The 70,734-nt window shown below is 50.4% G+C and overlaps 2 protein-coding genes across 12 annotated transcripts in view; one reads left to right on the forward strand and one right to left on the reverse strand.

The window, feature by feature from the left end:
- Nucleotides 1–13,032: 13,032 nt before the first annotated feature.
- Nucleotides 13,033–47,670, reverse strand: RIMS3 (regulating synaptic membrane exocytosis 3). Of its 7 annotated transcripts, XM_059374299.1 has the most exons (10): nucleotides 47,368–47,670; nucleotides 44,988–45,106; nucleotides 43,356–43,404; nucleotides 31,011–31,186; nucleotides 26,089–26,336; nucleotides 20,600–20,741; nucleotides 18,184–18,296; nucleotides 15,754–15,855; nucleotides 15,278–15,417; nucleotides 13,033–13,525 (listed from the first exon to the last, which is right to left on the reverse strand). In XM_059374299.1, the coding sequence occupies exons 5-10, from the start codon at nucleotides 26,303–26,305 to the stop codon at nucleotides 13,313–13,315; spliced, it is 927 nt and encodes a 308-aa protein (XP_059230282.1). In that variant the 5' UTR covers nucleotides 26,306–26,336; nucleotides 31,011–31,186; nucleotides 43,356–43,404; nucleotides 44,988–45,106; nucleotides 47,368–47,670; the 3' UTR covers nucleotides 13,033–13,312. The 7 variants fall into 7 exon arrangements, with proteins under 7 accessions (XP_059230282.1, XP_059230286.1, XP_059230284.1 ...); XM_059374303.1 differs by lacking the exon at nucleotides 44,988–45,106; XM_059374301.1 differs by lacking the exon at nucleotides 43,356–43,404.
- An 18,909-nt stretch (nucleotides 47,671–66,579) lies between these two features.
- The window catches only part of NFYC (nuclear transcription factor Y subunit gamma), a 68,916-nt gene continuing 64,761 nt past the window's right edge, over nucleotides 66,580–70,734 (forward strand). The window contains exon 1 of one of the 5 annotated variants that reach the window (XM_059374308.1): nucleotides 66,580–67,682. The gene's annotated coding sequence lies outside the window, so the exon portion shown is untranslated. The remainder of the gene's footprint in view (nucleotides 67,683–70,734) is intronic. The other 4 variants (XM_059374305.1, XM_059374312.1, XM_059374310.1 and 1 more) reach the window with 4 other exon arrangements.

Here is a 70,734-nt window from a genome sequence, read left to right on the forward strand (position 1 = left end):
CACTCACCAGCCAGGGCAGACCCCATTTGGAAAGCTCTGGAGCTCACAGGCAGGGTGATCTCAGCTGAGCAGGAACTACCCCTCCCCAGGCCTCCTCCCTTAAAGTCAGAACGGGCACTGTTGGATACAGCTGTACTTCTCCCCACCTTGAGAGAGTTCATTGGTGGGGATGGGTTCCTGCTTGACTGGTAATTTGATCACCTTGATTCAATCATGAGTGAAGGACCCTACAGAATCCCTGTGAGGGCCGCAGCTCCCTGTGCTCTTTGATCCACTGAGCTAATTTTCTTTAAGTGTCCAGTGCAGGGGGTTTTCAAGACGAAAGCCCTTAGTAAGTCCAGGAGATTCGAGTCCTCTGCGGCCTATTAGGCACGTCACTCCTGGCCCCTGACCAGCTGCTTATACCACACGCTGAGGCTGCTCGCTGTCCTCCGTGTCAATGCCAAAAGTCCTTATTTTACCTCTCAGATTATTCTCTTCTTCTTAAAAGACTCTCTTGCCTTGGGGTTCCATGACACCCCTCACTCCCAGGTCTCCTCCTGCCCTCCCCCGGGGGGATGTTTGTGGCTGCTGTCATTACACCCCTGTCCCCTTACACGTCCGTCCCCTTTCCCAATGTAGTCATTTAAGGAAAAGAGCACCAGGTGCCCGGTTTCTGGGTCTAGATTGTTCCAAGGATGTATGGCCCTGGGCAACTGTCTACCCTTATCTGGACGTATAGTTTCTTCTTCCTTAAAACAGAGCTAAAAATGGCCTGTGAATTTCTAATGGGACAGAGTGAGACAGGTGTGGGAACATATAAAGCAACCACCAGAAGGAAGTTCTAAACTCTAGTTCTAAACTCTCCTCTACTGCTGCTCCAGGGCCTTCCTCCCCCGGCCTCCTCCACCCCCATACTCAGGCCTGGGGGTGAGCTCAGCTGTTGCCCAATGAGTCAAAACCAAAAGCCGGAGGGCTCACCGACTGCGCCACCTGGGCAACCCTGGGATTGTTTTTAAGAGCTCTGGATTGGTTTCTGTCCAAACCGTGTCCCTGACGGACTGTTGGGTGGTTTTGAACAACCCTCTGGGCCTTTGTTTATTCATTTATAAGATGGAGAAAGCTGTACTCAAGGCTCTCAGAAGTATCCTCTGAGTCAAAATGTTGTAGAACCTTGGACTCTCTTTTAATGGAATCTGAGTCATAATGGAATCAAGCACAGAGAGCATGCAGAACAGGGAACCCATCACACAGACCCTCATTGCTCAACTGAGAGCCGTGCAGAAGCGGCTGCCTGGCCTCGCTCCCGCTCAACATGTCTTCACCACATTTCTCCAGCCCCAGCTGGGCTCTCGGCCCCCTCCCTGCCTCCCGTCCTGCCTCTTGTCCCCACAACTTCCCCATCTCTCTGCCCTGGGCCTGCTTCGGTTACCAGTTACTCAGACCTACCTGGTGTTCTTCCCACCTCATGCCCAGACCGCCTGCCTCCTCTTACTGGTTTCAACTCTTCCCACCTCCCTGCCTGCGGCCCCTGCACCCCTGCCCGCCACCCGCTTCTCCCACCACCTGCCTTCCTCCTCTTCCTTTCCCTCTCCCTCGTATCCGCCACCCCTTCCGACTTGCCCTGCTCTTCTCCCACACCTCTCCCTTCACTACCCCAGCCCCTCCTCCTCATCCTGCTGCTTCTCCCACCTGCACCTGCTCCCCCTGCCGCTCCTGCTAGGACATCTACCCCAACCAACCCTCACCAGGCCTGAAGATTCACACACGCCATTGTGGAGGCCTCGTGTCCCTCCCAGTGGGGGCCCTGGCCCAGCCTAGAACTCCTGGGAAAGCGGTACCCAGCATCCTGGTGACCCAGTAGACATGGGGGACTCTGGGTGGTGACCAGCAAGCCTACAACCAGGACGGCCACCTCCCTCGGGTAAGGGTCTCTTTCCCAAGATGGGGGAGCTCAGCTACCCCCGTGTCCTGGTTATCTTGCTGCCTAAGAATAGCAAGTGCCTCCGTTTCCACTCCCTACATCATAGATAAATGGAGATCTTATTATTGTACATAATAACATTCCACAGGGAGTAAAGCTTGGGGCAGATTCCTGAATCCTGATGATCCTTGTCCATCTCAACATGTAAGTCAGGGACACTGACACACACACACGGACACACGCTGTGTGCACTGGTAGGCCCAGGTCACCACAACCCTGCGCAGAGATCAGGAGGGAGTACGAGGTGGCTTTGACCTGATCTAGTATCAATGGAACGTTCTGAGACGTTCTGCTTTCCAGCCCTTATAAAACCTTCGGAAAAACTTGGTCCTGACTGCTCAGTTCATTTCTGTATCACGTTGATCAGCTGAGGTCTACGGGGTCATAGAATGCATCTCCCCTGGAATGAGGAGCCTTTTTTTTTTTTTTTTTTGGTAGCATCAGGATCAGTTAATCATGCTTTTATCACTGGCCTGAGTGAGGCCTCTCTTTTGTTCTATTTATCCACTTTCATTTTTCACTTCTCTCCTGAGGAAAACACTACTCAAAATATTTTGACATGTATGTGTATGCGTTCTCACAAAATCTGTGGTGGTATTTTGTGAGCCGTATTTTTAATTTTCCTATGTGCTTATGAGCTAGACTCCATTCTGTGGACTTTCACCCAGCTCTCTCTTTTCAAGATGTGCCTCCATGTGTGTGTCACCTCTAACTGCCACACGGTGTCCTTCTGAGCGTTTTTTTCCATTTCCCCGGGGACAGCTGCACACCTAGGAGCTCTGACTCTCCACCACAAGGGACACTTCCAAACCAAACATCTGACTCCCTGCCCACATGTGACACTATGGGAGAGTTCTTGGGGACAGGTGCCCAGCACTGGGGGCACTGAGTTAAAGTGTCTAATCTTCCTTCATTCACATGCAAGTGTTCTTGTTGGGAAGAGAAATTGTTCATTAAATATGTCCTTTAGGTGAGTTCAGCAGCTCCCTCTGGGCCATTCTATGCCCAAGACCTAGGAAGTAAAATAGTTTTATCAAATCTGCAAGATAGGGGTGCCTGAGTGGCTCAGATGGTTAAGCATCTGCTTTTGGCTCAGGTCATGATCTCCAGGTCCTGGGATGGAGCTCTGCGTCAGTATCCCTGCTCAGCCGGAAGTCTGCCTCTCCCTCTCCTCCTGCTTGTGCTCTCTCCGCCTCTCTCTTTCTCTCTCTCTTGCAAATGAATTTTTAAAAAAACCTACAAGATAATTTTGGCCTTTTATAACCAGCCTATATTTTACAAATTTTCCTGGATCTCAGTGGTGGTTCTTTATCAGTTTCTGGAGTTTTGAGGTGAGTACACACACCTATTACCCAAGGCTGTAGACTCTCTTCTTGACCACCAGCACCAGCCAACACTAGCGAAGGGGTCAGCATCTCCTGTCAGGCTTTATTTATAAAGGGGCTGCACGTTGGACATCTTCTGCAACCTCTTTACAATCTGTTCTTCTAATTATTAGTATTACCAATTTCAGTAGTTACTGTTCTAGACCATAAAGCCTCACACTTTCAGCAGCTACCGGGATCTTTAGTAAGTTCCTTTTTCCTTGGGCAGGTTGCTTTTCCTGTGTCCCTTATCCCTGTCTTATTGGTTGGCCAGTCTTGAAGGGCACCCCCCCCCTTTGTAATTATCCTCTTATGTTACCTGAATCTATGGCCAAACCGTGAAGATGCAGGACTGGTGATGGCCGAGCTGGAGAAGAATACGGGCGCCTACCCTCAGAGAGACCATGGCTGGAGTTTCCTGGGTAACTTCCTTCCAGGTGCACCTTCTCATCTGTATCCCAGCAACACCCAGAATAATCCTCTCTGACCACAAAGGCCTTCCCAGCCTGAGAATGCACCTCTTGCCAAAGGAGGGAAGCTGTGGTCTCAGATGGCTCTTACCCTGGAATTTGCAAAGTAGCATTGCTATATATATATGCCCACGTAGCCACGACCACATCTAGATGTGGTCTCTGTGATCTTTGGCAGTCAATACCACCCACCCCAAATCCTCAGGAAACACGGATTGCCCTTTTTGTCCTTATCGGCTATTCTTGTGTGGGCTAGAATTTCATATAACTGCATTTACCCTTCCGTGTCTGGTTTCTTCCTTTCAAGGATGTTGTTTCCGCCACCCGTCCATGTTGTTTTGTATCAGTAGATCGTTCTATTTAGTGCTAAGTGGGATCCCATTATATTTATATACCAAATTGTTTTTCCATTGCCTTCGTTGCTAGGTATGACCGTTTTCAGTCTACTGCCTCACAACTCCAAACTCCAAACATCATTACCTGCTCTGGGAGAGCGGGCTAGCCCCTTGAAGCAATTCTCCGTGGCCGCGAGAGCGATACCGAACTGTGTCAGTAGATGGCGCTGGAGGGACACTGCAGGAGGAAGCTGCCTTCCCTGGCTCCCGTCGCTTCTGTTCGCTTCTGCTCTGAGACTGCTGCAGAGAGGAATGCATGGGGACATCCACTGCACTGCCCCAGCTCGGCATCCAGAGCACACAATGCCTGTAAGCCCACAGCCTCCAGTCTAGCCCAGTGCTCACCTTGCTACACCCTCCCATCATGGAGGGGAGCTTATTATTGTACATAATAACAAACCTCCTGTGTCACACGCCCTGCTGGTGAGCAGGACACTGAGTCCCCTGTATTGCTGGTGGTCCTCCAGACACGGGTCCATGCATCCCAGGCCTTCACCACTCTGTCTGCCAGTAGGTTCCCAACTCGGACTCCCCCAGGGCACAGTCGCTGCTAGTCTCTGCCGCCAGTGCCCCAGAGGGATGTTTGCTACTGATCTGGAGACCGAGGGCCACGCCTGACACATTTTTCAAGGTTTGACTACCAGCTTGGGAGAGGGCCCCTTCCAATTTGTTTCCTCCTTGGATACTCTTCTTCTGCCTTAGAATATACTCTGTAGAGCTCTCTAGGGTTACTCCAACTGCTGAGATAATTTTTAAAATTTAATTTTCCTTGTTCACTTGACCGTATGGTTTCCATATTTGGATGGGCCCCTGAGAGATATGTTAGACATTTGTATTGTTTCAAAGTTTTGGGTATTATGAATAAAGCTGCCATGAACATTTTTGTCTTTCGATGGCCATATGTTGTCATTTTTCCTGATAAACACTTAGAAGTGGAATTGCTGGGTCACATGGTGAGCATATAAGAAATTTAGAAGAAATTGCCAAACCATTTTCCAGACTGGTTGTACCATTTTGCATTTCCAGCCAAGATGCTGCTCCCAACCCTGCCAGCACTTGACACTGTCAGTCTTTAATCTGAGCTGTTCTACTGGGTGTTCAGCTCCCTGATGAATTATGGTGACGAGTGAATGTCTTTTCATATGCCAGTTGGCAATCTGTGTATCTTCTTTTGTGATGCATCTGTTCCAACCTTTTGCTCATTTTTCCTCTGGTTCTCTTACCAAGTTGTCATCTTATTAGGAGTCTTAATGGTATCTTTTTTTTTTTAAGATTTTATTTATTTATTTGACAGAGAGAGATCACTAGTAGGCAGAGAGGCAGATGGGAGGTGGGGGGGAAGTAGGCTCCATCCCAGGACCCTGAGATCATGACCTGAGCCGAAGGCAGAGGCCCAACCCACTAAGCCACCCAATGGCACCTTAATGGTATCTTTCCAAGAGGTTTCAGTTTGGATGAAGTCCAATTTATCTTTTTATTTCAAGGTTACTGTTTTTCATGTTCTAAGAAACTACTGCTTACCATAAAGTTGTGAAGACGTTTTTCTCTACATTTTCTTCTAGGAGTTTTATAATTTTAACTTTTATATTTAGGTCTATGACCCACTTTGAGTTAGTTTTGTGTATAATGTGTATAACGAGAAGTAAGGGTCAAGGTTTGTATTTTTCCATTCAAATTATCCAGTTGTTGAAGCACCATTTGTTGAAAATATATTTTTTTAAAGATTTTATTTATTTATTTGACAGATAGAGATCACAAGTAGGCAGAGAGAGAGGAGGAAGCAGGCTCCCCACCGAGCAGAGAGCCCGATGTGGGGCTCAATCCCGGGACCCTGAGGTCATGACCTGAGCCGAAGGCAGAGGCTTTAACCCACTGAGCTACCCAGGTGCCCCGAAAAGATTTTTTAATCACTCGGGCACCTTTGTCAAAAGTCAGTTGGCGGTGTGTAAGTCTGTTTTTGTACACTGTTCTGTTCCACTGGTCTATGGGTCTGTCCTTATGCCAATACTGTTGTTACTTCATAGTAAGCCTTACAGTCAGGTAACATAACTCTTCCAACTTGGCTCTTATTTTTTAGAATTGCTTTAGCTATGCAAGTTCTTTTGCATTTCCAATAAATTTTAGCATCAGCATGTCAATTTCTCCAGAAAGCCTGTTGGGATTTTTACCGAATGTACAATGAGTCTAGCGATAAATGTGGGGAGAATTGACATCTTCACAATATTGGGTCTTTCAATGCATGAACATGGTATGATTTACCCTCCATATATTTAGTCTTTAACTTCTCTCACTCTGCATCTGTCTGGCCATTCTTCTCCAATCATATCTCGCTTTGACAAGAGCCGAGAAAACTTTTCCTCTTTTAAAGACCCAAGTGATTCAACTGGCCCCACCCAGATAATCCAGAGAGCAGAGTGGAAAAGTAAAAGACAGAAACCTGGGAAACATTAGAGCTCACAGAGCGAGTCTGGTTTCATAAGCCTCTCTCAAGAGAGGGTACCCCTGACACTGAAAGGCCAAGAGCTAGAGCCCAAGTACTGGGGGACCCTTGGGGAAGAGGATGCCAGCCTTCCCCTGGCAAGCATGTGACATTGGGACACTTCCTTTATCTATCTTCTGTCCCTGCAGACCCAGACCTAGGACAAGGGCACTGCCCAGAAGTGATTAAATGTTAACATACCTCTCTGGCCGTCCCTGAGACAGGGAGAGGAAGGGGTGCCCCAGGGGTCTAGGACTGCTGGAGTTCACAGCACTGGAGGTCAACTGCATGTTTACTGCTTGTGTCAGGTGTGGCTGATGTAAGTAAACAAGACTGCCCAAGAGCTCCCGGACCTGAGCTCTCCGGAAGAAACCCATGAGGGGTCAAAAGCGATGGCCTTAGCTCCATCTTACCTTCCCTTCTGTTTGACACTGGGCATTCCTTGTGGAGTCCGTGGGAATAGAAGGCTTCGAGGGCCTGGAAGCAGGAACTGTGGGACAGCTGGGAAGCCACCTGGCCCCATCAGATTCCACAGCCCATGCACATCAGTGTGGCAACAGAGTCCCTGCGTAGGACCCGGAGGCTCTGGTCAGACCTTTCTGAGGCCTTTTCCTGAGATGTCCTGCCCTTTCCTGCCTTTGTGCCTTGGTGTCCTCCTCCTCCTCCTGGTTTTAGTCACCTGGAACCCTGTTTTCTCTCTCCTTAGAATTAAGAACCATCTTCAGAAAGCAACACAAGAAACCATTTTCAAACTGACTTTAATTTTTTTTTTTTTTTTTTTTTTTTTTTTTTTTTGCTGCCCAAATATTGTACATGCAGAAGCCATGTGAAGAATTTTCTCCTCGAGGGAATTGGCAAGAATGTTGTCGGAAACAGCCGGCAGTCCTCCCCAGCCGTCCACCTGCCACCTAGGAGCCACAGCAAGTTTGGAAAGATGCTGCACATAGAAAATGTAGAGAGCGCAGATATAAAAGGCTAATTGCTTCTTATCTAAACAGTGTGCTTGTCAGTCCCTATCAGCTATCTCTTTCTTTGCAGGATGCATTTGGAAATTCTAAAAAAGGGGTTCCTGCCTCCTGTGAGTTTACATCCTAAAGGAGTGGATAGAATAATCAGGCCAACTTTTCCTAAGGAGGCAGCCACTCTGCCTGAGGTGAGGTCTGCTGAGAGATTCTGGAGAGAGGAGTGGTTTCGAGAAGCAAAATACTTTGATGGGGAAGGAGTGCCCTCTCTCCTCCCATCAGAGAGCATTGCCTTCAACATCCTCAGATGTCATTCGAGAAGCAGAGAGGAGGATGGACCCAGTCTCATCTGCCGGTGGGGGTACTGACCTACGCAGGCTGCGGCTGAGGTGGTCACATCACACCAGCCCCTTGAAAAGTGTCCATTGTAGACAACCCTTAAGTGTTTCCAGTCGTTACACAAGAAGAAAGGAGGGAGAGCAAACCACGAGGAGGTGGAAGCAGAGTCTGTTAGGATTCCGAGTTCCTGTCAGAGGCAGCATCTGGGCTTGGACGGATGAGGACCTACATCCGGTCGGGGTACCAGGGGCCGGACGAAACCAGCCCTTGGACCCAGGCGTACCAGGCTGGAAACCCTCCTCGGCTCCAGATCAGACTTTAAGGCCTGGAGGGAACCATGGAACCACTAGCAAATGCTGACTTTGCAGATGAAGAAGCTGAGGCCCAGACAAGTGAGGAGTCTTGTACAAGGTCATGATTTGGGACAAAACTATATAGAACCACCTTTGTTTGATGCCCTGTAATCAGCTGTCCAGGCCATCAATTCAGGGGGTGGGGTGAGGCGGGGGACAGATGCTCTGTGACCCCTGGATTCTCAGGGCCCATTTCTTTAGCCAAACCCTCTGGAACCCAGTCCCAGAGACCCTTCCTGACATCGGTGTGAACTCTGGCCTCTGGGCCTTACTGACTAAGTTTCCAACTAGAGCCCTGGAAGGTTCCTCCAGAGCAGTAACGCACTTTTCTCAACAAGCCCTCGCCCCAAGCTAGTCTAGGCCCCTGACAGATTTCAGTTTCTCTTACTGGTGTGGTTTTCCTCACAGGCACAGCCAGGCTGGGCCCACAAAAGCCCGAGCTCGGGATTGGGGTGGGGGTGGGGGGGAGAAGGAGTTGCTTTGCTACATGGAAAGATTAAGCCCTTTGTCAGAGAACAAGGTCCCGCCATCAGGCATGCCAACACCCGAGGCCGCATCTGTGCGACCTCACCAGCAGAGCTGGCGCCCGGGGAGACCAAGTTGCTCTCTTTGGCATCACCGACATTGCTCTGAGATGCTCAGGCACTCTCAAAATCAGCCGTTCCCAGCCAGACCAGCCCGCTGCCCCTCCGCCAGGCGCCACCAGGCCTCCCCTGACTGGGCAGGGCTCCCCTGCCTTCCTGTCAGGAGTGTTTGGTTTTGCCCCATCCTCTTCTGACCTGAGTGAAAAGCAGACTGGAGGAAGGAGGCAGGGGAGACACGCCCGTCCCCTCCCTCTGCGTGCGATGAAAGAGAATCCAGGACGGGAAGCAGCGTGTTCACGAGCCTCTTTCCGTGTCAGGATCGGGGAGAAGAAAACTGCCCGGGAGGAGAGGGACACGAAGGGAGGAGCCGGCAAGGGAGGCAGGCCTCTTCTTTTCCATCTCCTCGCCGCCAACGCCCGCTGGCCCCGCAGAAATGCCGCGCGGGCCCACCCGGGCCTGGACGGCGCGCCCCCTCCCTCCGGCCAGGCAGGGGCGCCTCGTCGACTTCATCAAGCAAAGGCAGCCGTTTCTTGCACAGAGTTTGCACAGTGCAGGAAGCAATCAGAGAAACAGAAGAGCGGCCTTCGTGAAGCTCTGCTGCTTTCTGGGCCAAGGAGGAAAGGGAATCGGAGGCATCGGGGAGCCTCCGGGGCAGCAGGATGTGGCTCGAGAACCCTGGTGGTACGTCAGGGTTCCTGGTCCCACAGTCGAAGATTGTGCTACATTTCGTTTCCAGAGACGTACCCTTGGGGGTCTCTATTGTCTCTAAGGGGGGAGGGGGCCGCTCTCCTCCAGGCTGGCAGTAAAGAGCTCGGGCATGCTTGCCCTGGTGGGGGTCATGCCCCTGGGAGAACCAGTGATCTCACAAGCAAAGAGCTCCCTGGGTGCCCCTCTTTCTGGAGCCCCTGGGCTCTGCCTCATCTCGTCCCCCTGGAATGCTGGCATGCTGGGGGGAAAGCCTCCCAGGGAGGCTCGGCTCCTTTTGGGGGGAGAACTGGGAGGTGGAAGAGATGGGATTAGGGAGGAGTTTTGGAGCTGGTTTTTCCCTGAAGGATCAAATCCCTCTTGTCCAACCTAGACTTGGCCCCATTTACCGGAGGCTGATTCATAGCAAAGGCCCTCAGACATCCCCGTAGGGAAGGAGTCTGTGAGGGAAGTGGGACGCGCTGAGCAGCAGAAACGTGAAGACAGATGCTCTGAATCATCCCTCACGGTTCCTGCCCACAAGCCCGACGCTGCTGCAGGGCCGCCCCCATCTCCGCCGCATCCTCCACGAACCTGCCCCGGCAGAGGACAGGGTATGGCAAAGGGCCCCGTCCTGTCCTCCGCTCTGGGTCTCACCTGGGGGAAGCGGGCCTGCAGAGCCAGGACGCTGTACCTGGCCAAGCAGGGTTCCCAGGTGAGGGAGCACTCTTGGGGGGGTGGGGGGGACCGTGTTCCCTCTTTCCCCCACCCTCCCCTCTTCAAAGGTGCTCCCCGCCCCAGGGAAGGCCAGGCGGCACACTGTGCCCCCGCCTCTCCCGGAACAGGCTAGCTCCCAACCGGCTTCAGACAAGCCCCTGTATCAAGGAGGATGAGGAACAGACACTGAAACCCAGCCATTCACAGTCACATGCGCACATCAGCCTCACATGACCTCACCATATGGGGGGGGGGGGGAATCCAGGTGGGGATTCGTAACTGATTGGTGCAGAGGGTGAAAGAGGATAATTCCCTAAGGTCAACCTGGGGGGGGAATTACTTCCCATAGGAGAGGTGGGGTAGGAGGGGCCCAGCTCCTGGGCAGGTCTGGCGGCTAGGGACCGCAGCCAGGTCAGCGCAAGTTACCAACAGGTCAGGCCTCAGCTCCGGCTGGACCTTCTGCGCGCTAACCTGCCCCCCAAGGCGAGGGGACTGTGGCCAACAGCGACCCAGAGGCGGCTCTTCACCTTCTCTGTCTTCCTGGACCCCTCAAGGGAGGGGGGTGATCCCCCCCCCTGCTGGCCTCCGTCCCCGCTGGGGGGGGGGGGGGGGGTGGCTGCACGGTCTTGGTAGAGCCACTTGGGACTGCATCAGCAGGTGTCTACGCGATCCTAGGACTCTTTACTAACCCCACCATTCCAGAAGTGCAGACGAAGTTCACGCCATCCTGAGGGTGACTGTTCGGGAGAGGTGAACACCTCACAGACCAGACAGAAAATACCCTTTTGTGAGCGCGTTTCCTCCCTCTCCCCACCCTAGGGTCAAAGAGTACAGAGCCCTTTGCCTTATTTTTAGAAACATGAGCTAGGCGCGCATTACCCAATCCCGACAACCGGAGAGAATTTCTGCCTGAAGAGAAAAGCCGACCCAGCTGCCTCCTCCCTCTCCCTACGCCCACAACAGTCTTCATCTGTGATAAGACAAGAATGGAGGCTCTGGTAGAAGCCAGGAGCCCATTTGGTTCATTTCTTACTGCCCTTACCCATTTTCCATTGGTGGGCAGGACCAATGGGGTTTTCCTGGGAGGGAGGTTACCAGGCTCTGGCTTCGACCTGATGTGGGTCCCTACCAGGAAAGGAGGCCCTTTGGGTGGAGATGCCTTTATCTCCGGAGAACCTCCTCCCTCTCCGCTCAGAATCTGCCTCTAGGCCCATCTGTCCGGCTTTGGTTATGAATGGAGTCCAAGCACTCAGGTCCTGAGACCGCCTCACTGCTCAGCTGGGTAGCCCCCTCCCCCACCTTGGGCATGTGGGTCAGAGTCACGCAGCGCTTGGGGCTGACGTCTGGGGAAGAGGCAGAGGGGCGGTCTTCTCCATACCCTGATGCCCTCCTGCCACCTCTTTCCTCCCCACCAGACACAGACCAAAGGGCGGCCGTGTGTACCCCCTGGGCAACCTCTCACCTTTTGCCCCAGACCTGAGGAGGGAGAGGACAGATCTGGGCATTCCCAGCAGACATCTCATGGGTCCAGGCCCTGGTAGCCTCGCCCACACAGGGCCCAGCTGTCCTATGTAGTCAGGGTTTGAGGGACTTTGGGAGGCTCCAACCAGACAAGGGCAGAAAGAAAGCAGAGGCGGGTGAGGTGCAAAGAGCAGGCCGGGCCACTCTCCAGAGGGCAGCTGCGGGGCGCATGGAGGCTGGGAGGCCGAGAGGGGAAAGTATTGCTTGTACAGAGCTGGTGACTGTGGCAGGCTAGCTGAGTCCAGAGCCAGGCTATCCGTGAGGCTGCGAAGCTGGAGCCCAGGTGAGTCTGAGCTCCCAGACAGGGACCCTGGTCTGGAAATGAGCAAACAAAGAGAGACCCAAATGGTCAGCCTCATGCAGCTAATCCCCAAAGGTCAGACAGGAGTCTCAACAGTGGCACAGACAAGGGGAGCCCCAGCCCTCCTCATTCCAGAAACAGCCCCAACCCCAGCGCTTCCTCCACAAGCCAGGCCCCACCAGGATGCACCCCAGGAGGACAAGGCCACCCCCAGGGCCTGGAGAACACACAGGAACCTCCAGGAACCATCTGCTTTGGCAGAGTACCTTCCCCCTGAGGCCAGCCTCCAGGGCGTCAAGACCCTCCAAGTCCACACCTCCTGGGATCCACTGGGAGAGCTCCTTCGGCATGTTGGAAGCAAGGAGGCTCAGAGGAAGGCAGGAGGTGGAGAACGATGCTAAAGGGAGGTGCCTGCACTTCCCTCTAAGGGGCCCGGTCAGCCGCCCTGGGAACTAAGTCTTCCTAGCCGTGTGCTGCTGAAGCGAGGAGGTGATCTCCAAGCCCCCAGCTTCCCAGGCACGGTCTGCTCGCCCGGCCCCCAGCCAAGGCCCTAGGTAAGCATGCTCCAGGCTGCAGGTGCATTCGGTGGGAAGAGCTGCCAGAGCGCTGGGTAGGGAGGAGGATCCCCGAGGGGCCTCAGTGTGGCCAGCTGCAGTGGGTACATTCCTCAAAAAAGAGCTGCGGTGCTGAGAGAAGCACAAGTGGGACACAGGACAAGGCAGAGAACAAAGTAGGGACCACTAAGAGGCAGCCCTGACAGGGACAAGTGGACTCTGCCCTGGGCACAGGACCAGGCAGGGGGGATCGGCGGCCACATCCCCCGCTTCTGCCCCTGGACTCAGGGATCCACATCCACACAACACTCCTTTGGGTTTCTTTTCAACGAGACACAGAGAGATGTGGATTTTAGCTCATGTAGTCACCAGGACTGACCGTACCCAGACAGGTGAACGGATAAAACATGGTCGCACACAGACACACACACACAGACACACACACACACACAAACACACGCACACACACACATACTACGGTCTCCACTGCCAGCTGGGACGGGCCCAGTAGCCAAAAGGCATGCAGCAGGGCAAGGGTCCAGAAAGACACAAAGACTATGTACAGGGGAGGGGAGTGCCGTGAGGCACCCCTTCCCACACTATATCCCCGGCCTCTTCGGAGGTCCTTAGGAGCACGAGGGGCTGGTGGCACTCTCCAGGGAGGACTGGGACAGGCGCCTGGTGAGGGATCCAAGTGTAGAGTCTGCCACTGAGGACGTGGGGAAGAGTTTGTACCAGCCGGTGACCGCGGCGGTCAGGTCCAGCTCGTCCAGCATGATCTGGGCCATGCCCATGAAGCATTTGTGGTCCATGCGGCCGTAGTCTCCCCAGACGATCACCTGCCGGGGAGGGAGGGGCAGGAGACGGGGCGCTGAGCCAACTCCCTGACTCCACGGCTCAGTAGTGGGCCCAGGAACCTACAAGTCTCATCAGAGCACAGATGAGGCAGAGAGAGCCGGAACTAAGACTGATTTGGGGTCAACAGCTTACGGAGCACTTAAGGCGTGCCAGGCTCCAACATACGGACTTCTCTCCATTATCTCAACTGTTACAGCCATCTAGGTAAAGGTGCTGTGTATTATCATTTCAACAAAGAGGAAATGACCTCTCAAAGAGGTTAATTAACTAACGCCAAGATACACAGTAATTGGTGGCAGAGCTGGGAATGGAACGTGGGTCTGACTTCCAGAGCCTCCCAGCATCTCAGATGACAGCCTTCACCATTTAGGAACAGACTGAGGGTCCGGGACCTGAGTCAAAGCTCCTAGTCTGCTGCTGGCTCACAGCGGAGCTGGGGGAGACCCCTGGCCCTCACTGAACCTCAGCGTTCCCATCCAGAAAACGGAAGAGGGGAAGAGATTAGCTCGGTGATTTTCAAACTTGTATTTTTGTCAGTGGATCCTTTTCTCGAAATGGAATCAGAATATATATATATATAGGAAAACAGACACCCAGGATCCTCCCTGCTCCCACAGAACCCTAGAGTTCTGCAGTCCTGGCCATTTAGGACCCCAAGGGCCCTTGCCACACAAGGACCCCAGCCCAGAGGAACAGCCCTGGATGAGTAGTCACACAGCCCACACAGCCCCGGCTCAGGGGTCTCCTCCATGTGTCCTCAGGTGAGGCCACCAGCCACTACCACGGCTAAAACCCAGAGAGCCACTGTCTTAGGGCCAGGCACTCGGTGAGGCCCTCCACGTGCGTCTCTCATTTACACTTCACAGTATACCGTCCACAGACCGCAATGGAGCCAAACCTTGAACCCGGGACTGAACCCAGACGCCAGCCCCCACTTAGCCTCTGGCTAAGCCCCTCAGCTGCTTCATCTGTGAATGGGCGTGATGATCCCTCCCTCCCCAAACAATCACGAAGGCCACTGCCCTCTCTCAGAGTTGGGGTGGCATCACCTTGGCCAGGGTCTTCTTGGCTTTGCACGTCGCTTGGTGAAACCTCAAGCGAGTCACTTCCCCTGAGACTGCAAGATGGGGGGAATCATACCTACATCGCAGCATCATGTAGAGGACGCAAGGAGGTCAGGATTAAAAAGCCCTTTGCCCAGAGCCTGGCACGGAGCTGATACGCAATAAGCATCAGGCAGAAAGAGAAGGCAGTGGTCAAATGCTGCTTCTACCTACCCACTGTGTACCCTGGGGGTAGAGCGGGGGAGCAGCAGACTTGAACTGAACCCTGAACCCCTGAACTGCGAATCAACCAGGGGCAAAGACCCCTGACTGGGCTGTGAAAACAAACAGGTCATGCGCATTGATGCACCTGGTACCATGCCCAGGACATGACCCAGGACACATCCTACACAAAAGAGATATTAAATTATAATTTGCAGGGGCGCCTGGGTGGCTCAGTGGATTAATCCTCTGCCTTCGGCTCGGGTCATGATCTCAGGGTCCTGGGATCAAGCCCCACATCGGGCTCTCTGCTCAGCGGGGAGCTTGCTTCCTCCTCTCTCTCTCTGCCTGCCTCTCTGCCTACTTGTGATCTCTATCTGTCAAATAAACAAATAATATCTTTAAAAAATATATATAACTTGCAGTCCTGGGAAGTCGCCCTGTCCCAGGGGCGCCCATAGAACTCACCTGCAGCACCTTGCCCTGGGGCCCCTCATCGAAGAGCAGAGCCTGCTGGTACAGGGGATCACAGGTCTTCTTGGCCACCTTAGTCTTCTTTTTGGCCAAGCAGGCCCCGTTTTCAAGCAGGTAAACCTTGATATAGGTGGCTGAGGGATTGGAAAAAGCATGCTGGGGAGGGGTCCAGGAGAGACTGCTATGGTCTGCTCCATCCCCTAACATCCAGCTGCTCCTGGAGGTGAGCAAGCTGTGTGGGATGAGCTGAGTGGACAGCAGTAGAAAAGACGAACTCAAAACACTGACTCATCCAACCTCCCTGCTGCCCGCCCCTCACCCCCACAACGCTGTCTGCTGGCCTTCCAGGTAAGCCGTGACTCCAGGGTCAAGAATACTGATCTAGACCAAGGGGCAGCCAAGGACGTGCTAGACCCAGAGCTCAGTTGCATACCCCTGCCCAGCAGGACCCCCATATCCGAAAGCCTCACCTGGGAGGGATTTGGAGCCTGGTTTGGGGGTCAGGCCTCGAGCCTCAATCACTTCCACCTCCAGCTGGCCACTCCGGTCTATGATGGCAATGTGCACGTCCCCTGCAAGGGAGAAGAGGGACAGTCCAGGCGGAGGCAGAGCCAGGGGCAGGCCGGCCAGCTGCTGTGCTGAGAGAAGTCTGCAGAGGGCGCTATGCTGCTGGAAAGGGCACAATGTGTGCACATTGCTGGCGCCAGAATTGCTCTCCAGAGGCCACTTGAAAGCAGCTGAGAAATCCTTTGATAGGTACCCTGGGGCAAGGGCGGGGGGGCATGACCCTCAGGGGGCATGCTTGGATAGCAGCGGATAGCTGCCAAACTCCCAGGTTTAAGTCTGATTAACTGGGGGGCTCCTCTCTTACTCAGCAGAATAGTGGCCCTCGGCCACTCCCCAAATATTTACAGACTATCAGTTCGAAGAGATGCTGAGATAGGAGCCTGTGCGGGACAGGAGGCACTGCCTGGGAACGCGGGCCTGTTCACACCCTGGCCAAAGGATGCAGGGAAGCCCAGATTTCCTGGGAACAGAGAACTGGGAAGTCCTCACTGTGCTCCCACCAGCGATTACCTCGCTGAGGCAAGTTCTGTATGAAGTCATGTCAAGTTATTTCTAGAACTCTCAGCTTTGTTCAACATCGGTTAGTGGAATTTGAAATTATGCATTAGTCATTTGGAGCATCCTTCAAAGGAATGCAGAATCATAAGCCTGATGCAGAGAAATTAGAATTGGCCAGACTTTGGGTTCAGCCACCCATTTTAGATACTCTGAGCTATCATGCAATTGTTTATATTTGCATACTTGGGAGGATGGGGATTTATTACTTTCAGGAAACATCCTGGATGTCATCACCCTCCCTTCTAGCTATTTCCGATCTCCCCGTGCTTGAGGGAAGGGGGAGGTCTCACTATTAACATTCCTAACGAGAGGAGACAAGCAAAGGCAAGCCTGTCCTTCCCACTTCTAGACACCAGGAGGCATCACACGCAAGTGTTCCAGGCTGGGAAGGCACAAAAGCCTCCTGAAGGTGGGTGACTCCTCTAACTGCCTCCCAGACCCTGGCTGGGCCTAGGGCTGTGAAAAGTAGACACCCCAGGCCCTTGGGAGCCTGTGAGCAAGGGCTGGGAATTAGCCAAATCCTACCCTAGAGCCAGAGGAGAGCTAGTGCTCACCCTCTCTGAGGGTCCCTGTGGACAAAGGCTCCTGTGAAAACACATCTGAGGACAAGGGAGCAGTGCAGTGGGATGAGAACTGGCCTGGGACAGAAACCCAGCTCCACTGCATGGCTCACAGCAAGCCACTACCGGAGCCCGGCTTCCTAGGGTGCTGTGAGGTCAAAGGTCAAACACTGTTCCAATGAGGACTGAATCCACACGCTTAGGCAGACTGCTCAGGTCTGACTGATGGGGAATGGGGAGAGGCAAGGGGGCATCTCTGGGGAAACGAGTTCCCAGGAGGAGCCCCCTAAAGCCAAAAGGGCCAGTATCTAAGACAGAGGGGGAGAGGGAGGCAAGAAAGAAAGAGGGAGGGAGGGGGGAGGGGGCCAGAAGTGCAGCTGAGAGGACCAAGTAGAGACTCTGGAAACAGGTCGCAGTGGCAGGGGAGGGGGCTGAGAAAATTATTTAAAGGGCTTTTAGGTGCCAGGCAGTTAGAAGCAACAAGTCCAGGGGCGCCTGGGTGGCTCAGTGGGTAAAGCTGCTGCCTTCGGCTCAGGTCATGATCTCAGGGTCCTGGGATCGAGCCCCGCATCGGGCTCTCTGTTCAGCAGGGAGCCTGCTTCCTCCTCTCTCTCTCTGCCTGCCTCTCTGCCTACTTGTGATCTCCCTCTGTCAAATAAATAAATAAATAATCTTAAAAAAAAAAAAAAAAAGAAGCAACAAGTCCAAAAAGACACAGTTCTCAGGAGTAAATGAAACACTTCATTCAAAGCATCGAATAGGAACTCGATGAATTGTTGTTAGGTTACGGAAAGGCTCAAAGAAGGGGAGTGACTTGCCCAAGGTCACATGGAGCGTCAGGGGTAGCACAGACTCGGGGAACATCAATGCTGTGATACCTCTAGTTCACCACCTTACATCAAGCAGGGGGGCCGTGGGGCTGGCCATGGGAGACTCTGTGTGTGTGTGCACGTGCATGTGTGCACACGCAGCGAAGGCAGGAACGTGCTATAAACCGCTGCAGGGCAGCCAGCAGAGCTGAGCTGGAACCCCTGTCTTCCGGGTAGAAGGAGGGACCATGGAGGGCCTGGCTGACTCCTTTTCACTGGTGCAAAATCCAGAGTGAGGGCTCCTCTCCGCAGCTAGCACTATGTCACACGGGGGCCCCCACAGAGACCACCCCTTCCGTGCCATGGCCGCCATCACCCCACTCACTTGGCCCTCAGGAGGACTCACCCATCGGTGGCGTCGCCAACGTCTGTCGCCCCACAATCTGGGCTGGTCCCAGCCCATCCAGGAAATCACTGAACTGGCTTTCAGCCCCAAGCCGGGTAGTAGGGAAAATGAACCTGGAGGAAGATGCAGAGAGGAACATGAGGTGGCCTGGATGGTGAGATGCAGTGGCCACGCCCCTCTGTGCCTCAGTTTCCCCTCTCCATAGCACGAGTTCCCTGCTTTAGCTAGGGACAAACAGAACTCTTCATCTCTGCCCATTAAAGAAAAATGCTCTGATGTCGCTTGTGAAATAATAAACATAACATAATAATGTTATCTAATCCTCAAGCACCAGGGTTTTCTAAGGTGACCCTTAGAAGGTAGGGCTTGCTGGACGCCTCTGTCCTCCCCAGGGGATATAAATGCCAAGAACCGGAAACACTGGCCAGAAATTTCAACGCCTGGGGCAAGTTCCAAGAACTGAGGTTTAGTTGACCATATGTTTGAAATCCAAATCAATAACGTGAGGTGGTGCCCAAAACAGCAACCGAGACCAAAATAACACAATTATAGGGTTGAGAGAAAAGGCAAGCGGTGGTGGGTGGTCCCTGGTTGTGGGGGCCTGGAAACAGTAGCAAGCAACACTGACGGTGATTCAAAGCTGGCCGGGCGCCCAGGGCCCACTAAACGCTCGGCATGGGTCATGTTCGTTCCCGCCATTCTGTGCGGCGGGAGCTATGCCTGTTTGACAGATGAGAACACAGAGGCTCTGAGAAGTAGGAGACTTGATTTGACTGCAAAACAGAGATGAAGCCCACCTCGCAGAGCTACAGCGGGGACTGGGGCAGCTGGTGCGGGAAAGGTTCCAGACAAGCAGGAAACAGTAAAATGGCCGTTATGATGTTGTTGCTGGGAACATCAAGGGAAGGGGCCCCTCCTCGTGTATTCAAGCCTACGTGTTCTGGGGGTGGCCAGTAGAGAAAGGACTGATGGGGAAGGACAGGCCCAGGTGTGCTCAGCGGCTACAATGGACCAAAGTTCTGAGACCTCCTGGGATGGCTGGGGTGTCTGGTCTGAGAGATCAGACTGTCCCAGAATGACTCCCCAGTTGGAAAGTTTGGTCTTGAGTCCTCCTTGGCCAGCAACAGACAGGGAGAAAGGTTTCATACGCTTGTCGAAAAGGGCCTGAGTTTCTCCAGCTAGGCCAGCCTCCACTCCGCAGGAAGGGGCTCTGAGGCCCACCCACTGTTACTGGCCATCAGCAATGGCCCCAGAGTACACTCTGAGGAAAACAGGATCTGAGGAGGTTAAATAAGGTCATGGACTCTCAAGGTCACAGAATTTTAGGAGCTTGGTCTAGAGAATGTAAAGGTTGTGAACAAAGGTTGAAGAGTCAAGTGGCCTTAATTCAAATCCTGACTCCGCCACCACTGAACAGCTGTGACCTTGGGTAGGATACCTCACCCTCCTCCCAGGCCTCAGTCTCTCCACACGGAACATGGAGATCAGTATCTCATTGTTAAATGAGATACCGGTTTTTGTCTGATGGTGGCCAGTAGATCCCAGAGTAAGAAACAGCCATCTGAAGTGCCCAGTGACACCGTGCATACGGTGGGGCACATTAAATGCCACTTGCATTCATGGGAGTGGGCACAATCATGAGACGCGAGATCACAGAATCCTAAATAATAGAGCCTCAGGGCCCTACAATCCATGGGCCTTGATGAGGCCGAACCAGAAAATCTTATTCGTATAACCAGCTTCTTCACAGATTTGGGAGGGACTGAGGGAATAGCTAACCCAGTGACTTCTGAATTTTTGACTCCAACCCCCATGCAATGGAAAAAATCCATTTAACATCATAAGCCTCTGTGCATCCCTATATTAAAAAACCAAAACAAAAGTTCGCAAGGTAATTCATCCTCACACCACAGGATATGTTTGAGATTTCTATTCCTTTCCCTAATGCCAGTTTTGACCCACTAAACTGATTTTACTTCCGCCTGAGTCACCAACCACGGTCTGAAAAACACTGATCCACTCCAACCTCCTTCTCTAAGCTCCATGCAAGACCACTCGTGAGAACTCCATTCATACCTGAGCTGTAACAGTGGCTTCAGATCAAAAAGGATTTGGGGTTCATACTTTCCTCTGGAGCAGGGCAGTGTAGGTGCTGGGGGGTGGGCAGCATGAAACACACAGACGGGATGAACCGCCCCAGGGGCACTGGGGTATTTGGATGGGGAAACGCAGCCCGGAGCAAGAGGAAGACCGGGGCGCAGGCAGCGGATGTCCGGGGAAGGCGGGGATGCAGAGGAACCCACACATCCGGACCCGAAAACCAGCCAGAAGATTTCCCCACCCCACCCTGCCTCCGGTTCTGAGACTAGAGGACCATGTGGGAAGGAAGGGGCCACAGTGCATGGGCTGCACGCACGTGCCCTCGGAGCTGTTGCTGTTGGTGCTCCCATCCGTTGACTCCCGGCTGCCCTGGCGTGTGACCCGACTCCGCATCTCCACAGCGATGCCCGTCTCCGTGCTCCGTCGGATGGTGCTGCGCAGCTTCTTGGTAGCCCCTTCTGGGACCCCCAAAAACATAGAAAGTGAACAAAGTCAGATCATGGGTGAGGGTTCTGTGGGAATGCTGCCAAGGTCACTTCTTGGGCTCTGGCTGGAGGCAGGGACCCTGCTGAGCTAGTCTGCACAGTGACAGGCACAAAGACCAGAATGATGACTGGATGCAGAGTCAGGATGATGGGGTTGTGGGGCAGGGAGTCACCAGGGGGAGCCCAGCCCTGCAGCACTCACCCTCATCCCTGCCAGGCTCCCTGAAGGCCACCTTCCCAACTCATGCCCCACATGGGTAAATGTTCCTTTCTCTTCTGGAAAGGTTGCTTTCTCTGGCATTCCCAGATTTGCTTTCCCTCTTCCGGGTATCCTCATGAACCCTATCACACCCGGACCTCACCCTCCACCTCTGTGATACCTTCATAGACCCAATTAAAAAAAAAAAAAAAACCCCACGGGAAGTCTGGACACACTCAAACCAACCCTCATTCTCAAGGTGGGTCTGAACGTGGAGGGGTATGTGTGTGGAGAGGTGCAGAGGCCATTAGGGAAACGAGACTGAGAGGAACCACTAGGTTGACCTGAACTGACCTTGGCTTTGAGAAAGAGGTCTGCAGAAGAACCCTAGAAACCATGTGGTGAGAGCTCCCTCCATGTCTCTGTACCTCTTGTCTGGAGGGCCCTCTACCCTCACGCCAGCCCCCACCTTGAGCCTTGCAGGGAACATGGGGCACTTTGCCTCTCCCAGCAGCACACCATCCTGCCTGGGTTTCCATGGCAACCTCCTCAGCATTGCAGCAAGGTCCCCCTAGACACCCTCTTCTCCTGGGGTGGGTGGGGGAGCATTAGACCGGTTGAATTGAAGGTTTGTAGGGCCTGCCCCTGCTGAAGCTTTACTGCCTGAAGAGCTTGATAGAGAGGAAAGTGACATCACATAAGGATTGGGCCGAAGGAGCCACTGGTTAGACACCTGGGCAAATTAAGAGTGGAATTGCCAACAGGGCTGGGAAGGTTGGGAGTGGGTGGGGCCCGGCAACACAGCCTCCAAAAGCTGTGGGGAGTGGGGAGCTGATTATGCTGGCCAGCCCCTCTCTGGACCACACCCAGTGGTGGGCTGGGGAGGGGTTGTTCAAAATGCCAGCCCGAGGAAAGGAGGACTTTAGTTTTCCTCCTTCATCCTACTTATATTTCAGGAAGTCCCACTGCGGGGTGGGGGGAGGCTAAGAGGGTCAGGATCCCCCGTGGATGGGATGGGGGGACTGGGAGTGAGGCTGGGCCAGTGGTGAGGAGGAATGTCTTCTTGGAAACCAGCCCAGCTGCTGCGATATTGGAATAGCTACTGTCCACAAGTCAATGAGACCACTGCTGTGTCCATCAGTCTGTCTTTCTCTTTGTCTGTCTGTCTGTCTGTCTGTCTCTCTCTCTCACACACACACACACACACACACACACACACACACACACGGTCACTTGAGCCGACATGTATTTCTTTCACACGGGCATAAGCAGATACCCATGAGTGCTAACAATCACATGTATGAGTACAGTGACCTCCCACACCAGGTCACATACACTCATATGTTGGGCACACAATCACTAACAGTCCTACAAGGTCTTAGTCATACTCTGCCACACACACGTGACCCTCACACCATAACACCTGATTGAACCCCTCCAGTCGGTCACACACAGAGATACAAACTCACAAATGATGTGAAACCCAACACACAGAGGACTGGGCAATGCTGGTGGGTGTAGGGGGGGTCGCTCTGTCCATGGCTCCTAACTGCCATATCCCCTCTAACCAATGAGGAGACAGATGGGTCTGTGGGAGCTGCACTTTACCCTCCTCCATATCCCCCCAAAAACACACACCCTGAGCTGAAGCCAGAGCCCCTCCACCCCATGGTCCCAACCTTCCTCTTCTAGACCCACTTGGGAGAAAATTTACCTCAACCCACTGCGAGCCCCTGGGTAGGGGTGTCACAGAATCCTGAAGTATTAGAGACACCTTGCTAGCCCCCGACTGCCATTTCACAGATGGGGAGCCTGGGGGCCACATGGTCACAGGGCTGGGGCCAGACCCCAGGCCCACATTCCCCTGGTCTACTGACAGCCTCCTTTTCACACCTCTCCATCAAGTCCATATAGGTTTGAGACGTGATTCAGCAGAGGTTAAGTTCCACATCTCCTGGGTGGGGAGAAAGTTCTTGCAGCCTCAGAGAAAATGCATCTACTGGTTTCATGCTTGTCTGGTCTGAACTCTGTTGATCTGGGAGTAACTTTATGTGGGCTCTCTCTCTCTCTCTAGAAAACTGGGCCAAGTTGCTCACAATAACTCTGTGATGCCTGGAGACTGAAAGACTCCAGGAACCATCCCATCTGTCCCACCACATATAAGGGAGAGGCAGAGCCTTCAGCAGCTCTCTCCATGGCATCTCTGGACCAGCCCTCTCCCCCACAGAGCCCAAAGCCCAGGTGGGAATGGCTGCTGTCCCTGGTACTGAAAAGAAGAGCTCCTTTTGACCAAAGGCTAGAATGGTCCAACCTAAGGCCCGGCTAGAACCCACTGATGTTCTGGGACACCAGAGCTCTGACCCTACTCTCATCATTGCTCCCATAGCTCAGAGAATGTTAGATCTAGAAAGAAACCGGGAGATGGTCTTTATGGTTCCATTTTAACAGAAGAGGAAATTGAGACCCAGTGGGAATGTGAGTTTCCCAAGGTCCTAAGGGTACTTACAGAGCCAGGACTAAACTCTAAAGTTCCAGGGTGATTTTTCTGAGTTAAATGTAAGGAATAAACTGGAAGGGGCAGGCGTGAGGCAGGAGAACTAGCTGAGGTAATAGTCCAGGCTAAGTATCACAGGGCTTGAACTAGGACTGAGGCTTTGAAACAAAGAGGAGGAGATGGGTGGGGCCATAGCCCAGACAATATAGACAGACCAGGAGGAGGGAAGCCCATAGAGGGGCAGACCTAGAGCTCAGAAGATTGTGTCCGGACTTCACACAGCCCGGCCCTGCAGGGATCTTAGCAAGGAACTGAGCCATCCCATCTGGGGATAGCAGGAACACCCCGCTAGGATCTTTTTCCAGAACAGAATTTCCCAGCCCAGTGCCCATGGTGAGTCAGCCCATCCATACCCATGGGGCCAGACTCTCCTACTCAGGATGGGGGTCCAAGCTGAGACACTGGAAACCTCAAGGCTGGGGAGAGGAGCATGCTACAAGCAAGGGAAGCTAGAGAAGTCACTTTTTACTTGGTCCTACTGTGTGATCATGGCCAATAATAACACTGACAATCTACCAAGTATCTACTATGTGCCAGGCATGAGGCTGAGTACCTTTGCTTATCCTATCTCATCCAATTTCCTGGACAACTCTGCAAGGCAAGTGTCATTGTCCTTATTCCACAGTCAAGGAAGCAGACTCAGAGAAGTGAAATAACACGCCTGAGTCACCCAGCTAGCAAATGACAGGGTGTGGCTCAAAAAGCTAACTTGAAGTTGTTCTCTAGGAAAGTGCCTCTCCTCTCCAGGCTCACATGCTTCATCGATAAAATGAGCATATCGGACTAGATGATCCGAAGGGGCCCTCCCTACTCTCACAACCGGAGATTGGGTGATCCAAAGAGACTCGGTTAAAAGTGCATCTGGGCCATTCATCTGGCTCTAGCACCAGGCCTTCAGCTGTACCCTTGCATACTACAGACACAAGTGATCCTGAAGCCCTGTCATCATTCATCTCCCTTTGAGACTTGAGGTCTTCTTGGTGTCTACTCCAATCCCTGCCTGCTGACTGTGGACTCAGGGTAGGTGGACAGCCCCAGGCCGACCATTGGAATATCTCCCAGTTACTCAGGCCCCAGCCCTGGTTTTGGAAGACTGTCTGTCCAGATCACTTAGGCATGAAGAAGCCTTTGGTTCTGAAGCTGAATCAAGTGGATTCAGCTGGAGATCAGTAGGGCTAGGTCTCCTGAAGCTGCATTCCTGGGGCCCAATACCTCCTCAAATTAATCTTAATCCCTTAAACTTAATCCCACTGCTTGGTCTGTTACCAACCCAACTCCTGAATCTCTATCTCCTTGACTCCCTGGTGCCGGGCCTAAATTGCATACTTATAGAGGCTATGCCCATCCTGGGGTCCTGATAACCTCCAGCCCCCTCCCCATCCAGCATTTCCCTGTGCCAGAAACCGCATGGCAGCTCGATTGCTGGAAAAGACCATCCCACGTGCTCCTGCGAAGGGCTTTGTAAAAATCTATTTTAAGGCCTGGAAAAGTCTCCCACCCTCAGCCCTAACCAAAGTCTTGACGAGCATTCTCTCTGGATCCTCCGGGGCCCCCGCCCCCTCACCGCCCCCATCCAGCTGCCCTATTTGAAGGTTTCCTGGGGAAGTTGTTACTCTGAACAAAACAAGCAGGAAGAGATTTTAAAACAAAACCAGCTGGTGTCTGGGCTGATGCTTTAAAGTGAGGAGGTCTTGGGGTGGGGGAGCTGGCTCCTCTGTGACGTGGGGTTCGGCATGACTGTGTGTGTGACAAAGTGGGTCGCCCACTGGTCTGAGCAGAACTGGCATTCCAAAACTAAGTGTTTAAGAAAATACATTTTCCCAGATACAGCTGGTAAGGGGTGTGTGACTCTGGACTCACGAGATATGTGCGTGTAGGAGGGCAACGTGCTTCTGTGGCCACGGGCCATTGTGTGTGCGCGCATGTGTCACTATGCTTCTGGCATCCGGGTCTCTGCATTAGTACTGGGAGGGCTCTGCCTGTGGGATTCACACAACTGGCTTTATCGTGACCACAAACAGTATGAATGGCTGTGATACGCTCTCCCGGCAGCAGGGGTGGCTCACCCCATGTGACCACGCACAGCATGCATGTCTCTCTGGGGACTTGGAATGCAGAGGCATAACTAACTACATTCGCGTGCCTGTTGGCACTTGGGAGACTCCGAGAACACAGGGGAGACCGAATCCTGCAGACGTGCGTCTGTGAAGGTGCGTCCCTTGGCACAGGGCCAGGAATACAAGGGCCGGTTCATAAAGAATGGATGAGGAGTATGCCAGTCTAGGCATGGGGGGCGGCAGGTATAGAGTTCAGGAGCACAAACCCAGAACCCCAGCTGCTGGGCTCTGAATTCACTAGCTATGTAGTTTGGGGCATCTTCCTGCCCCTTCTCTGTGCTTCATGGAGTGGGCGGGGATTCCCCGAGGCAGTACAGGGACCGGACCCAGAACAGCACGTTGTATATGGTACGTGCTATAGAAGTACTTGTGGGTGTGAGGACCCTCCCTGGGTGCCCCATCATTGCAAGGTGCCCCCAACCCAGCCCCTCGTGTCCTGCACCCGCTCACCAGACTGGGGCAGCTGCAGCGTGCTCTTGCTCCACTGGGTCAGGCCCACGATGGCCACCATCTTGGCCCCGAGGCTGCTGCGCCGCTTCTTGGCTGTGGTGGTCCCAGGCCCACCCCCAGCTTGCTGGGAGCTGCAGATCTCACCACTGATGCTGGAGCTCCGAACCACGTTCCTGGAGGCCGCGGCCGAGGCCGGACCTGGCTCCCCGTTAAACATGGTCCGAGGGGTGGTGAGGCCTCAGGCAACCCTGTGAGGGAGGGCAGGAGAAAAAGGGGTCCCACATCAGGCCCCAAGCCACTCTGCTGGAGCCCACTGCTTCCTAGCTGTGTGACTTTGGGTCAGTCACTTGGCCTCTCTGAGCTCGTAAGGATTAAATGAATAAATAAAGGCGGAGTACACCCAGGGTCCAGCTCATTAAATGTTACCATTCTCAGGAACACATGGCGGTCCTGGCAAGTGACCTGCTTTGGCAGTAAAGGCAGAGGCTGCAGAGTTATTCGGCCCACTCTTGAATTCCTAAGGCCTCTACACACTAGCTGTATGATCTTGTGACCAAGCACCTTGGGGTTTCAGTGAACACCTCAGCAAAACAGGAAATACAAGCACTTACCTCACAGGGTTGTTGTAAGGATTAAATTAGAGTGTGTGAAGGCGCCTAGAACAGTGTCAGGCGTGGAGTAAATATTTAGGAGGTGTGATTACTTTCACAGCCAATAATAAGAACAGGGAGAGCAACAGTGGCCCCAGGCTGGGGAGACAATGGGAGGGGACCTCCTGCTAAAGGGGACAGCACAGAGAAGTATAAAGGAGCAGGCACGAGTCATCCTTAAGCACACGGCAGAGTGGCAGCCACTGGAGGTGTTTTAACCCGAATCCCAGGGTCTTTCTTATGCATTTTAAAAATAAACTGAACTCGTACTGTACATACAATTTTACATCCTGGTATTTTTCATTTAACCTCTGATCATGAGCATCTCCCAATGTCATTAGCATGTTGTAATATACGGCACACGTGTTTTAATACCACCAGAATAGTCCATTGTGTGGTGGTAGCATAATTGACTTAACTATTTCAATGCAGTGACCTCTTAGGTCAGGCCTGACTTCTTCCCTTCTCCCCGGCCTTTTAAACAACACCGCAACAAATCTCTTTCTACACTGCTTTGATCTGCTTCTTTCCTGAGGATTGATTCCCAGAAACAGAGTGACTAGGCTGGGTGTAGAGACTGCTGGGAGCCTCCCCAGTGCCCACTCTCCCTCCCTGCTTCCTGGCAGACTTGCTTTTGTCAGGTACCACCCATCCCATTTTGGAGGCAGATCCTGACTAGTTCAAGTCACTCAGTGAACGGCGCTCACTTGGGTAACTAGTACTGGTCCTGAGGGCAGGCCTGTGACTCAGCTGGCCCGATCTGACTTAAGGGGAAGATTTGGATTCCATGCTTATGGGAAAGGTGGGGTCTCCCTCCCCGCTTCTTCCCTCAAGACCCTTCGCCCTAGAGAGGACCCAGTCCCAAGAGGAAGCCAGTGTCGCTGAGGACCCAGAGCAAAGGAAAGGACCTCGGGCCACCCTGGAGCCAGCCTTTCTCTGGTCTAGCCAGTTAAGGGAGATACTACGCTTATGCCAGTTTGAATCAGTGTTCTCTGTCCACCCAAAAGCAACCCCCACCTGACACCGAGGATATAAACATTTCCAAAGCTGCCTTCAACAAATATTTAAGCCCCTAAAACTCCGAGGTCTAGGCTGAGTGCCAAGGATAGGACAGTGAGCCAGGCCGACGTGGTCCTGCCCTCCCTGAGCCACCAGTCCAGGAGAAGAGACAGACAGTAAGTCACTGATTAGGTAATTAAATATTAAATCTGAGGGAAGACAGAGGGCACTGGGAGCCACTCTGGGGGAGCGAGGGAGTGGGGCAGCAGGCGTCTATGGCTCAGTTTTGTACAGAGATGGGATCTCCAGCTGTCTGGCCTCTACAGCTTGGCCAAAACTCCAATGCAGCAGGGAGCGTGCTCCGCTCAGAGTACCCGAAAAGAGGCTGCTCCGGCAGGCTCTGCCTCCAGCTCTTCCCAGCTCTGTCCCGGGCTACAGAGCTCTTCCCAGGGCAGCTCCCCACCCCGGGCTGAAGGTCATTCTGCTTGACCCTCTGCCCTCAGACCTGTCACCCTGAGGGAATCTGACTTTTCAAAAGGACAGAGCTGAAGGGGGTGTGTGAGAATGAGGGAGAAGGGAAGGGGCCACCCTAGAGGATTCTGTCCTCAGATAGCTGTAAATGGTGGCCGCTTGCCTCCTGGTCAGCGCGGCGCCTGCCAACCAGGCAAATTGGGGCTGACAGTGGGGATGAGTCAAAGCTGTGTTCTCCCTCCTTTGTGGTTGTCTGGGCCGTTTTTGCTCACCCTGTGATACGGGCAGAGTCCCGGATTATATTTCTCCAGCCATCCCCCATTAACCTTGCAGCTAATGGAAAGTCCCCCTGGACTTGGGCCTATGATGATCTCTTCTCTTTAGTTTCCAATTCTAGTGCCAGTTTGTGTGTTTCTTTGGGTATCTGCATGGTCTCTTGGTGGATAGTGGGAGAAGCCTAATTTACTCTTTAAAGAATTTCTGTTAGGTGTGTGGTAGTCTCCATGTCACAGGTGAGAAACTAGAGTCTCTGAGAAGTCAAGGCCTTGCCCATCCTACTCAGCTAAGAAATGGCAACATCTGGACTCGAACCCGGGTCTCCCTTTCCCACAAATGTGCAGACACAGGGGCGCCTGGGAGGCTCAGTCGGTTAAGCATCCTACTCTGGGTTTTGCCTCAGGTCATGATCTCAGGGTGGTGGGATGGAGCCCCCTGTCCTCGGGCTCCACAGCAGGGAGTCTCTCTCTGCCTCTGCCCCTCCCCCCACTCGTGCTCTCTCTCAAAATAAATAAACAAAATCTTCAAAAAAAAAAAAATAAAAGATGCAGGCACGCTCAGCAGCTCCTGCTCCTCCCAGCCAGAGCTCACCCAAAGATGTGGGCCCATCCCTCCCCTTCAGCCTTTGCCCTGGGTCTCTGACTCTTTGAAAACACTGGAAAAAAAAAAATCTCTGATGAGGAAAAACCTCTGTGGCCCAGGTTTTCACAGCCGGCTTGAGCAGTAATGTGAGGGCCAGGAGAAACCCCACCCAGAGCACAGCTGTAAGAACACCAACAGCACAGAGCAAGAGCTCCCCAGGCACAGCCTACAGGAAGCTCGAGTACCACTCCCAGGGGCTGAGAAGGGAGGAAGGTATGGGACAAAATTCCTGACCCGGCCAACCCAGGGGCTCATGTTGCCTCATGAATAATGAATGACATTGACAAGCAGATGGTTTGACATCCAGAACTCGGCTCCATCCGGAGTCTTCTCATCTTTAACCACCCAGGGATCACCCAGGGGGCCTGGAGAGCTCATGAATGCTTCAGAGCCCTGCCACACGGGCCACCCTCCACGGGACAGGAGGAGCCAAACCCGAAGCACAGGACCCAAGGTCTTGGGACCTGACCCCTGGGTTGGGCAGCCTGGGAAAAATAAGAATGAGGAAGTGGGATTAGAATGTATACAGACTCCTGTCACTTTCTCTGGGCGTTGGTGTCCTCATCTGTGTGTAAAATGAAGCGATTGCCTTAGGTGATCTCTAGAAGCCCTTTTAACTAGAGAGCAGAGCCTGTGGACACACACACTGCATTGGCAGGCTCAGAACTGGGGCTCCAGGTGCTTCTCTGACAGCTGGTCTAGCTCAAGAGAAGTGAGACAAAGTGACAGAGCCGGCCACCCAGTCCCTATGAGGAGGAGGGGGGCCTCCTCCCAGGGACACTACAGGGCATCCTGGTAGTTCTTTTTTTTTTTTTTTTTAAGATGTTATTTATTTACTTGGCAGACAGAGATCACAAGTAAGCAGAGAGGCAGGCAGAGAGAGAGAGGAGGAAGCAGGCTCCCTGTGGGGCAGGATCGATGCGGGGCTCGATCCCAGAACCCTGAGATCATGACCTGAGCCAAAGGCAGAGAGGCTTTAACCCACTGAGCCACCCAGGCACCCCATATCCTGGTAGTTCTGATAGATTGCTAAATGAACTCCATCCTTCAACAATATTCAACAAGTCTTCAACAATCCCTGCCTCTGAGCATGACTGTCCCTTTCCCAGCCAAGTTCATGGCTCCCCAATGAAGGGAGCCCTCCCTCACCAGCTCACTCCAGCTCTCTCTGCTGCCTCCCACCTACTGTCACAGCAGCATCTACTACTGTGGCTCGGATTTCCCATCCAGGGGTAAGGACTACTGTTCCCACTCCTGAGGGAGCTCCATGCCAGCTGAGACCTTCCAAGATCCTCAAGGAAGGCATCTAGTGTTTTCTTTCCAGCTGTGGGTATGTGGCCTTCACCCTGGAGTCTCAAGTCCCAAGGGTGCTCCAAACCATCTCTTAAATCCTAACAATAGGGGTCTCATGGCTCTGCCAGGCTACCTGGGCCCCTTGGTCCCTTTGACCATGTGTCTAACCAGCTCATAAGCCTTTCCCAAGAGCCAGTGAGGCCATCCAAAAGCTCAAGACAAACCCAGCTACCCACCCTTTCAACAGGAGGGAGCAAGGAATCTGTCACAAGGGGACGGATGGGTAGGTCCACCCACAACAATCACTAATCCAGATCTTTCCCATGCAGGCCAGATTTAACCTCAGGATCTCTCTCAACCGACTGGTGAGAACTGGCTCGTGATTTGAAATAGAATCGCCACCCCTATTCCAGCTTGAGTCTTTCATCTTGTGGAGTAGGACCTCAAGGCCCAGGATGGGAAAGAGACACACCCAGGGTCACACAGAATGCTGGTGACAAAACCAGAGCTCCAACTCGAGTCTCCTAACTCCTAGGTCCCACGTCACCAGGGAGGTGCTTCCTCTCCACTTGGAAGAAAAGCCAAACTCACCGAATTGATGAGTCTGAGCGCAGGGCTCCACATCACAGGGGGCTGTGCCCCATCCAGTAGCACAGCCCTAGGGCATTTACACGAGGCTGCAGTTAACTTCCGCCCAGACACCAGTTTTCAGGAAGGTGGTGAAGGCAGTCACAGTAGCTCCCACGAGGAGGTGATGTGGTAAGAGTCTGGAAGGAAAGAGGGAAGTTTAGAGGAAGGGCTAGCAAAAACAGCTATCCGTAAGAGCTTCCAGTAATTGGTGGCATAAAAAGACAGACTTTGGAGATAGCTCTGTGATGTTGAGCTAATCATTTAAACTCTCTGATTCTGTTTCCTACTCTGTAAAACCATCCCAACTCCTGGGTCCCCTAACCTGCCTTTCGGCACTTTCATGTCAGACTACTGTTGCTGAAGCCCCACCCACAACTTTAAAACTTCACAGATGAGAGACACTTGGAGGTCCAAATGCTGAGGAGCTCAACACCCTACTCCTCATTCCTCAGTCTTCCCCCTGACTGATAGGGTTTGCATCTTTCCCCAGACTCTGACATGCGAAGTGTGGTTGGGGAGGGGGGGGCTCCTGGCTCCACCCCCAGCCATGTCACCCTGAGCAAGTCATTCTGCTTCTCTGAACTTCCATCTCTTCTTCTTCTTTTTAAAAAATTTTTTTTCTTCTTCTTTTTTTAAAGATAGAGAGGGAGAGGGAGAGAGAGAATGTGCATGCAAGGGAGCAGGAGCAGGGAGAGAGGCAGAGGGGGAAGCAGGCTCCACGCAGAGCAGGGATGTGCAACTCAATCCCAGGATCCTGGGATCATGACCTGAGCTGAAGGCAGACAAAAGCTTAACCGACTTGCTACCAGGCGTCCCCCATCTCCTCTTCTATGTGATGAGTCTACTTGCCACCTGGACCCAGACCCACTCTCCAGGCTGGACTGGGTGTCAGATGTGTATAATGAGGAGCAAGAAAACACTGATCAAAAACACAGGCTTTAGGGGTGCCCGGGTGGCTCAGGTCATGATCTCAGGGTCCTAAGATCGAGCCCTGTGTTGGACTCTCTGCTCAGCAGGGGGTCTGCTTCTCCCTCTCTCTTGCTCTGGCTCTCACTCTGGTTCAAGTAAATCAATAAAATCTTTAAACACACACACACACACACACACATACACACACAGGCTTTGGAGACAGACAGACTTGGTTCAAAACCTAAATCTGTCACTTACAAGCTGTAAGATGCAGGGCAATTCCTTAACAAGCCCCCCGACCCCAGCCTACTGCTCCTCATCTCTTGGCCATGAGATAAGAATGCTTGCTTTAGGATTATTAGATGAAATGTTGCAAAATAAGGACTGGTAACAGAGCTAAATGCTCAGCTGGGCAACTACACTGTTACTACTCCTAATGGTGCCTTTGTAAACAGGGAAGGTACACAGGTGTCAACGCTTATTGGTCTGGATAGCACACCAAATGCAACCACTTCATGAAGGCTCAGAGACCAACAGGATCACCCCTCCATTCGGCCCAGGCTGCTTCTACCAGATCCCAGGACAGCATGGGTTCTGGGTCCCTGTGCCTCTTAGCTGAGGTGGGAGCTGGCACGTGATGCTGTGCTGTTTTCTGTCAGCATCTCAGCTCCCAGGCCCCCACTGGATGCTGGGTCTGGCATTGGAGACCCCTGACTCAACTTGGACCCAGCACCAGGGCTGCCCACCATATTTTCCATCCCAATCTATGCCCCTGTCAGAGGCCAGTGTCTGCCTCCACAGAAGGGTGGAGGGGTTCTCTTTTTTCCTAGCCTCCCCTTCCCCTCGCTCAGGAAAAGATGGGCAGGTGACAGGACAGGCATGTGATGGGAGAGGTAGATTGGGCTGAGGGAGCACACCCAGCTTGCACAGGGAGCACCATACCAGCTCCCCTCCTGATTCTGTGACCTTTGTCTCCCCCAAGCCGGACTCCCACACACAACGCTATACACACACACAGGGAGAGACAGAAGGCACTCGATTTCAGATGTGTAATCACACACCCTACAGACCCAGACAGATGATATACACTTAAAGACATAATCACATGTGTCCACAGAGAAGCACACGCACCCCCGAGACAAAGGTACACAGAAGCCGCCACACTGACGCCACAGGCTTTTGCGGACTCATATATGTGTAGACACCCATGCACACTCACACACACAGCCCTCCTTGGCCCCTGCCCAGCCCAAAGAGGTGGGAAGAGCCCAACCTTCAGTGGGCAGGGAAGTGGGAAGTGTCTTACCTGGGTCTTGGGTGTCTGTGGCTGAGGCACGCATACCGGCTCTGGGCAGGCGCTTGTGTGAGCTTGAATACACACACACTCATCCCCGCTCCAGCCCCCAGTACCACTCTCCTGGCCCCCATCCCTGTAGGTCGGACAAAAGAGCTCCTCGGTGAGGTTTGTGGTGAGGAGATGAGAAGGCTGGCAGGGAGCAGCTGCTGTCACCATGGCTACGGGGCTGACCCACTTCTCCTCCACCCAGCCTGGCCCACCCAGCCCAGGCAAGGGAGGACAAGCAGCTTTGGACAGGGAAGCCCTCCCCATCACACACGATAAAGAGGTGGCCCTCTGAGGGTGTGGTAAGGGATGGGGTGAGCACCAGACTAGTTCCTGCATAGAAAGGCGATAGACAGACATTCTTTGAGGGGAGCAAGGTACTCAGAAGATGACCCCCACTAAACCTAGCAAGTGGCCTCCCTCGGCATCTGCACCTCTGGTCTCAGGGACCCTCCACGGGCCACGTGCTTGCCCTGGACACATTCTCAGACACAGGCCTCATGGCAGGGCAGAGGTGGGGTGGGCAGACCCAAATCTGTGTTCCCAACTCCAAGGACTCAAAACACTGAAGGGCAAGAGAGACTCAGAGCTGGTTGAACCCTGTGTCCTGCTCAGACCAAGGTTGCGGAGGGCAGGGCTTGTCCTCCCTGCTTGGACTAGGGGCTGCTGGAGGCAGGGCCATGCCTTCATTCCTCAGCCTGGGCTGCCATGGGTCTTCTCTCAGCCACGGTGCTCCTGAGGACATGGCCTTGTGTCTTTCCCTCAGAACTGGAGATAGAGAGGAACCACACAGCCTTCGGACAGCTCAGTTTTGTGAGATCAGTCACAAAGCAGAATGAATCGCTCCTGCACGACAGCTTCCCGTAGCTCCCCATTTCCTTCAGCATAAAGTAAAAACCCCTCATGCGGAGGCCCGTAAGCCCAGTGGCCCAGCTCATCCCCTGTTCTTGCCCCTCATCTGTGTTTCAGCTGCACTTGTCTCGTTCCTGTTCTTCAAAAGTGCTCTGTGTCTCTCATCTGCCTGGAATGCTCTTCTCTAGCCTTCCTACCCTGCATTTGTCTGCGTACCCCCTTTGCCTGGCTGATCCCTACTCTTTGCTCAGTCCCATATGCAATGTCATTTTTCCAAGAATCTTCTCAGCCAAAGTGAGTCTCCCTGTCATGCTCTCCCAGACTCTGCACTGGCCCTGCCTATTATGTGAACTGTGTCCACCCCACCCCACCCCACCCCACCCCACCTCCAAAAAAAGATATGTTGAGGTAGAAACCCCAGTACTGTAGAATATGACCTTGTCTGGAAGAAGGTCATTGCAGATGTGATCAGTGAAGTTGAAGTCATGTTGGTGTAGGTTGGGCCCTAATCCAAGATGACTGGTGTCTTTAAAAGAATACAGCTATGTGAAGACAGAGACACACATTCTCCCATGGGAGAATGCCATGGGACGATGGAGGCAGAATCTGGAGTGAGGAGCAACAGATTAAAGAATGCCGGGGATTAGCAGCTGTCACCAGAAGTGAGGCGAGAGCCATGGAAGAGCATCTCCCTCAGAAGGAACCGATCCTGCCAACACCTTGACCTTGGACCTTTAGCCTCCAGAACTATGAGAGAATTAAGTTTCTGTTGTTTTAGGCAAGCCAGTTTGTGGTGCTTTGTTATAGCTGCCTTAGGAAACTCATATGTTGCTATTCCTAATTTGTTCAGTGCCTGTCTTCCCACACCCCAGCCCCTGGTGTGAGCTACCTAAAAATAGACACCATGTCTTCTTCACCAGGAAACTCTAGGGCCTGGCATAGGTCTGGCCCACAGTAGGGCTCTGTTAAAATGTGCTGAATGAATGAATCATGATCTCAAACAAATATTAAATTAACAGTATTTGCAGTTGGATAGTAGAATTGTGAGTCATTTTATTTTCTTCATATGACATACTGTGTTTTTCTAAGTTCCCACTTGAGAGACTATATTGATGTTATCATAAAGAAAAACTAAAATACTTATTTTTCTTTTCAAAACATACGTTAAAACAAGTCATTTCCACCAATATGTGTTTTATGAAGAGGAAGAAGTTCTGCTATCTGCTTGATAACTACTTTTTCATTGACTAACTGATTCCTCCTTGTCTTGCTAGAGCGTTTTCTGGAGTCAGATCCCCAGAGCTTGAGCTCTGGGGGTCTTGGGAGGAATAGATTCCCGGTGGGAGGGGTCCAGGCAAAGTACGCATGCTTCTCAACCCTCACAGCTCACAGCTCATGGGATCCAGCCAGATGTGGCACCTGTCACCTGGTGGGGGCTGCCAGACTTGGCACTTGTGAACACCACCAGCCTGGCTGAAGGACATTCCCAAACAGAAGCAAAATCCTACCCTTCATGAGTGTACCCTCAAACTTGAATATTCACACAAATCACTTGGGGATCTTGTTGAAATGCAGACCTCAATCCCATACATCCCATGGAGAACCCGAAAGTCTGCATTTCTAACAAGGTCTAAGGTGATAACCCACGTTGCTGGTCTATGGGCCACCCAAGGCACTGAAAGTTAAAGATTAAATATTCTGGTTATTCTGCAAGAGTGAAAGCTCCAGGATAGGGAGACCAGAAATGGCACACTGGGAAGTGCACTGCAGAGTATCTCAAAAGACAGGTGGGATTTGGAGAGACAGAGTTGGCAGGAAGGAGGTGGGAACTACCTGGGAAGGTCCAGAGAGAAAGTGCTATGTTTGTAGGATGGTGAATAGAGAGCAGTGCAGCTGGAACAGGATGTAAATACAATTGTGGGAGGGAGGGCTAGAAAGGTAGGCTGGGAACAGCCAATGAAGGGCTCTGAATGCAGGGCTTCTTAAGAAGCTTGGCTTTAATCCCATAGGGAGTGAAATCTGACATGACTTAGATGTCTGTTTTACAGAGATCAATCTGACACTGAGTGCAGACTCAGAAGAAGGTCTGACAGAAGGAAGAAGAGTCAAAAGGCAGATAAGAAGGCTACACTGCTTCAGATAATGCAGACGGGAAAAGAAAAGGGGTGCCAGGAGTCATGCGACGGCTTGGGGGTTGCCTAGATGGGACACTGTTGGGAAGAGGAAAAAAAAAAAAAAGAATCCAAAGTGATTTAGAGGAAGGGTGGAGAATGAGAAGCACTATCAGCAAAGCTTGAGGTCCCAGAGGAAAACACTGGCTTAAGGGGAAGATGAGTCCCATCTTAGTTGTGATGAGTCTGACATAATGTTGCAACTCCCACATAGAGGCACTGGGCAGGTAAGCAGATTCAGTGGAGCCCAGGAGAGCAATGTGAGTGGGCAGGATTTGGATGTGTACCATGAAGGGAAACTTGAGGTGCAGAAAAGAAAGAGAATGCCCAGAGGGGAGTACAGAGTGAGCAAAGGGTGAGAGGTAATATCCAGAGCGAAGGGCAGGAGGAAAATAGAATCTACTCAAGAAGAGAGAATCAGCAGGAAGGTCAGAGAAGATACCATTGAGTATACAGACAGCCAACCTGGAGGCCCTACCGTACTGTGACATCAAAACCAAGGAAAGGCCTGTCCAACCAAGGCTGTAGGATGGCAAGGGAAGCCCAGGCTTGAAAAAGAGCACTGTTCCCATGGAAAGCAGGATTTGAAATGGTGGCAAAGAGGGCTGGATTCCCAGGAGTAGGTCTGGGCTTCAGCAGGATTCCAGCGAGCTTGGTTCCCAAGCACTTATTGCAGATCAGCCCTAGCACAGGAAGACCGATTGCTTAACCTGCAAACACACATACCTGACATGTGCGCACCCCAGAACTTACCAAACCCCCAGGACAAAGCAGAGAAACGGGGAGAAGAGGTCTTTGGAGCAACACCTTATGACCAGGAAGCACATAATTTATCATCCAACTACGACTCTTGAGAGTGAGCAGAGACGATACCAACAATCACACCACAGGTGTACATTAAAACAGTCCCAGGTAAACCCAGCCCTGTCGTTACCCTCCTCCTGGGGGATACTGATCCCCTCCAAAATGTCCATTTGCTCCCATTCCACCTTTCTAGATGGGGTGGCGGAATTGAGCCACAGGCGGTAGAACAGGCAACCTCATACTCCGAGGCAGTCCCCGACCCTTCCCCCCAACCCCGCCCCCCCAGGATGTTGGTGGATAGGGAGATCGGCTCCCCCCTCTCGGCAGCACCATGGACAGCGACCGACCCAGCTCTCTCCGCATCCCCTGGCCCCTGCCTCAGTAGCGGTGAGGCTCGATCAATATTTCATAGGGGAAGGGGCTCGGGTTACCAGCCCCCGCGCCTAGCTGGAAGGCGCCGCCCGCTCCCACCCCTTCTCCCCCACCCCATCCTGGGAACCCTCCCCAGGAACCCAGCACACCCACCGCCCTGAGGCGCACTCCGCATTCCCGGCACACCGCTCCGCCCCCCGGACCATTCCCGGGGCACAAAGACCCGCGTACACGCCACGCAGCTTCCCGGGGCCACTCAGACGCACCACGCAGCCAGACGCGCGCTGTACAAAGACCGCGACTACACAAAACAACAGGCACACACCACACCCAGCAGCAAGCCGCCTAGACACACAGCACACACACAATGTCTGGCAGACACACACCGCGTGGAGAGGAGTGCACTGCAGACCCCCTTGCACGTCACACTGACATCCTGGCATGCATGCACAAACTCACCTGCTACTCACAGAGAATCTCAGACACACATATCACACACTGTGTGTGCGCACACCCGCAGCATGCCTTCACAGAGTCCTTCAGACATATTGCCCAGAGCTACTTCACCACACACACACACACACACACTCACACAAACTTTCTCTCTCTCTCTCTCTCTCTCTCTCACACACACACACACACACACACACACACACACACAGTATACCTTCACAGAGACCCTCACTAGGGATACAGAAGCACATGCCTCACACTACCCAGGACCCACACCCTCCTGGAGCCCAGGCCTGCCCTCCTGCTGTGGACATGGGACTTCCATCCCTCCTGCCTGGTCCTGGTGTTGATTCCCGCGGATACATTCTGTGTGTACTCTGAGGCCTCTGGGGGCAAGGTGGGGGTTGCGGCCCAATACCCCAGGGCAGACAGACAGTAGCTCAAAGAGGTGAGAGGGGGGAAGCAGGGAAAGGGGGACCTTTGAGACCTCAAAGCCTCCCCAGCTTTGCTGTCCCCAGGCCCCCAGCTCTGGGGCCTGCAGGCCCTGGGATGGCCTTGCCCTCACCTGCAGCTCCCACAGCCTCTGTGCTCTCTGGGACTCCCACCCTCTGGGAGGCCTGAGGTTTGTGTTGTGCATGGGAACCAAGAGAACTGAGGAGTCTGCAGCTCCTGCTTCCCCCAGGCATACCCAAGTGCTGCCTCAGAGATGAAGGGACATGCTATCCCCATCTAGACACTCCAGCTCCAAGAGCCTCCCTCTCCAGTAGGGGAGGGACAGGTAGCACAAATTCTCCTGTCTACAGAATAATTATGGCAGGATTTTCTGAAAGAAACCCAAGACAGGGCATGAGGTAAGGAGAGGGAAGCAGGATGGCAGAGTGGGAAGAGACCCCAGATTTTCCAGGCAGGTGGAAGGGAGCTTCAAGATTACTTAGGCCAGGGGCGCCTGGGTGGCTCAGTTGGATGGATGACTGCCTTCGGCTCGGGTCGTGATCCTGGAGTCCCGGGATCGAGTCCCACATCAGGCTCCCAGCTCCATGTGGAGTCTGCTTCTCCCTCTGACCTTCTCCTCGCTCATGTTCTCTCTCACTGTCTCTCTCTCAAATAAATAAATAAAATCTTAAAAAAAAAAAAAAAAGATTACTTAGGCCAATAGGCCAGGTCTCTGACGTCCCCATAGCACTTCCCAATTTTGCATTATGCACATGACATTGTGTGCCCCCTCAACAATTTCTGCCAAATCTCCATACTCTTGTACAGTTCCTTAACTATGGTCTTATAATTGACACTTTTAACTTACATGCATTTACTGTAAATAGAAACTTTGTGTTACTACTATAAATGCAAAGGCTATTATTGCTTTCAATAAGTAGAAAATAATGGTAAAATAAATACAGTAAAAGCAAACTGTATTATTAAATTTTAGCTACACGGAGTTGCCAGTCAAGACCTCTTTGTTAAAAAGCGAAGGGTAGCAGTGCTGGAAAGTTGTTAAAGACACACTGGCACTTTCTCCCTGGGACAACCTTGGACTTGACGGAGTTGAAAGGGAACCGACTTTCTCACTACGTGAGCCAGTGCTATATAATGACAGGTCCATGACCCACTGAAAGTCACCTCAGGTCCTGCTGAAAGTGCTTCTTCTCACTGTGGAAAGCTCTAGGCTTGCCCGCATCCTGTAGGAGCTTGGACACAGTGGCTACCTCGAGCCCTGGTACCACAGCCTCGGTATCACAATCCATTCTGATAATAACAATCCTTAGAAATTGCTCAATTCTCTCCCACTTACAAATTGACCCTACAGCCAGTCTAGTATGAGCTGCACAGCAGGAATTATCATCCCCACTTCTGAATGAGAAAACAGAGGCTCTGAAAGATTAAGAGATTTGTTCTGAGTCACATAGCCGCACAAGGTAGATCCTCAACTCCCACCCCACTTTTCTATTCTCCCTGCCTCCATCTGTCCTCCATCATTGGAAGCCCTTATTCTAGGCTGACCTCTTCCTGGGCACGGGGGAGTAGAGGGAGAATGGTGACCTTGCATCTGCCTATGAGGCCCTCACAATCCTGAAGGCAAATAGGCAAGTGAGTAAGTAGAGTTTTATTCTGGAGTCACACTGCTGTGGGTCCCTAGCCGAATAATGGCACCTCTCTGAACCTCAGTTTCCTTGTCTGTAAAATGGGGATAGTAATAGTACCTATCTTACAGGGTGTCAGGGTTCAATGAAATAATGCTTGCACATAGAGTCTGGCACAAAGTGAGGACTGAAAAATGTTTATTATTAGGGAAGTAAAACGAATAGAATTAATTCAGGTTTAAAAAAAAAAAGGCTGCTGGGGGTGGGCAGGCATGACAGTGTTCTTCACTGAAGAGAGGAAATGAGTTCTGTCTTAGAGAACGAATATGATTTTCATAGGGAGAACTATCCTGTCTTCTCATGCCCTCCTCTTCCTTCTCTGCCCACTCCAAAAAGAAGTGAGAAAATTTAGGGTCTCATCTTCCTACCTTTCTGCTCTGGGCTTTGAGTGACAACTGGTCGGCTCTTCAGAGTCTGCACTAGGCCTTGCTGGCTCAGGAAAAGACTCCCCTTTAAGTCACAACGCCTGGGCTGTTTTCTCCAGGTCTATCCAGATGGAAGGTTGGGGGCCAGGTCCACCACAGCACTCTAAGGATTCTAGCAGGTGTCTTATGTACTTGCTCAGACAACAAAGATGCTCCCCACCACTACCTTTCTCCAACCCGGTCAAGAGCAACGTCTGGCTGTCTGACTTGGAGAGCCTTCCCAGCAGGCTGCAGTTGATTGAACCTGGGTGGGCACCTGACCCAATCAGATCCTGAGCCAATCAGATCCTCTCATACAAGTTTGGACTTGGATCAGCCAAACCCCGGGTTCTCTGAATATGGCCCAGAAGGAAGGACACCGTTCAGCAACTGTAGGGTGCCCAGGGTCTGGTAAAGCAGAAAAAACCCAGCCTGTGGAGAAAGAAAGATAGAAGCAGCTAGCAAGGTGCAGAGAACGGCCACTTCCATTTCTCCTGACCTATAGGTCCTGCCTCCCAGAAGCTACCGATTTTTCTGCCCCTCTGTTCTCAGGAATCTCTTGTGTCCTGGTAATAAACCCTTTTTTAAAAAAAAATATTTTATTTATTTATTTGACAGACAGAGATCACAAGTAGGCAGAGAGGCAGGCAGAGAAAGAGAGAGAAGGAAGCAGGCCCCCCGTTGAGCAGAGAGCCTGATATGGGGTTCGATCCCAGGACCCTGGGATCATGACCTGAGCTGAAGGCAGAGGCTCTAACCCACTGAGCCACCCAGACACCCCTGAACTCTTCGTTATTACTGAAGCTGGCTGGAGTGGGTTTCTATATACAAGCAAAGACCTAATTAAGAAAGGGGAGAAGCTGGGAACTAGAGGCGTAAAGAGGAACAATCTTGGGAGGGAAAAAAAAAATGAGTGTGTCTGCACTGGATGAGCTCCGCTAACAGAAGATAAGGATGTACATCTGTACACCTGTACAGATGTAGCCTCTGTACAGATGTGGCCAAAGAAGGGCAAATTAACACTATCCAGGAAGGGCCGGAAGGGTCCTCAGAGGCCTCGCAGCAAAGGTGACAGCTGAGCCGGTTTGGAAAAGTGAAGGACATTTTCCAGGGAGACGAAGCAGGGGTGGGGGAGGCCTTACAGGCAGCAGGAACAGCAAGTGCAGAGGCACAGAGGCACCAAACAGCCTGACGTGTTAGAGGAACTGCCAGAAGTTCAAAATGGGCGGGGGGTGGGGTGGGAGCAGGGAAGATGAAGCTAGAGAGGCGTCTGTCCGGTGAAGATCACAAAGGCTTTGAATTCCATGCTAAGAAGCTGAGGCCTTTCTTGTCAGCAATAGGGAGCTATTGAAGTATTTTAAGTAGTGGGGGGTGACAGGGTCAGTTCTGTACTTTAGAAAGATGGCTCTGGGGCCATACGAAGAAAGGACTGGAGAAGGCAGGCCTGAAGGCAGGGAGGCTGGTTAAGAGGCTGCAGCAATGAGTCATCTGTTCCTTTCATCCACTGACCAGCTCACTGTGTACCTACTGTGTGCTGGGGCTAGGCAACACAGCATTCCTGACCCCACGAGGTTCACAGGCCAGCAAGAAAGAGAAACAAGGAAGAAGCAATTCAAGTACGATGAGTGTCATGAAGACCTAACGAGGTCCTATGGAGCTGGGGGCGGGGGCGGGGGGGCAGTGTTTAGTTTCTGGTTTTTAGGCTTCACCGGGGAAATGATGCTGGAGCCGGTATCTCTCTGAAAGCTAAGTAGGAGTTAACAAGGCACAGGAGGAGGAGTGCATTCCGGGATGGAGGGACATGTGCGAAAGTCCTGCTGCTCAGGGAGAGGGAGAATGGTACCAGATGAGAGAAAAAGGTAGGCAAGGAGCAGATCACACAGGGCCTCGGAGATTGCGTCAGAGTCTGGCTTTGGTTCCAAGAAGACTTGGAAGGGTCTTACACAGGGAGATGATACAATCAAACGTTTATCTTTCGAAGATCGCGCTGGCTGCGGTGTGAAAAATGAAATAATGCAGGGCAAGAACAGAAACAGGAGGAGCCGACTCCAGGAGGCTGTCCATGCGGTCTAGGCTGGGAGCCGGCGGTGGCCTGGAAAGGGGCAGAGGGCAGGGAAAGAGATACAGAGAGCTAACACGACTCGCTGAGGACGGCTGTGGGATGTGGGGGTGAGGGAGAGGGAGGTGTCCAGGAGAACTTCCAGCTTTCCAGCTTGAGCAAGTGGGTGGATGGTGGCAGCAGAGACGAGCTGGAGATGCTGGAGGCAGAGCAGGTGCCGGCAGGCAGAGCTGGGGACCTGGGGACCTGGGTTTGGACCCCAGATTGTGAGACATCTGAATGTGGCCCAAGAAGCAGTTAGACCTGCAGGGCCTGAGCCCAGGAGAGACAGAGACTGCTCAGGTCCAGAGAATAATGAGATTACCCGGCAGTGGAGGAAGAGTGGGCAGTTTAAAGAGAGGATGGGGGAGGGGACCAACTGGGAGGGGGGAATCCTAGTGGCAGCAGGGCCTGGAGGCAGAGTGACCAGAAGCTCTGAACTTGAGCAATTAGAACCATGGAATCTAAAGGTTCATTCCCTCAGCCCCAGGAGGCCTCCGGCTTTGGCTCTACCTCTCTGGCCAAGCCTCCGGCCTCAGCACAGACACTTTCCCTCCCTCTCCCCCAGCACCTCTTCCTACTCTGAAGATACAGCTCAGGGAGCCCCTCCTCCTAGGGGAGACTTCCCCAAGTCCCAGCATGCACTCTGCTGTCCAACCTGGGTCTGAATCCCAGTTCTGCTACTTGAGGGCTGTGTGACTTGGGCCAAGAACTTTAACCTCATTTCTGTCATCTATATAATGGAAATAATAATCGTACCTACCTCCTAGGATCTGTTGGACGGTGAGTATGTAAAGTACTTCGCGGAGAACCTAGCACACAGTAAGCACTAAATAAATGTTACTATTATTAACATCCCGCCCACCTTGGGACAGTTAGTCATGCCCTTCACCTTGTACCTCCTCCACTTGGGAACTATTTGCAGGTCTGTGTCTCTCCCTGCCTCTTCCTACCCCTACCCAATTTGTGGGGCTGCATAATATGCAGGGTCCAGTGCTAAATGAAAATGTAGGACCCTTGTTCAAAATGAGGAATTTCAAGATGGTGATAGCAGAACACTAAACGGAGCCTGAGGTCCTGCTAACACGGGCTCCTGCAGCCTTAGACTGGGGACACCAGCCCTGTCCCCGCCCCCACCCAGCCCCGCAGGCCTGGCCTGGAGGAGGTGTCAGCCCCAGGCGACAGAGCAGAAATGCCAACAGACATCAAGATAGGGTTTTGTAATTTTCATCCGGAATTTCATTTTGTCCTTCCCGTAGAAATAAGACCAACTCCGTTTTACAGTTGACGACACTGAGGTCTAGAGATGGGGTGGGCCTTGCCAGAAGTCACCCACCTTGAGAGCTACAGAGCTGGGATGTGAACATAGGCCAGCCTGGTACCAAACCGCTGCCTTTTGCCCTCTGGCTCCCTGGGGAGGTAGGGAGAATCTGGACCCAAGGGGTGAACTTTGTCAACAAGGCCCAGAGAGAGGGAGCTGGAGGGACCGGGCCCCGCCCTCCTGGGGCAAACCACATAAACAACCAGCTCCCTGGGCGCCAGGGCTGCTACCCAGGGAAGGGGGCGTGAAAGGGCAAAAGGTCACTCCCAAGAAGGCTCTGCCAGGGCCATAGACCCAAGCCCCTGCTCTCTTGAAATGAAACACTGCCTTCTCGGCTTAAAGCTCTTTAGGGGCTGCCTTTGGCCTCAGGAGAACTCCCAAGCCTTTAGTACCCTACTGACCAGGAAGGTCTGGCCTCTGCCACTGCATATTCTCTACCCTCTCTCCTCCACTGCTGCCCTCCCCACACCCCCCCAGCCACTTCCAACATCACCCAGGCCTGAGCACACACTGCTCCCTCTCCTAATCCCTGCTTCTTTGCCTCCTCAACTCTAGGCTCCCTGAATCCTTCCTTTCAACACAGTGACACTGGTGTCATTAGCAGTCCTGGGCCATCCCAGGCTAGAATGGGGCTGGAATGCAGGCTCCATGGAGCCAGGGCCATGTGGCTCACAGAGCTTGGTGCATCCGGGTATCTGAAGGCATCCCCCTTGCAACAGAGGCAGGAGGGTCCTGCACTCCCTCTCCCCTTCTCTCCATTCCCCCCTCATCCTCTTTTTCTTGTTCAGGTGCCTTGAGCCCAAGGTGGGAGAAGCCCAAACTTGCAAAGGGAAGAGATGGGGGTGGGTACATCCAGTCACTGCATCTAATCCCCCAGTACCTTCTTGATGGGGGTGGAGCAGTAGGAGTGTAAATTATGCCTGTTTTCCAGAGGAGTCTGAAACCAGTTGCCTGAAGTGGCACCAGAGCCTGGAAGTGGGGAATTCAGGATTTGAACCCAGGTCTGTCTGATGCTCACATACCTGGTGTCCTCTCTGCCCCTGAACTTCCGGCCAGGGAGCAATCGTTTCTCACCTGTGCCTTCAGTTCACACACACCCAGAGCAGCTCAGCTCCTCTGTCAGGTCAGCAAAATCCTAGTGCAGAAGGCAGCCCCGTGGTCAGTGAGAGGCCCGTGTAGAAAGCATCCCTTCCCTGCATCAACAAAATGCCAGCGTAGGAGAAATACAGACCATCACCCCCCAAGCCCTGGTCAGCCAAACACTAAGGGGAGACACCCCCATAGTCAGCAAAGTGCTGCACCCCAAGTCAGCAAAAAGCCAGTGCAAGAGACACTTCCACACCCCTCTCTGCCCAGGGCCCAAGATGTGGGCTGGGGTACGTGGAGTCCTCCAAGGTAGAGCTCTTGGGGTGCGGTAGGGGGAAGCAATGGGGCTAAGGGCTGCTGCTGCCTGGGGGAGGAGGCTGCAGCTGGGGAGCCAGCAGACTCGGGTGAGAGTTCTCATATGGCACTAATGAAATCAACCACCAGCCTGCCCCCCCTTCCCCAGGGACCCTCCAGGCTCCAGCTGATGCAATGCCCAGGCCAGATAATTGTTTTCTTCCCTCCTTAAAGGGCCAGCTGCTGTGGCAGCTGTGGATGTCACCCAGACCCCTGAGAGACCCCACAGAGTTTAGCACCTGGTTAGGGATAGGGGGAGCCCAGAAAGTAGCAGCTTGGCCCCAGGCTCTGCAGAGGAAAATCCAATTAATGTCCGAGACCAGAAATGTCTGAGCAAGGAGGGAGGGAGACAGGAGAGTTAAGGCAGAGACTGTGCCAGGCCCACAACCACATGCCCCCAGGGAAGGGAACCTGGTCCCTGGCTGTCCTCAGCACCTGGCTTCTGCCTGCCTGTCCTGTCAAGTCCTTGGCAGGGGGGCTGCTGGTGAGTTCAGCAGTGCCAGGCGCTGTGCAAAGCAGCTCAGATCCACCATTTCAATCACTCCTCCCCACAGAACTGGAAGGTGGGTCTATTTTACTGAAGGAGGCTCCTAGAGGGGAAGTGATTCCCTCAATAGAACACACCCAGAAAGTGGCAGAGCCTGGGTTTGAAGTCAAGTTTGCCTGACTCTGGGCTTCATTCCCTGCAGAGCGTTGAGTAGGTGTTGAACCCCAGGGCTGGGGTCCCTAAGCCTGGCAGCCCCAGTGCTGAGGGCAGGAGGAGGTTCTGTGGGCCCTAAACAGGTTCAGAAGGGCACAGTGCTAGGTTTAAGCACAGATTTCATGGTCCCCTTCCCCAATTCCAGCCCCCACACCCCCAACCAGAGAATGTCCCATTAGGCTGCTAGCATGCCCCCAGGGACAGTTGGCAGCTGCCTGATTACAGACTAATTGGTGGCTGGCAGCAACTGGGGGTGGGGGGCAGGGGCTGGCTAGTTAACCCCTTGATAACCAGGCCTAGCCCAGAAGGGCCCTCTCCCTGCCACTTCAGGCCCCAAACCCAAGGACCCTAGACTTAAAAAGGCATCATAGGCAGAGGACAGGACCAAAGGGGCATCAGTCTTCCTCTCCACACCTAGACAAGACCCTTGGGGCTAGGGGTGGACATCGACATTCACCCAGGCTCCCCAGACCCAAAGAGGCAGTGCCAGCCAGCACCCCTTGTTCTCTGGCCTTGGATATGGCATTGCCTACTCCATTCAAGACCACAGGAGCTATGGGCTTTCCCTGGGTTTACAGGCCCAGGATACTGGTCTTGGTTGTCCAGAGAAGGTGATGTGGGCATGGGCCCAGGCAGCATGGAGGTTAGCCAGTAAAGCTACACTCCCCCTGAATGAAAGGGTGTCCAGGTTCCCCAGTAAGAGTCCTGCCAAGCCTGCATGAACCCTGGACTCCCCACCGTGGATTGACCAGTTGCCTTTCCCAGCTTCCTAAAAGCCCCCTCTGCCAACCCTAGGACTAGAGTGAGTACTTTTATTTCATGGCTCCCCTTTTATTTCATGGGCTTGGCAGGGGGGTGTCCTCTGGGCATCACAATGGTGTTTCATTGGGAGGAAAGAGTGCCTGCTTCTCAACCAGGGCACAGGCAGGAGGGAGAAAGCAGGCTGCCTTCCAGCTCCCTTTCCAGGAGAGATTTTAAGCACTTTCCAAAAATGCCATGTGAGGCAATGCTGTTGAAGACCAGGGCCCCAGGTGCTCTGAGAATCAGCAAAGAACTCAAGACTCTGGGGTCCCCTACCCCATTTTCCAGGCTTCCTCAAACACCCCACGTTCCCCTCTCATACATTAGCCCCCAACCCTGAGCCATCATATAACACTCTGCTCATCCTCTGAGCCCCTACCCCCCCCCAACCCTGCACGCTCACATCCCTACGTGGCGCCTCACGGCCGGAACCCCCTCCCCCCGGTGGTCCCCCAGACCTCCGCAGCCCCCTCCCCACGTCCACTCCCAGGCGAGCGAGGCCTACTGACTTACCCAGAGGTGGGGCCAGGGTCCAGACAGGGAGGGGTCTCTGCTGGGCGAGGCGGCTCCACAAGGCGGGGCAGGTGCTGCCCCGGGACCCCGCCCCGCGGACCCGGCGGTGGGCGCGGCCCGGTCCCAGGCGGGCGGCGGACTCCGAGGGGGTAGGGGCGCGGGGCGGGGAGGGGCGGCGAAAGAGGCTCACGGGGGCATCGCCCGCCACCGGGCCGGGCAGCTCCGCTCCGCAGCCGCCACGGTTCTCAGCCGCCGCCGGGTGCAAAGCCCAAGCCCCAGCCGGCGGGAGGCGAAGAGGGAGGCGGGGCCTGGTGGGGGCGGGGCCTCGGCCAGGCAGGTGGGGCCACTGGAGGGGCGGGGCCACTGGGGTAGGGCCTCTGGTGGTGGGCGGACCTAGGAGAATGGGGAGAGTCTGGGTTTGCCTGGTTGTAGGGGGACCCAGGCTAACAAGACCCTACCTGAGGTTTCTGGCTTGGAAACGTGGAAGCGTGGGAGGGTTGGGGTCTAGAAAACGCCTCAAGCCTCTCCACGTCCCTAGGACACTCTTGCCTCATGGCTGTTTCTCCCTCCGCTACCATTTTTATCTGTACTTTTTCATCCTTCCTCCTCTTAGGGGCACCTCGCAGGACATCACTGGCACCAGGTACTCCATCCTGGACCAGATCCAAGAAAATCAAATGGTGGGAGATAGGGGAAATGACTTACAAACTCAAATTCAATTTACAGGTGGGAAAATTGATGCTGAGAGAGAAGAAAACACTTGCCCAAGTTCCTGCTTTGAAGAAAAAGACTTTATGAGACCCTAGAATGTGGAGACCCTGAAGCTGGGTCCCACAGCTAGCCAGAGGTGAAGCCAGGACTCCATTTTATTCAACTGTTAATTAAACGTTTGTTATCATCTAATCTACATCAGGCCTAGAACTAGGCCTGTGTCATAGGATGATTGCTCTGGAGCGGCAAGGGGGATATAATTAGGACAAGATAGGGGGCGGGGAAATCGCTGGAACGATGGAGGTGAAGGTTGGAGAGAGCAGAGCCTGTGAGGATGTGTGATGTAGGAGAGGAGGGAGGAATCAAGATTCCCTTGTGCTCTTCCCATGCACCCTATCACAGAGACATGGACACCAGGGCCTCCCTTTAGAATCATGGTCCCTTTGCAGATTTGGTGAAAACTTGGGCCTTCCTTCCAGACAAATGTGCAACCGTACACTTTGCATATAATTTCAGGGACTTCAGGGACAAAGGATTGGATGGACGGCTGATTCTTAAGTGTATGTGGAAGAATAAATGTGCAGGAATTAAAAAAAAATCTAGAGAAAAAGGAATGGAAAGAGATTCTGCCTTACCTGATATGAAAACATAAAGCCAATGTATTTAAAGCAGCATGGTATTGAAGCAGAACTACACGGATCAGTGGAACAAATTGGAAAAGAGAGCTGGATCCAACCACACAAAGGAATTCGGTGTATGATGAAGATGGCACTTCAGGTAAATCGGTGAAATAACTGGCAAGACATTTGAGGAAATGAGAGAAAACCGTGTCCTCACCACAAAATAAATTCCAGGTGACAATCATATTTATATACTTTACGTACCAGAAGAAAGCATGAGGGAATGTTTTAATGGTCCTGGAGATGGAAAGGCTTACCTAGGCATGATGAAACCTAGAAGCCAAAGGGAAAACATCGATAAATTTGACTGCAAAAACTTATATAGAGAAGAAATGATCGTACTCAAGTTTGAAAGACACATGACAAGCTGGAAACGATGAATCCCAGCTGTCCTCTTCTCCTGCCACTTCTAGCTCACCGGCCTCTCAAGCGGTGAAAGGGGCTAGCAGGAGGGACTGGCAGTGGCTGTGAGAGGGCAGAGCATACCGTGGAGGCTCCTCCCACAGCGCCCCGGCCAGCGCCCACCTGTTCAGAGGCCGGGAAGCCCTGGAAATCCCAGCCCAGCCATCTGGGTCCCCAGCAGGTGCCTCAGCACAGCAGAGCCAGAGTCCGCCCTGAGGCTGCTCACCACTTCCCTCGTACGGCCATCCCGGGAACTGTAATCCTCGGTTCCCGGTCCTGCAGCTCTCCGATCTTAAAACGGGATTTTTTTTTTTTTTTTTTAAGATTTTATTTTTAAGTAATCTCTACACCCAGCGTGGGGCTGGAAACTACAACCCCGAGATTAAAAGTCGCCCGCTCCACGGACTGAGCCAGCCAGGCGCCTCATGTGAATTTTTTTCTTAAAATAAATAGCAGCTAAATTTTTGAAGGAGCTAACAATGTTCCAGGCATTGTCTAAACATTTAAACATACAACGTTTCATTTACTGCTCAAGGTCACTCTTCTGGATAGGTCTACTTCATTATCAGCTCCATTTGGCATTAGAGGAAACAGAGTTAGAGAGAAGTAGCTTGGCCAAGTTCTAAGTGGCAGGATCAGGATTCAAAGTCTGACTCCTGGCCCCCCACTCTTGATATAAGAAAGCCAAGGTCTAGGAAGAATTCAATAAAACAGTTTTTTGAAGTTAACGTTCATCCAGGCTTTGTCCCAGATGCTGGGGATTCAGAATTGAGAAAAACAGTCATTGGGGCAGACAGGAGAGAAACTTTTCTGACACAGTGAATCCTGGAAACAGCCAAGGACCTGTGAACCACAAGAAGGAGTGTAGGGAGAGAGGAGGGGTGCAGAGGGAGAAGTCTTTGAAATGAGTCTTATGGAGTTTAAGGGAGAGGTGAAGGAGTGGGGTAACACTTACAAGTCTAGGAGGAAGAACAGAGCGTGGGGGAGGAGCAGTGGTCTGCCTGTCCTGAGTCTGGGGTTTGTTAGAGGTGATGCTGGACAACTAACCCAGGGTCAAGGTAGAGTTTGGACACAGAGGAGTTTGGGCACAAAGATTTTGAGAACTTTTCCATGGTTCAGTGGACGTGGTCTAGCGGCCACCTACTCTGCCAAACCAACCTGCTTCTTTCCTCCCAGCTGGTCCTCACCTGTGTTCAACCTATCAGTTGCAGAAGCCAGAAACCTCAGAATCACCTTTGACTCCTCCCTTGTCCTCACCTCCATCTAGTTAATTATCAGGGCCTGCCCAATCTACCTCTTAAATATTCCCCAGGTTCATTTACTGGTATCACATCCCCATGGCCACCACCCTTGTCCACACTGCCTTCCTCTCACTCCTGAATCCAGCTGGGGACAGTGACTTGGTTTAGAGGGCTGGACATCTTCAAACTTTCACTCCAGAGAAATCCTTCTAAAATGAATCGTCTTACATCTACTTTCCCACTGAAAACCCTTCTCACTGATCCATTCAACAAATATTGAGCAAGTGTTTGTTATGTGTAAAAATATTGAGGACACAACAATGAGCAAAACAGAATTTAAAGTCTATTGGGGGGTGCCTGGGTGGCTCAGTCAGTTAAGCATCTGACCCTTGATTTTCAGCCTGTGTCATATCAGGGTTGTGAGATTGAGCCCCACGTTGGGCTCAGCACTGGGTGGGAGCATGCTTAAGATTCTCTCTCTCTCTCTCTCTCTCTCTCCCTCTGCTCCTCCCCCACTCCCTCTCTAAATAAATAAATAGAGTCTACTGGGATGGCAGATATCAATCAAATGACCACCACACCAAAATAATACATAATTATAAACTGGAAAATGTGCCATAGGAGGGCCTGCTAGAATGTTCCTCAAGTCACCTCATCTGAAGTTTGAATAGCCATCAACCAGCTCAGAGCAAGGATAGGGTGAAAGCTTATGCAAAAAAGCCCCAAAGGTGCTTCTGAGTCTCAGTTTTCTCATCTGTATCATGGAGATATTCATAGTTGTGAGGATTAAATGAATTAATGTATATGAAGTCCTTAGAATGGGTCTTGGGACATAATAAACTTTCCATTAGTGTTAGCTTTAATAACAATAATTATTATTTAATTTTCTTTAAAGTAGAAAGCCAAGGGCGCCTGGGTGGCTCAGTAGGTTAAGCCTTTGCCTTCAGCTCAGGTCATGATCTCAGGGTCCTGGGATCGAGCCCCACATTGGGCTCTCTGCTCAGCGGGGAGCCTGCTTCCCCCCCTCTCTCTGCCTGCCTCTTGCCTACTTGTGATCTCTCTCTCTCTGTCAAATAAATAAATAAAGTCTTTTAAAAAAATAAAGTAGAGAGCCATTGAAGGTGTTTCTGTAAAGTTGTTAAATCATAAAGAAGCTTTTTTTTTTTTTTTTTTTTTAAGTAAGCTCCACACCCAGTGTGGAGCCCAAGGCAGGGCCTGAACTCACAGCTCTGAGGTTAAGACCCTGAGATCAAGACCTGAGCTGAGGTCGAGAGTTGGATGCTCAACTGTCTGAGCCACTCACGTGCCCCACAAAGAAACTTTAAAAAAAAAAAAAAAAAAAGGGTCCCCTTTGCAGGTGCTCATTGAGATCTGTGGGTTATTTAAACCAAGGAGGCAGGAGAGCATTTGGAGACATTTTGTGATTTTGGTGGGTGAAACGACTGGCCTTGGTGTGTGTTTGGTGGTGGGAGGCTGTGGGAGGTGGCAGGGGTGGGGGGAGTTCCCAACATCTTGGCTCCAGCATTGATGTTCTTCACCAGGTTGGGAAGCCTGGAAGAGAATCGGGCCTGGCAGCTGTGCTCAGGCCAGCTGTGGACCTGTTCAGGCACAGGCACCACATGGAGTCCTAGATATGACGATGCAGAAGAGCTGCTTGGGTCTGGAGTTCAGGGGAAAATTGTGGCCGAAGACATAAAATGGAGATTGTTGGCAAATACCTGATAATTGGGCCTCAATCATCCCGTCTGTAAAATGATAGGAGGAAAGAGATATCTAGATGATTTTTAAGGTTTCTCCTACAGGTGTAACATTCCAATTGTTGAGGTTGATAGGCCCGCCGAGTCAGGGAAAAAAACATCCATGTGGCCTGAAAGATTTGGCAGAGGCTCCTTGGAGGCTGTTATTCTTTAGTCTATCTCTTACTGAGCAGCTAAGAGCCAAAAGCTCTACCACAAATGGAAAGGTGAATAAGACCCAGGCCTTGCCCTCAGGGAATTCAGTCTGGGGCAGAGACTCACAAAGCAAAGGGCAATTACAAAAAAGTAACCTAAGAGCCTAAAAGCAAGCTTAGAGGAGGACCAAGAATGCTTCTGAGGGAACTGACATCCAAGTCAAGGCCTGAAAGTCAGGCAGAAGAAGATAACTGTATGGGGAATCTGGGCTGGAAAAGATTGGATTTTTAAGGGTTTTTGGTTTGTTTGTTTGTTTGTTTGTTTTCAATGGAGGGGGAGTGGCAGAGGGATAGAGGGAGGGAGAGAGAAAAATCCTAAGTAGGTTCCATGCCCAGTGCAGAACCTGCTGCAGGGCTTGATCCCACAACCCTGAGATCATGACCTGAGCAAAAATCAAGAGTCAGATGCTCAACTGACTGAGCCATCCAGGCGCCCCTGGAGAAAATTGTTTATGTAGTTATTTTTTAAAGATTGAATGGCAGGCAAGAGACGCACCCAGGTCACATATTTAGGGAGGCACTCAGTCTCAGGGATCTGCAACATGCTCCTGGCCCTGCTCCCTGCTCACACCCCCCACTCCAGACCTTCTGGTGCTATACACATGGCTCTGTTTACAAAGACCTTCCCTTACCCACATTGGCCTGGTGAAAGCTCACTCTTGCTCCAAGGCTCAGCAACTCCTGGAAGTCGACTGCTCTCACCACCCATCCCTGCCTCCTCCCATGGTCAGGGTGGTCCTCTGCACTCTAACAGCATGGTAAAGGCTGCATAGCACAGACCAGACTTCGGCATCAGAGCCCTGCTGTGCTATTTATCATCTGTGAACTGCTCTCTGAGACAGTTTCCATTTGTGTAAAATGTGGTTCTGACTTCACAGGGGAGTTGTAAAATTTAAATGAGAAAATGTATGTAAAGTGATCAGCAGCCATCATACCGATCATACCAGGTATTCGGTAAGTGGTAGGTATTATTAGTTTGTTTATACTTCTTCTAAAGCACTCATGTATTCTAATTATTCTCTTACCTTTATCTTCACTATACAAGGTAAGTTCCTCGAATAGGGAGGAGGAGGAGGAAGAGAGAGAGCTTTATGAATGGGCACTAAGATATGTCTGCTGCATAAATAAAGGAAAGAAATGACAAGTTTTATGGAAAAAGTTCTGGGCAGGAAATCTGGAGCCTTGGGCTCTAGTCACTTGGTCCCAGTGATGGCACAGTGCCTCCCCAACTTATATTCACTTGGAAGAAGAGTTGCCCAGACCACAAACCCTACTGAGCTCCTACTTTAACCCACTGAGCCACCCAGGCACCCCTTGAGCTCCTACTTTAGACCACTTGGCCCCTTCAGCTTCTAGACTTGAACAAATGGGGCCAGCACCAGAGCCAAGGTTTACAGTTTCATATACCTTTAACGAATGGCCTACCACAACAGTCTGAGACAGGCCAATTAGAGAGGCTCTCTTGAACCAAGGAACAGCAAGAAACAGTCAGGCAGCAGAGGGATTTAGAGTAGGGAGGTCAGAGACAAGCAAGCTTTGGCCAGTAGAGGTACGTACAAGCCAAGATAGGAGGGAGCAGAGACCAAGAAGCAGCAGAAACCAGTTAGTGGGTAAAGGCAAAAGGAGCAGCCCTGTGCAGAGTTGGGGGAGGGTGTCAGGAGCGAGAGAATGAATAGAACAGTGAGTCCTGCAGCTGCCTTGTTCCTGCTGGCATTTCAGTTCCAGTCCTTACAAGAAAATCCTTTATATCTGAGCTAGTTTGGGTTGATTTCTCTACCTCGTAGCCCAATGAGCCTGATTCTACTTGTCTTGGTCAGTCTCTGCCCCTCTCTGCATCTCAGTTTAACCAGACCATCTCTATGATCTTCTCCAGAACAATGTTTGCTTTGAACACCATGTAGAGAGAATGGGTTTTAGGTTGCTGGCAGCTGAGTTCAGTATTACAGAATGCCATTACATCCTGGCTCCCAAAATAGCTTGGTACCTGGTTAACGAGCCTATGGAAGGATCCAGCACACATCTGACTTTGAACCTGAGTCCAGCTGATACAGTCTGCCTCCACACTGCTCTCCCCCCACATCCACCGCATCCTTTGTTGGATCATAAAGGAACTGAGAAACCAGGGCTGGTGTTTCTCCAGTGTCTTTGGCCGCTAAATGCTCTACCTACCCCCTTAACACTTTCCTGGACCCACTTCAGCATTTCCAAGGAGTCCAGTGCCAGGTCTGCTCCAAAGAAAGTGCCACTCCAGGAAGATTTTGAACAAAGAGTTTCCTTCTTTGGTGTTAAGATTTCCTGCCTTCCAGCTGTTTGGCTCTCAGCCTTGGCCCTGCCCGCATCTTTTTAAGCTAACAGTTATGTTGATAATAATACTTCCTTGCCTTTCTAGGGTGCTTTGTATTTTTCAGAGCATTTTTATGCTTGTCTGATACTCACAGAAACCCAGGGAGGATGAGCAAGAAGGGGAGTGTAGAGGATAATATTTATCTCCTGTCCCATCTACCCCCTTAAAACTATTTATTTTAAAAGAACTTATAGTAGATGAAAATATTGAGACCATGCTTGATTAACTGACTTGCCCAAGATCACAGAGCAGGTAGATGGCTGAGTTAGATCTAGAAAGTTCGCAATCACAGATCATGCTTAAGCAGGACTTGCCTACCTAACACTGCCTTGCAAAACCCTGCTGGCCATAAGAAGGGACCCCTGAGAGAAGTGGTGGTCTTGGCACTGCTACCCTTTTGAGTCCTCCAGGAATCATTCACAGATCTTACCCCTCCAGTCTCTACAGAGACTTGGCTACCACACAGTGGCTTGGGCAGCACCAGGAATCCACAGAAGGTTAGATGTACGCATTGAGTAGCAGTATCTTATGTACTGGCAAAAGTGAATGCTAGTGAGAGTCAATTTTCTTGGTTTGATTACAGAGCTCTTCGTGGAGGGTAAGACAGGAAAGGTTGAGAACCTTGTAGGTCCACCCTTCTGCCAACACCGCTGGGAAAGAGGAAGCAGAGATAATTATTCCGGCCCATCCCCCCTTCCCAAACTCTACTCTGCAGCAAGGACACCCTGTCCTTACTCTGTTTTGGGCCCCCAGTTTTGGGCCACTTGCCAAAGCATTCATTGCTGCACTCCTACCTGATCAAGGTGAGCCCATTCCTTCTAATCACAACATGGACTCAAGTTGTCCTGGGACACAGTAGTAAGTTCTAATATTTAGGGGTAGGTGAGTAAGAAATGGGAGTAGAAAGCTTCACCTGGGCTTTCTAAAGAATCTGCCCTTACTCCTTCTCCAGTGCCCCCTGGAGAGCATAATGTGATTTTCTTGTGGCAATCATCACCCAGCCCAGCAACTCCAAACAGCCCAACTGGGAAATTATCCAAGGAAGTTGGCCTATCCAATGGCCTAAACAATAATATGTCAGCTGAAGTGAAGACAAGAAAACAGAAAATGTGCTTGGAATTTGAAACAGAGGGAATTTGTTCCAGAGAACTGGTTAGAAATCTGTTGGCTTGAAGGAACAGAAGGGTAAGGTGAGGCAGACTTGAGATTAACACCTGCAGGAAGCTTCTACCACTCTTAGGCTTGGAAGATCAAATGGACGAGTGTGTACTTGCTGCTGACAGTATGGGAGCTTAGGTTTGTTTTTGTTTTTTCTTTAAAGATTTATTAATTTATTTGGGAGAAGAGAAAGAATGAACCAAGCAAGGAGGAGAAGCAGAGGGAAAAGAAGCAGACTCTCCACTAAGCAGGGAACCCGACGCAGGGCTTGATCTCGGGACCCTGAGATCATGACCTGAGCCAGAGGCAGACACTTAACTCACTGAGCCACCCAGCCCCACACCCCCCACCAGGAGTTTAGTTTTTGAAATGATGCTGCTAACAGAACTGCCAGAGGTCGCTGGAGCCTACAGGTACCCACTGCTGACCCTTCAGTACCACCAACCCCTGCAGGAGCCTGTGGCAGTGACCCATCACTGCTGGAAATGCTGAGCATCTCTAGGCCCGTCACCACCAGCTGCTGTCAAAGTCTCCAGTGGATGCAGAGAGACAATGATTTTTGCCTGTCCTGTTACTATGCCATCTCCAGCTTGCAATTTCTCACCTGTACTTCCCATTCACCAAATCTGACAGGAAGCCAGCAGGCAGAGGGCGTCCGGGAAATGTAGTTTTCAGGGCCTAGCACTCTCCAGTACAAAACAGAGCCTGGAAAGGCTAGAGCAACAGGCAAATGACCAGCATAAATGGTACTGAAATGTACAGCTTATTTGAAATGTACAGCTTATGGCACATTAGGGTCCATAGTATTGGACATTAGTTGATTACTTCATTACTTTCCAGGAACCATGTGTTTCTAGGAAGTCGACTCCATGGGAATAGAGTGGGGCTGAGCCAGTCCATGATGAGAATGATTGGTTCAGGATGGTCATATGAATTAGCCAGTCCAATCAGAGGGAATCTTGAGATTTTTAAAAAATTTTTTGTATTTTTATTGACTTATGTCTTATTAGCTCCAGGGATACAGGTCTTTGAATCGCCAGGTTTACACACTTCATAACACATACCTTCCCCAATGTCCAAAACCCAACCACCCTCTCCATAACACCCTCCCCCGGCAATCCTCAGTTTGTTTTGTGAGATTAAGAGTCTCTTATGGTTTGGATCCCTCTTGATCCCATCTTGTTTCATTTATTCCTTTCCTACTCCTCAAACCCCTAACGTTCCTCATACCAAGGAATCTCAGGATTTTTGCTGAGAAGGCTGATACACAGACTATCTCTCCCTTGCTAACCACGAATGAGGAAGCAGGCAGGTGTTGGGAGATGTTGGCAGTCATCTTGGGGCCATATGAAAGCAGCTGAAAGAGTATGCCTGATGACTAACAGATTAATTTGGGGGCACATATGTAACCCACATGCTGTGTTCACTATTTAGGAAGCTGTGGCATAGTTGATCTGTCTCACGCCCTTTATGGTGCCTATCATCAGCCACAAAGCAAGACCAATTTATGAGTATCATGGAAAAATCTGGAAGAGAAAGAAAGTTCTAGGAATCAGCCACTTTTCCCATGGTCACATCTTGGACCAGTGGCTTTTAAACATTTTTTATTGTGCCCTCAATAAGAAATCAGTTGTACAGTGTGACAAGTACACATGTGGCTGTACAAATAACTGAAATAAAGTTTCACAACAGTTTCCATAGTATTTACCCTGCAAAAGTGTAATTAATTCAAATGTTCAATTCTATTCTATTCTACTTTTTAAAAGATTTTATTGGGCAACACTGTTGGGACCCCTCTCACTCTTGGGAGCTTTTTCTGTGCCTTCACTTATTGCTTTACTCAAAAACAAAACAAAAAAATAACAATTTTATTTACTTATTTGACAGAGAGGAGCAGAAGAGAAGCCACAAGCAGGTAGAGGGGCAGAGGGATGGAGAAACAGACCCTGAGATCATGACCTGAGCCGAAGGCAGATGCTTGACCAATTGAGTCATCCAGGTGCTCCTCTATTCTATTTTTATTTTTTTTTTTAAAGATTCTATTTAGTTATTTGACAGAGAGATCACAAGCAGGCAGAGAGGCAGGCAGAGAGAGAGAGGGAAACAGGCTCCCTGCCGAACAGAGTCCGACGCAGCTCTCGATCCCAGGAACCAGAGATCAAGACCCGAGCCAAAGGCAGAGGCCTTAACCCACTGAGCCACCCAGACGCCCTCTATTCTATTTTTAAATAAAGCTGGTCATAAACTTTTAAATGATTTCATGACCTAATAATGGGTTATGACCTCGAATTTGAAAAACATTGCCCTATACTATGTCATCACCAATTATTGTAAAACTTAACTCTTGATTAAAAAAAAAAACAAACGCTAACTTTTGCTAACTTTCCTGCTTTTGTATGCATATTCCGTGCCTTCCTTTGTTATGAAGGAAAGTCACAGTGCCCCAGGTCTCAGAGGCCAGCCTCTCCCCAACCTAACGAAAGGATACCAAGAACTTAACTCTGTAGATAATCTCTTTTGCATTGCTGATTTTTGCCTGCCTACTGGAAAGTTTAGTTTATAAAATTGCTCAAGTCTTTCTTCTTTTTTAAAAAGATTTAAAAAAAATTTTTTTTATTTATTCCTGAGAGGCAGAGGCAAAGGCAGGTTCCCCTGCATAGCAGGGATTCTGATGAGGGACTCCATCCCAGGACACTGGGATCATGACCTGAGCCCAAGGCAGACGCCCAACTGACTGAGCCACCCAGGTGCCCTCGAGTCTCTCTTCTTAAAATCAAAACCAAACCAATAAATAAAAAAGCTCCCTTTGACCTCATTTCAATGGTCAACCCAGAGTAGATATGGTTGAATGGGATAGGAATTAGAAGGGTGGCTAAGAGATAAACTCAGTAGAAGGGATGAGGACCCTGTCAAGAAGGCAAGTAGTGGATGTGGAAGGGAGAAAAATGCATCGCAACTTATGTGAACAGATAGAAATCAGAAGTGAATTTTGACCAAGAACTGCTTTCCTTAATCTCCTTTTTTGAGACTCCTACTCCCTACCTCCCTTGTGGTAGAGCCTGGAGTCTGGAGTCACATAAGCTCAGGTTCAATACCAGCTCTGCCATTTCTGAGCTGGCTAATTTTGGATAAGTTACGTCTCTAAGTTTCTCATCTGTAAAATTAGTCTAATAAAACCTACCTTATCAAGCTGGTTTAAGGATTAAATGAGATCCATACATTTTAGCTCTTATTAAGGCCTTCTCCCATCCTTATACAAAGCCTTACCTTCCCCCACCCACTAATAATAATTACCACAGGGACACTTGTTGAGAAATTCCTCTGTCCCAGGCAATATTCTTAGGACCTTACCAGTAGTTTCCAAGCCGAGAAGGATTCCCTGGCACCTTCTTAGTGTAGTTTTCTCTAATAATGTAATTAATATTTATAGAGTGTCCACTATGCATCAGGGAGGGTAGTGAACTGACTTACTTGCATTCATTCATTTGATAGATGTTAGTTAAACGCTAACTATGGTGCCGGGAACTTACTAGGTATTGGAGGTACCAAGATGAACAAGGCCCTGAACCTTGAAGGACTCACAATTTACTCACACAGTAAGTGTTATGTAATGAGGGTATGTATATGAGATGTTCATTCCCTGTGGCTTCCTTGGTGTAGGCAACCCCATCTTTGGCTCCGGACCTAATGACTGATAGTGTTTGATTCTGTTTTTCTGGCTTGACTTTGGAGCCCTACTTTCAGGACATGCCTTTTAGTTCTCAGCTCCCCATAAACCACCAGGATTAAGAGAAAATGTTTGTATTCCTTATCTCTCCCTGCCTGGGATCCCCCTCCAGAGGAAAGAAAAATAACAGATGTGCAAAAGACGGGTACATTGCTGGTGTGGTTTCATCCCATCACACTTTAAACCCTTTTCTGTCTTAAACCACTCTGTCTCCTGATTGCCAAATTCAACCAACTCTTTGTGCCTTTGCAGATCTTTTGTCCCTTTCTCTTTTTCTGGTACACATATCATTTACTGTTCTTTGTATCTTTCTCCTCCACAGCTCAGTAACCTATTCAATTTATACCACCAAAAATTAGAGTTGGGACCTGAACCCGGAATAGGCTGACTCCAAAGCACATGCTTTAGCCAACATTCCATACTGCCTTCCCAAGCAGACCAGTAGTCTGTGCTGTTCAATATGTAGTCATTAAATGTATACAGTTGCTTAAATCGAAATTAAAATAAAGTGAAATAAAAATTCAGTTTCTTAGTTGCACTACCCATCTTCAAGTGTTGAACAGCTACATGTGACTGGTGCCTATTATACTGAACAGCATTCCAGGTTGCCTGGGTGGCTCCGTAAGTTAAGTGTCCAACTCGTGATTTCATCTCAGGTCATGATCTTGGGGTTGTGAGATTGAGCCCCATATTTGGCTCTGCACTCAGCAGTCTGCTTGAAATTCTCTCTCTCCCTCTACCCCTCCCCCCACTCGCACGTGCTCTAAAATAAATAAATCTTTTTTTTTTAAAGATTTTATTTATTTATCAGAGAGAGAGAGGGAGAGCAAGCAAGCACAGGCAGACAGAGTGGCAGGCAGTGGCAGAGGGAGAGGCAGGCTTCCTGCCAAGCAAGGAGCCGGATGTGGGACTCGATCCCAGGACACTGGGATCATGACCTGAGCCGAAGGCAGCTGCTTAACCAACTGAGCCACCCACGTGTCCCTAAAATAAATAAATCTTTAAAAAAATTTCCATCATTGCAGAAAGTTCTGTAGAATTGTGTTTAGAAAAAGTGTAGGATAGCATTGGGTTGGATTGCATTCTGCCCTCTGACTTCTCTTTACTCTCTGTCTCATTTATTCATTCTCAGGGAGTGGGCAGCCTTTCTTTCATCAGCCCAACTCTCTCCTCCCACTTTTCTGGGAAGTATTATTCTATCCTGCACCTTGCAATCACACCATTATCCACAGGGTCACAATGAATACACCATGTTTATATATGACCCTGCACTGCTCTCCCTAATGTTGATTGCTTCAGGGGTGGACATCTGGCCAAAACTAGCCCAATCAGTAGTTCTTCTCCAAGAAATTTAAAGTGGAACCTACAAGTCTAGTTGTCTGACTGATCTCTTGAATGGAGGTGGCTTGGGATCTACTGGTGACCATGTTTTGATCTGGATTGGGAAAACTGGTCTTCAGAGAGATCAAGAAATGACAAAACAGTTACACATATTGGGGAGAGTTGGATCTAGGAGCTCAAAGGATGTTAGGGTTCTTCTCTCTCTCTGAGCTCTGTCTTCCTCTGTGATGCCTTCATGCGCGGGCAGGCTCTCTTCATGAAGCAGAAACGATGGACACCCCCAGATCCATATGGCTCAAGACCTCCAGAAGAAAAGTCCTGTCTTTCCTGGATCTATATTTCACATCTTCCCAAAGGCTTTGCTTAGCGGAGGTTGGGTCATGTGCTCATCTGTTCAGAAACTGTGGCCCGTCTTAGCAAGGGTTCCTAGAAAATGAAGTCTGAAGAAGGGATTAAGTGCTAAAGGTTTTTGTGGGATGCACATTTCTAGGGCAGTGAGAATGAAGGGATAGGGGAAGCAGGAAAGGATGGAAAGCAATGCATGCAAGGAAATGTTTGCTACTTCTTCACGATGAGCTGTGAAGAGACACACTAGTCTCTTGCCAGGTCCACCCACTTGGCCATGTGGAATGTATCTAGATATGTTGTACAGAGAAATTTTATCTTAAAACAGTCCATCAGAGGAAGGAAAAGAGACTGGATTGTTCTATCCTGCTGCTTCCTGTCTCCTGTCTCCCATTGATTACTTTGCCCTATCGGTAGTTAAATCTCCCGTACTTCTAGGTTGCTTCATTGGCCCCTTCAGCAGTGGCTCAGGAAGCCACAGCTCATGTTCTGTGATGTGTGTCATCAGGGTCTGGAAGTTGCAGAAGCCTTAGAATCCACATTTGAAATTAGTTGGCCTCAGGCAGAACTGTAAGGCCTCACTCAGAGTTGGCCAGCCATACCTGTGGGTGAGGTGGACCAAATAACTAATGGTCTAAGAGTGAAATGACACCGAGAGACTGTGATGAGGCATTGGGCCATGATGTGGGGATCGTTATGATCAGTCAGACTGGGCCATATGCCTACCGCTACAGCTGATGGGCATGGAAGGTATGCTGTGGATGGAAATATCCCATCCTCCTTCCCCTCATGCCAGTTCAGATCCTCAGAAAATCAGATACCAAGACAGGATTAAATGCAAGGAACTTATTATGAGAAACACCTGTGAGAGAAAATGGGCCCGGAGCTAAGAGACTGAGGACCATCAGACAATGATGCAGATCTGACCCAAGGGAAGGAGAGAGAAGGAAGGAGTTCTAGGTGGAAGGGTCTTAGACTGCAGTATAGTTCTTTTTTTTTTTTTTTTTAAAGATTTTATTTATTTATTTGACAGAGAGAAATCACAAGTAGATGGAGAGGCAGGCAGAGAGAGAGAGAGAGAGGGAAGCAGGCTCCCTGCCGAGCAGAGAGCCCGATGCAGGACTCGATCCCAGGACCCTGAGATCACGACCCGAGCCGAAGGCAGCGGCTTAACCCACTGAGCCACCCAGGCACCCCTAGACTGCAGTATAGTTCTAAGGAAAGTTTAGCAAGGCCATTGAGGGTCCTTGAGCCAAAGTGGCCCATCAGAAGAGTATCATTTATCCTGGCAAAAAGCCTGTCCTAAAATTCCTGCAGGGCTGCCAGTGGCCAGGACCAGAGGGGAGGCCTGGGTAAGGGGTGATGGACCTCAGAGCTCAGCACCTGTGCTGTTGATGAATTACGCTTCTCCCAGTTGGAGATCTGAAAAGTGCATTCTCATGGCCACATACCTTCTCAGCCCAGCACTACATGCAGATGAAGAAGGATGGTTTTACAATCTAAAAGAAGAAGAAAAAAGTGGAGTGCCACTACCAGTTGAAGGGACAAAGGTGTTGAGCAGGCAAGACAACAACGTCCACCTCACAGCTTATAATTTTTCATTTGTAATTAAAACTCTACATGTTCCAACCTGAACTCATGACTTCTCCATGCTCTGGAAAAGTTCTGAAGTCTTCATCCGGAGACTACCATCCTCCCTACTGTGAAAACTGAAAGTCATGTTAAACACCTCTTGATCCTTTCTCTCCCTGACCTCGAAATAGCCAACCAATAGCCAAGTCCTTCCAGTCCTACCTTGGCAATATCACCTCTGCATTGGTACGTTTTTCCTCCACTCTCATTGCTGTTGTGATCAGGAGCTCATTGTACCTTGCATGAACTACCGTGGGAATCTCCAGTGGTCCTTCTGCAGACCCATTCCATCTTATCATCTCTGTCATGTTGTCTTTAACCACAGTTTTCACCATGTCAATCCCTTTGTAAAAACTTCTATCACTGGGAATATAAAATGGTGTAGCCATGGTGGGAAACAATATGGCGAGTCCTCAACAAATTAAACATAGAATTCCCATATGATCCAGCAATTTCACTTCTGGGTGTATACCCCAAAGAACTGAAAGCAGGGACTCAGATATTTGTACACTAATATTCATAGCCAGCATTATTCACAGTACTCAAAGGATGGAAAAAACCCAAATGTCCATTGATGGATGAATGGATAAACAAAAGGTGTTATATACACAAAATGAAATACTAATATTCAGCCATAAACATAAATGAAATTTTGGTACGAACGTGGATGAACCTTGACTATATTTTGCTAAGTGAAATGAGCAAGATACAAAAGGACAAAAATTAAATGATTCCACTTATATGAGATACCTAGAATAGTCAAATTTCAAAGAGACAGAAAACAGAACAGTTGTTACCAGGAGCTGGGGGAGGGGAGGACAGAGAATTATTGTTTATTGAGTAGACAGTTTCAGCAGAGGCAGATGAAACAATTCTGGAGATGGAGCGTGCTGATATTTACACAACAATGTACTTAATGTACATTAATGTAATTAATGTACTTAATGCTAACCAACCATATATTTAAAAATGGCTAAAATTGGGGGCGCCTGGGTGGCTCAGTGGGTTAAAGCCTCTGCCTTCGGCTCAGGTCATGATGCCAGGGTCCTGGGATCGAGCCCCTCATCAGGCTCTGCTCAGCAGGGAGCCTGCTTCCATTCCTCTCTGCCTGCCTCCTCTGCCTACTTGTGATCTGTCTGTCAAATAAATAAATAAATTTTTTTTAAAAATGGCTAAAATGGTAAAACAAACAAAGTCCCAAAAAACTTCCATACTGACTCTCCTTAGCAGAAAATAAAACCCAAGAGCCTTAATCTCACCATATGTAACTTTCCAGATGATTCTTCTTCCTTTTCCTGTTACTCTGTATTTCCTCAATTGATCTCCTGCTTCCTATATCTGCTCCACTGGCTACCTACACAAAGCGTGCTCCTTCCCTAGTTCTACTCATTTTTTTTTTCAAGACCCAAAGGTCACATCCTTAACAGTCTTTCTCCTCCCACTATTCCATACTAAGTGGAAGTAATTGCTCTCCTTTTTGAACTCCCACAGCTTGTGAATTATGTCTGTCTTTAACACTTACTGCTTTTCTTTTAGATCAAAGAAGGTACACAATAAGATAGAGAGGTGTGGCTGAGGGTAGTCTAGTCGGCCCTCTACTAGAGTGTTATAACATTAAGGACTTTACCAACATCCCAGAACTGGTCTTTATAGCCTTGCAAATTCAGAAGCCTGATTGTAATAGTAAGCATAGTGGAACCATCTCCCAGGGGGCAGTCTTGTATCCATTAAGTTCACAGAAACTGATGGTTATATAAGCCAGAATCCAATAGGTTGATTTACAATGAAAAATGTAGTTATCAGGGACGCCTGGGTGGCTCAGTTGGTTGGACGACTGCCTTCGGCTCAGGTCATGATCCTGGAGTCCTGGGATCGAGTCCCGCATCAGGCTCCCAGCTCCATGGGGAGTCTGCTTCTCTCTCTGACCTTCTCCTCGTTCATGCTCTCTCTCACTGTCTCTCTCTCAATAAAAAAAAAAAAAAAAAAAAATAGAAAAATGTAGTTATCAAAAGAACTGGGAATCTCTAGGTGGCAGATCACTAAATTCTGTCCCAATAGGTAAGTCATTTCCTGGGTGAGTATAGAATCACACCAGGTAAGCATGTTGCTCTTAAGAAGCATTTCTTAGCTGAGGCAGCCTGAGATATTCTCACCCACTGTAGGGATGACATGGACAAGGAAATACTAATGCTCAGGTCAGTTTGACTGGGGCAGGACTTAGAAAGGCCATGTTAATGCTTGTCTCTGTGACTGCCCTGTTTGGGCTGTCATGGCTGATTAAACTCTTTGGTTCACAATCTCTCTCCGAGTAAGACACAGAATGACTGGTTGATAAGACTGATCAGGCATCCATTTATTAAATTACGATCACTCTGCTTTCTTGAGATTTCTCTTGTATGCCTGGATCAGAGTTTGTTTTTTTGATCATGTTTGTAGATAAACTCTAGGCTTACCACCATGGAGAGCTAATTTTAAGGTTGTATTAGCTTAGGCTAGCTAGGTTATAGGGCAGTAACCACCAACCAATTTCAGTGGCTTACAAGAAAAAAAATGTTTATTTCTGATTCGCCTTATATGACATGTTATGTGTATCAGCTGTGGCTCTGCACATCTTCATTCTGGGACCAACACTGGAGAAGTGTTTCTATTTGGGACATGCTGCTCTCATGGCAGATGAAAAATATGGACAGCCCATACATTTCTGCTCAGAAGTGGCTCATGCCATTTCTACTCACATTTCATTTACTAAAACAATGCCAAGCTTCATGACACTAGAGTGAGAACTATAATCTCCTAGGGACAGACTAGACAGGCAGGGTTTTAGAAAGGCAGGGGCAGAGAATATTGATAATAGTCTGTAAGGACTAATATCCAGTCTGTGTATACTAGTATGGCTGGCACATTATAATATTAACTATTAAAATACTGAAAATAGTTTCATACAAGCTGATAAACACCTGCTATCCCAAGTCTCCTGACAACTCTCTCCCCCCAGGAGCCCTTGGGACCTACTCTTCACACATTAGGAACTAAAGGGTTAATACCTAGCACAGAAAGGTATCCCCACAACTTTATGGACTTCAAATGTGCTAGATAAATGCTTGACCACTACTTGTTAAATATGCTTGTGATTACCTTTGGCTGATTTTATCTTCATAAATTCTTATTAGTTTAATTCTGAGGGCAACCTGATTTCCAGGCTCTTAGAGAGAAACTGACTGCAGCCCCTATGTGCCGTTGACAATTATAACAGTAAAATCTAATAATACTAATTCGTGCTGATTCCTACACATTTTTACATCTTTTGTAACAAAATATATGCAATAATTAACTCAGTATTTTAGAGACTCACTTAGCTTTTCCCATTAGCTAGCTCATCTTTCTATTATCTTAACACACTATTTATTTTGAGTCTGTTTTGACGTTTTTATGCCATTTCTCATGTATGAAAATGTCATCATTAACACTAACTTCCTTGACACTTCTGCAATTTCCAAAGCACTCTCCTTTACACTATTTCATTCAATCTCCCCAACACTCCCAGGAGGTAGGAATTAGATCATTTTACAGATGAAGAAATCGAGACTCAGCGAAGTCAGGTGTCTTATAGCTAGTCAGGTTTTGTTCATTCATTCATCAAATATTTATTGAGTGCCTCAAGTGAGATTTATTCAGGTTGGATTTGGAAACAGTTTTCCTGAATTCATGTCGAGGGCTATTCCAGTATACTTAACACCTTTATCATCGCAGTCATACACTCAAAGGAAAGAAATAATAATAGTGTTTATTATATTGTTGAAGACTCCTGCAACCCAAGTCTCAAAAAGTCTCCAAGGTCATTTAAAAAATTAAAGGTAACCAGCAACAAAAGCAGTTTCATTTCTCTCAGTGCTTACACCTAACCTATTGGCTCAAAGTAGATAATTCATCGACAGGTTTTGGAACTACTCGTATTGAGTTTTGACACTTATGGGAGTTTGACCAAGTTATTTAATCCTTTTGAGCATCAGCTTTATCTGCAAAACAGAAATACTACTGGTTGTAGAGATTAAAGAGATAAGGTAATACTCATGGGGTTTTCAATTGTCTTGATGGAAGTTTTAAACTGCATTCAGAGAAAAGCAGTGTTTATGTCGACGTAAGGTTACACGCTATTAATTCATAGGAGGTGTTTTTCTTTACCCTGGAGTATATCATTTTACAGTTTTGGTGTTAAATCCCCTTTTATGGTACTAGTAGCTATTTTCTTTAGCGGCGCCCATAATCTGGCATCCCCATGTCGTCCTTCGTCCGACTGCTCTCTTTCGTCCCAAATTTAAAAAAACAAAACAAAACAAAACCAAAGGCCAAAACTCAAAAGACGTATTTAACATTCAGTGTGCGCACCACATCAAAAGCCCACAAGCGTAGAACGCCCGGTGGACTTCACCAGGCAACGCCTCCGGATCCCCTAGAAAGGGGTGGGGTCAGAAGGCTCTCTGATCTCATTCCACCTCCGCAGGTCGCCGCCCTTCCTAATTCTCGCGAGACTTCAAACAACTCAGCTTCTGCGCATTTCAAGATACAGGGAGTCAAGGCGCCAAGGGAGGGGGAGGGGAAGGGGGGGGAGACGGTGCAAACGGCGTGGCCGCCATCTTGTTTGTGCCCCCGCTTTGCGCGCGCTCCGTTCTCCGTGACGCACGCTTCCCCCTCCCCTCCGCCGTGCCCAGGCCTCTGCACTGCCCGACTCCGCAGGAGCGTGGGGGCGGCTCCTGCTCTTCCCTGGACTCCTGAGCAGAGGCGTGTGAGTGTGCGGGAGCGTCTGTGGGAGGGAGGGTGAGAGGCGAGCGGCAGCGGCGGGGGGAGGGGCAGCGCTTCCCGCCTTCGGCGGAGACCTCACTTCCCTCTCGCGGCCGCTGCTGTAGTTCGGTCCGGCCTGCCCGCCGCCATGTTGTGTTCTCGCCGGGCCCGCCGCTGTCGCCGCCGTCGCGCTCCTGGGGTCCGTGCGCCTCGTCGGCCCGGCCCGCGGGCTTTCTCCCATTGGCGGAAGGCGACTGCGGGGGGGCTCGCTCGTGATTGGTCGGTGGCGGGGAGGCCGCGGACCTGGCACCTTATTGGTCGCGCTGGCTCCGGCCTTGGGGGTGATGAAGGAATCCGAGGTTGCAGGGATGCGCGCGTCTCGGGCTTGGGCAGCAGGGTGGTGACCCCCTTCCATGCAGGCATAGGGTGGAGGCTGGGGGCGAGCTTAGAGACCTTAAGGAGGAAGACAGGTCTATGGTCTGGCAGGTACTTCGAGGATAGTCTGCTCACGGCCGGGAGTGAGTGGCACTCCTAATCCAGAGGTACCCTCGTGGCCTAGTATAAGGGCATATAAGCTCCAAGGCTGCCAGGCTTGGAAACCCTGAAACCTGAGTTAGAGGCTGAGGGGGTCTTTGAGAGCCAAGAGAGCTAGACTTGGAGGGCCGTTTTGTTTTGTTGCCTTTTATCCGTCATAGTTAACATACATATGGTGTTACTTTAGTTTCAGGTGTGTAATGTAGTGACTGTATTCCTTAATCCCCATCACGTATTTCAGCCATCCCCTGACGTGCCTCCTCCCTGATAACCATGAGTTTGTTTTCTATAGTTAAGGTAGACTGGAGTTTAAGACAGTTTGTCAGTGACCGCGATGTCCACGGATGCCAGGTCTGAAGGGCATGGTATAGGAGGAAGGGGCGTCAGGACGTTAGGAGCCTATCTAAGCTATAGGATCAGATGGGGATTTTGCTGGAGAATGCCAGCATTGAAACCGAGGTTTCAGTTACCAGGTCTGATATGTGATATAAGGAGAAAACAGAACCAGCCTGGGAGAGGGACCCTTATTGGTGCCGGGTGTTAAAAACTGTACCAAGCTTAAAAGACACAGCATTAAGTAGTGACGGATCTGTAGGAATGAGGAAGTGTGAAACATTTCCCCATCTGAAATGGGAAACACTTTCAGACTTGGGAATTATAGTAAGGGAGCGATTATAGATTATTGGGTCGCAGGACTATGCAGCTAGTTTTGAGACATTGTATAAAGTTTTTCTGCATTAGAAAGGATACATGTGAGGGCTGGGTTTCTAAAGGCTACATTTTCTAGCAGATATTAGATACTTGGCATTTATTTGTTGAAGAGATATTGCTAGGTTCCTCTTTAGTCAAAGACAGAGCTTAACAGAGATGCTGGACCTGGCTTACTTGTTTTCTTTTATATATGCCTAAAAAGTACACCCACCCTCATGTGCACTTAATTTTTTTTTTTTTTTTAAATAAGCAGCTTGGAAGGAGAATAAACTAGTGCATAGTTTCTTGCATCTTGTCATGAGTTACAGAACTTACCAGCACTTTCTGGTTTGTATTTCAAAACTTGTTTTAGTCAAGAGTTGTTAGAGTCAGCTTGGGGGTATTTTATCACTTTCCATTTTATTGTAATGAATTGTTCTACATTTGCTCTTCCCAAGGTTTGGGGTTCATGGAAACATATTTGTGTTAAACCTCTGTGCTTCCTAATTTGTTTTTCCTTGTATATGTTAGGTGGTCCTTTCTAGCTTTAGATAGGTGTTATACATCTGTATTCATACCAATTTCAAGAAACTTCTCTGGGGGGCGCCTGGGTGGCTCAGTGGGTTAAAGCCTCTGCCTTCAGCTCAGCTCATGATCCCAGGATCCTGGGATGGAGCCCCACATCAGGCTCTCTGCTTGGCCAGGAGCCTGCTTCCTCCTCTCTCTCTACCTGCCTCTCTGCCTACTTCTGATCTTTGCCTGTCAAATAAACAAAAATCTTAAAACAAAACAAACTTCTCTGCTTTTCAAATTTGGTCTGTTTTATGTGAACGCAACAAAATTTTCAAGAGAGAAAGGGAAAGTAGTAGAGGAAGGGAGTTGACATTTTGGGGTACACTTACCACCCAATTCTTGTTAAGTAGACTTTGTCATTCCCATGTTGGAGATGAGAAAATTGAGGATCACAGAGTTTATGTAGCTTGTCCAGTGTTGAACTGGGGTTCGAATCAAAGTTGTTTGATGCCGAAACCTGTAGTTTTAACTGCCATGTCCTGCTATCGGTATAAACATGACTAGTCAAACTTCCAGATAGTGTTAATATTTCAAAGTGGGTCATCTTTCTTTGGTTGCTGAGTGTTAGGAGTATATTGAGTGGGGAAAATATAATTAACAAGAATTTGTTGTGCTGTTTTAAAGATTCAGACCACAGAATAGGAACTGTATAAAATACAGTTTCTTCAGCTAGGTATTTAAATCATATCTGTAGGGTCGCCTGGGTGGCTCAGTGGGTTAAGCCGCTGCCTTCAGCTCAGGTCATGATCTCAGGGTCCTGGTATCGAGTCCCGCATCGGGCTCTCTGCTCAGCAGGGAGCCTGCTTCCTCCTCTCTCTCTCTCTGCCTGCCTCTACACCTACTTGTGATCTCTCTTTGTCAAATAAATAAATACAATCTTAAAAAAAATAATAATAAAAAAATAAATCATATCTGTTGATTTCTATTGTATAGAGAAAGATTTACAAAGTAAACTGTTGGGTTTTTTCTGAAGCCAGGTAGATAATAGGGAAAAATATGTACAGAAAGTTTAAGAATCTCATTCTTTAAAATCAAACTTAAGAAAATTGATGACATAGTCTCTCTGTATATGGAAATGGTTAATGCCAAGGAGTGAGGAACTACCAAGTGTATAAGAACTCATTTGGGAGCATTTTCAGATATCACTACTTCTTTAAGATGTCTCCAAACACTGGGACATGTCTGGAAGCCTGGTGCCTTCTTCAAAATGTGGGATAGTTAATCTAGTAGATGCTTATCCTAAATTACATGTAAAATTA

Source organism: Mustela nigripes, chromosome 14 (assembly GCF_022355385.1).
Source record: "Mustela nigripes isolate SB6536 chromosome 14, MUSNIG.SB6536, whole genome shotgun sequence".
Taxonomy (NCBI): domain Eukaryota; kingdom Metazoa; phylum Chordata; class Mammalia; order Carnivora; family Mustelidae; genus Mustela; species Mustela nigripes.

Coding starts and splice junctions, on each gene's coding strand:
- RIMS3 (XM_059374298.1), bottom strand. CDS start 26,305: ATGTTTAACGGGGAGCCAGGTCCGGCCTCGGCCGCGGCCTCCAGGAAC. Junction 18,297..20,599: donor AGCAACAGCTCCGAGGGCAC/GTGCGTGCAGCC, acceptor ATCTTCCTCCAG/GTTCATTTTCCCTACTACCC. Junction 15,856..18,183: donor GTTGGCGACGCCACCGATGG/GTGAGTCCTCCT, acceptor TCTCCCTTGCAG/GGGACGTGCACATTGCCATC.